At 43.9% G+C, this 71,121-nt stretch overlaps 2 protein-coding genes across 2 annotated transcripts; one reads left to right on the top strand and one right to left on the bottom strand.

Annotated features, from left to right (window-relative positions):
- Positions 1 to 10,619: 10,619 nt before the first annotated feature.
- On the top strand, positions 10,620 to 20,647 carry LOC139397124 (interleukin-10 receptor subunit beta-like). Its single transcript, XM_071143997.1, has 5 exons — positions 10,620 to 10,788; positions 11,126 to 11,280; positions 17,421 to 17,568; positions 17,748 to 17,893; positions 19,498 to 20,647. The coding sequence occupies exons 1-5, from the start codon at positions 10,776 to 10,778 to the stop codon at positions 19,657 to 19,659; spliced, it is 624 nt and encodes a 207-aa protein (XP_071000098.1). The 5' UTR covers positions 10,620 to 10,775; the 3' UTR covers positions 19,660 to 20,647.
- Positions 20,648 to 30,201: 9,554 nt separating this feature from the next.
- Positions 30,202 to 67,762, bottom strand: LOC139397125 (interferon alpha/beta receptor 1a-like). Its single transcript, XM_071143998.1, has 7 exons — positions 67,565 to 67,762; positions 56,875 to 57,001; positions 40,294 to 40,478; positions 35,944 to 36,104; positions 32,866 to 33,019; positions 32,548 to 32,705; positions 30,202 to 32,393 (listed from the first exon to the last, which is right to left on the bottom strand). The coding sequence occupies exons 1-7, from the start codon at positions 67,614 to 67,616 to the stop codon at positions 32,013 to 32,015; spliced, it is 1,218 nt and encodes a 405-aa protein (XP_071000099.1). The 5' UTR covers positions 67,617 to 67,762; the 3' UTR covers positions 30,202 to 32,012.
- Between the last annotated feature and the right edge of the window lie 3,359 nt (positions 67,763 to 71,121).

Genomic DNA, 71,121 nt, shown 5'->3' with positions numbered 1-71,121 from the left:
CAAACAGTGTAAAAACAAACAGCGTACATACACTGAACAAACAAACAGTGTAAAAACAAACAGCGTACATACACTGAACAAACAAACAGCGTACATACACTGAACAAACAAACAGTGTAAAAACAAACAGCGTACATACACTGAACAAACAAACAGTGTAAAAACAAACAGCGTACATACACTGAACATACAAACAGCGTACATACACTGAACATACAAACAGTGTAAAAACAAACAGCGTACATACACTGAACATACAAACAGCGTACATACACTGAACATACAAACAGTGTAAAAACAAACAGCGTACATACACTGAACATACAAACAGCGTACAAACAAACAGCGTACATACACTGAACAAACAAACAGTGTAAAAACAAACAGCGTACATACACTGAACAAACAAACAGCGTACATACACTGAACAAACAAACAGTGTAAAAACAAACAGCGTACATACACTGAACAAACAAACAGCGTACATACACTGAACAAACAAACAGCGTACATACACTGAACAAACAAACAGCGTACATACACTGAACATACAAACAGCGTACATACACTGAACAAACAAACAGTGTAAAAACAAACAGCGTACATACACTGAACAAACAAACAGTGTAAAAACAAACAGCGTACATACACTGAACAAACAAACAGCGTACATACACTGAACAAACAAACAGTGTAAAAACAAACAGCGTACATACACTGAACAAACAAACAGTGTAAAAACAAACAGCGTACATACACTGAACATACAAACAGCGTACATACACTGAACATACAAACAGTGTAAAAACAAACAGCGTACATACACTGAACATACAAACAGCGTACATACACTGAACATACAAACAGTGTAAAAACAAACAGCGTACATACACTGAACATACAAACAGCGTACAAACAAACAGCGTACATACACTGAACAAACAAACAGTGTAAAAACAAACAGCGTACATACACTGAACAAACAAACAGCGTACATACACTGAACAAACAAACAGTGTAAAAACAAACAGCGTACATACACTGAACAAACAAACAGCGTACATACACTGAACAAACAAACAGCGTACATACACTGAACAAACAAACAGCGTACATACACTGAACAAACAAACAGCGTACATACACTGAACATACAAACAGCGTACATACACTGAACATACAAACAGCGTACATACACTGAACAAACAAACAGCGTACATACACTGAACATACAAACAGCGTACATACACTGAACAAACAAACAGTGTAAAAACAAACAGCGTACATACACTGAACAAACAAACAGTGTAAAAACAAACAGCGTACATACACTGAACAAACAAACAGCGTACATACACTGAACAAACAAACAGTGTAAAAACAAACAGCGTACATACACTGAACAAACAAACAGTGTAAAAACAAACAGCGTACATACACTGAACATACAAACAGCGTACATACACTGAACATACAAACAGTGTAAAAACAAACAGCGTACATACACTGAACATACAAACAGCGTACATACACTGAACATACAAACAGTGTAAAAACAAACAGCGTACATACACTGAACATACAAACAGCGTACAAACAAACAGCGTACATACACTGAACAAACAAACAGTGTAAAAACAAACAGCGTACATACACTGAACAAACAAACAGCGTACATACACTGAACAAACAAACAGTGTAAAAACAAACAGCGTACATACACTGAACAAACAAACAGCGTACATACACTGAACAAACAAACAGCGTACATACACTGAACAAACAAACAGCGTACATACACTGAACAAACAAACAGCGTACATACACTGAACATACAAACAGCGTACATACACTGAACATACAAACAGCGTACATACACTGAACAAACAAACAGCGTACATACACTGAACATACAAACAGCGTACATACACTGAACATACAAACAGCGTACATACACTGAACATACAAACAGCGTACATACACTGAACAAACAAACAGCGTACATACACTGAACATACAAACAGCGTACATACACTGAACATACAAACAGCGTACATACACTGAACAAACAAACAGCGTACATACACTGAACAAACAAACAGCGTACATACACTGAACAAACAAACAGCGTACATACACTGAACAAACAAACAGTGTAAAAACAAACAGCGTACATACACTGAACATACAAACAGCGTACATACACTGAACAAACAAACAGCGTACATACACTGAACATACAAACAGCGTACATACACTGAACAAACAAACAGCGTACATACACTGAACAAACAAACAGCGTACATACACTGAACATACAAACAGCGTACATACACTGAACATACAAACAGCGTACATACACTGAACATACAAACAGCGTACATACACTGAACAAACAAACAGCGTACATACACTGAACATACAAACAGCGTACATACACTGAACATACAAACAGCGTACATACACTGAACAAACAAACAGCGTACATACACTGAACAAACAAACAGCGTACATACACTGAACAAACAAACAGCGTACATACACTGAACAAACAAACAGTGTAAAAACAAACAGCGTACATACACTGAACAAACAAACAGCGTACATACACTGAACAAACAAACAGTGTAAAAACAAACAGCGTACATACACTGAACAAACAAACAGCGTACATACACTGAACAAACAAACAGCGTACATACACTGAACAAACAAACAGCGTACATACACTGAACATACAAACAGCGTACATACACTGAACAAACAAACAGCGTACATACACTGAACAAACAAACAGCGTACATACACTGAACAAACAAACAGCGTACATACACTGAACAAACAAACAGCGTACATACACTGAACATACAAACAGCGTACATACACTGAACAAACAAACAGCGTACATACACTGAACAAACAAACAGCGTACATACACTGAACAAACAAACAGCGTACATACACTGAACAAACAAACAGCGTACATACACTGAACAAACAAACAGCGTACATACACTGAACAAACAAACAGCGTACATACACTGAACAAACAAACAGCGTACATACACTGAACAAACAAACAGCGTACATACACTGAACAAACAAACAGCGTACATACACTGAACATACAAACAGCGTACATACACTGAACAAACAAACAGCGTACATACACTGAACAAAACAAACAGCGTACATACACTGAACATACAAACAGCGTACATACACTGAACAAACAAACAGCGTACATACACTGAACAAACAAACAGCGTACATACACTGAACAAACAAACAGCGTACATACACTGAACAAACAAACAGCGTACATACACTGAACAAACAAACAGCGTACATACACTGAACAAACAAACAGCGTACATACACTGAACAAACAAACAGCGTACATACACTGAACAAAACAAACAGCGTACATACACTGAACAAACAAACAGCGTACATACACTGAACATACAAACAGCGTACATACACTGAACATACAAACAGCGTACATACACTGAACATACAAACAGCGTACATACACTGAACATACAAACAGCGTACATACACTGAACAAACAAACAGCGTACATACACTGAACAAAACAAACAGCGTACATACACTGAACAAAACAAACAGCGTACATACACTGAACAAAACAAACAGCGTACATACACTGAACAAACAAACAGCGTACATACACTGAACAAACAAACAGCGTACATACACTGAACAAACAAACAGCGTACATACACTGAACAAACAAACAGCGTACATACACTGAACAAACAAACAGCGTACATACACTGAACAAACAAACAGTGTAAAAACAAACAGCGTACATACACTGAACAAACAAACAGTGTAAAAACAAACAGCGTACATACACTGAACAAACAAACAGTGTAAAAACAAACAGCGTACATACACTGAACAAACAAACAGCGTACATACACTGAACAAACAAACAGTGTAAAAACAAACAGCGTACATACACTGAACAAACAAACAGCGTACATACACTGAACAAACAAACAGCGTACATACACTGAACAAACAAACAGCGTACATACACTGAACATACAAACAGCGTACATACACTGAACAAACAAACAGCGTACATACACTGAACAAACAAACAGCGTACATACACTGAACAAACAAACAGCGTACATACACTGAACAAACAAACAGCGTACATACACTGAACATACAAACAGCGTACATACACTGAACAAACAAACAGCGTACATACACTGAACAAACAAACAGCGTACATACACTGAACAAACAAACAGCGTACATACACTGAACAAACAAACAGCGTACATACACTGAACAAACAAACAGCGTACATACACTGAACAAACAAACAGCGTACATACACTGAACAAACAAACAGCGTACATACACTGAACATACAAACAGCGTACATACACTGAACAAACAAACAGCGTACATACACTGAACAAAACAAACAGCGTACATACACTGAACATACAAACAGCGTACATACACTGAACAAACAAACAGCGTACATACACTGAACAAACAAACAGCGTACATACACTGAACAAACAAACAGCGTACATACACTGAACAAACAAACAGCGTACATACACTGAACAAACAAACAGCGTACATACACTGAACAAACAAACAGCGTACATACACTGAACAAACAAACAGCGTACATACACTGAACAAAACAAACAGCGTACATACACTGAACAAACAAACAGCGTACATACACTGAACATACAAACAGCGTACATACACTGAACATACAAACAGCGTACATACACTGAACATACAAACAGCGTACATACACTGAACATACAAACAGCGTACATACACTGAACAAACAAACAGCGTACATACACTGAACAAAACAAACAGCGTACATACACTGAACAAAACAAACAGCGTACATACACTGAACAAAACAAACAGCGTACATACACTGAACAAACAAACAGCGTACATACACTGAACAAAACAAACAGCGTACATACACTGAACAAAACAAACAGCGTACATACACTGAACAAAACAAACAGCGTACATACACTGAACCTACAAACAGCGTACATACACTGAACAAACAAACAGCGTACATACACTGAACAAACAAACAGCGTACATACACTGAACAAACAAACAGCGTACATACACTGAACAAAACAAACAGCGTACATACACTGAACAAACAAACAGCGTACATACACTGAACAAACAAACAGCGTACATACACTGAACAAACAAACAGCGTACATACACTGAACAAAACAAACAGCGTACATACACTGAACAAACAAACAGCGTACATACACTGAACAAACAAACAGCGTACATACACTGAACAAACAAACAGCGTACATACACTGAACAAACAAACAGCGTACATACACTGAACAAACAAACAGCGTACATACACTGAACAAAACAAACAGCGTACATACACTGAACAAACAAACAGCGTACATACACTGAACAAACAAACAGCGTACATACACTGAACAAACAAACAGCGTACATACACTGAACATACAAACAGCGTACATACACTGAACAAACAAACAGCGTACATACACTGAACAAACAAACAGCGTACATACACTGAACATACAAACAGCGTACATACACTGAACAAACAAACAGCGTACATACACTGAACATACAAACAGCGTACATACACTGAACAAACAAACAGCGTACATACACTGAACAAACAAACAGCGTACATACACTGAACAAACAAACAGCGTACATACACTGAACAAACAAACAGCGTACATACACTGAACAAACAAACAGCGTACATACACTGAACAAACAAACAGCGTACATACACTGAACAAACAAACAGCGTACAAACAAACAGCGTACATACACTGAACAAACAAACAGCGTACAAACAAACAGCGTACATACACTGAACATACAAACAGCGTACATACACTGAACAAACAAACAGCGTACATACACTGAACAAACAAACAGCGTACATACACTGAACAAACAAACAGCGTACATACACTGAACAAACAAACAGCGTACAAACAAACAGCGTACATACACTGAACAAACAAACAGCGTACAAACAAACAGTGTACATACACTGAACAAACAAAGAGCGTACAAACAAACAGCGTACATACACTGAACATACAAACAGCGTACATACACTGAACAAACAAACAGCGTACAAACAAACAGCGTACATACACTGAACATACAAACAGCGTACATACACTGAACAAACAAACAGCGTACAAACAAACAGCTTACATACACTGAACAAACAAACAGCGTACATACACTGAACAAACAAACAGCGTACATACACTGAACAAACAAACAGCGTACATACACTGAACAAACAAACAGCTTACATACACTGAACAAACAAACAGCTTACATACACTGAACAAACAGTGTAAAAACAAACAGCGTACATACACTGAACAAACAAACAGCGTACATACACTGAACAAACAAACAGCGTACATACAGTGCCTTGCGAAAGTATTCGGCCCATTTGAACTTTGCGACCTTTTGCCACATTTCAGGCTTCAAACATAAAGATATAAAACTGTATTTTTCTGTGAAGAATCAACAACAAGTGGGACACAATCATGAAGTGGAACGACATTTATTGGATATTTCAAACTCTTTTAACAAATCAAAAACTGAAAAATTGGGCGTGCAAAATTATTCAGCCCCCTTAAGTTAATACTTTGTAGCGCCACCTTTTGCTGCGATTACAGCTGTAAGTCGCTTGGGGTATGTCTCTATCAGTTTTGCACATCGAGAGACTGAAATTGTTTCCCATTCCTCCTTGCAAAACAGCTCGAGCTCAGTGAGGTTGGATGGAGAGCATTTGTGAACAGCAGTTTTCAGTTCTTTCCACAGATTCTCGATTGGATTCAGGTCTGGACTTTGACTTGGCCATTCTAACACCTGGATATGTTTATTTTTGAACCATTCCATTGTAGATTTTGCTTTGTTTTGGATCATTGTCTTGTTGGAAGACAAATCTCCGTCCCAGTCTCAGGTCTTTTGCAGACTCCATCAGGTTTTCCTCCAGAATGGTCCTGTATTTGGCTCCATCCATCTTCCCATCAATTTTAACCATCTTCCCTGTCCCTGCTGAAGAAAAGCAGGCCCAAACCATGATGCTGCCACCACCATGTTTGACAGTGGGGATGGTGTGTTCAGCTGTGTTGCTTTTACGCCAAACATAACGTTTTGCATTGTTGCCAAAAAGTTCAATTTTGGTTTCATCTGACCAGAGCACCTTCTTCCACATGTTTGGTGTGTCTCCCAGGTGGCTTGTGGCAAACTTTAAACGACACTTTTTATGGATATCTTTAAGAAATGGCTTTCTTCTTGCCACTCTTCCATAAAGGCCAGATTTGTGCAATTTACGACTGATTGTTGTCCTATGGACAGAGTCTCCCACCTCAGCTGTAGATCTCTGCAGTTCATCCAGAGTGATCATGGGCCTCTTGGCTGCATCTCTGATCAGTCTTCTCCTTGTATGAGCTGAAAGTTTAGAGGGACGGCCAGGTCTTGGTAGATTTGCAGTGGTCTAAAACTCCTTCTATTTCAATATTATCGAGTGCACAGTGCTCCTTGGGATGTTTAAAGCTTGGGAAATCTTTTTGTATCCAAATCCGGCTTTAAACTTCTTCACAACAGTATCTCGGACCTGCCTGGTGTGTTTCTTGTTCTTCATGATGCTCTCTGCGTTTTTAACGGACCTCTGAGACTATCACAGTGCAGGTGCATTTATACAGAGACTTGATTACACACAGGTGGATTGTATTTATCATCATTAGTCATTTAGGTCAACATTGGATCATTCAGAGATCCTCACTGAACTTATGGAGAGAGTTTGCTGCACTGAAAGTAAAGGGGCTGAATAATTTTGCACGCCCAATTTTTCAGTTTTTGATTTGTTAAAAAAGTTTGAAATATCCAATAAATGTCGTTCCACTTCATGATTGTGTCCCACTTGTTGTTGATTCTTCACAAAAAAATACAGTTTTATATCTTTATGTTTGAAGCCTGAAATGTGGCAAAAGGTCGCAACGTTCAAGGGGGCCGAATACTTTCGCAAGGCACTGTACACTGAACAAACAAACAGCGTACAAACAAACAGCTTACATACACTGAACAAACAAACAGCGTACAAACACTGAACAAACAAACAGCGTACAAACAAACAGCGTACATACACTGAACATACAAACAGCGTACATACACTGAACAAACAAACAGCGTACATACACTGAACATACAAACAGCGTACATACACTGAACAAACAAACAGCGTACATACACTGAACAAACAAACAGCGTACATACACTGAACATACAAACAGCGTACATACACTGAACATACAAACAGCGTACATACACTGAACAAACAAACAGCGTACATACACTGAACAAACAAACAGCGTACATACACTGAACAAACAAACAGCGTACATACACTGAACAAACAAACAGCGTACAAACACTGGTAACAAGTATTTTTTATTTATTTTTTTACCTTTTATTTTACTAGGCAAGTCAGTTAAGAACAAATTCTTATTTTCAATGACGGCCTAGGAACAGTGGGTTAACTGCCTGTTCAGGGGCAGAACGACAGATTTGTACCTTGTCATCTCGGGATTCGTTCTTGCAACCTTTCGGTTACTAGTCCAACGCTCTAACCACTAGGCTACCTGCTGGTTACTAGTCCAACGCTCTAACCACTAGGCTACCTGCTGGTTACTAGTCCAACGCTCTAACCACTAGGCTACCTGCTAGTTACTAGTCCAACGCTCTAACCACTAGGCTACCTGCTGGTTACTAGTCCAACGCTCTAACCACTAAGCTGCCTGCTGGTTACTAGTCCAACGCTCTAACCACTAGGCTGCCTGCTGGTTACTAGTCCAACGCTCTAACCACTAGGCTGCCTGCTGGTCACTAGTCCAACGCTCTAACCACTAGGCTGCCTGCTGGTTACTAGTCCAACGCTCTAACCACTAGGCTGCCTGCTGGTTACTAGTCCAACGCTCTAACCACTAGGCTGCCTGCTGGTTACTAGTCCAACGCTCTAACCACTAAGCTGCCTGCTGGTTACTAGTCCAACGCTCTAACCACTAGGCTGCCTGCTGGTTACTAGTCCAACGCTCTAACCACTAGGCTGCCTGCTGGTCACTAGTCCAACGCTCTAACCACTAGGCTGCCTGCTGGTTACTAGTCCAACGCTCTAACCACTAGGCTGCCTGCTGGTTACTAGTCCAACGCTCTAACCACTAGGCTGCCTGCTGGTTACTAGTCCAACGCTCTAACCACTAGGCTACCTGCTGGTTACTAGTCCAACGCTCTAACCACTAGGCTACCTGCTGGTTACTAGTCCAACGCTCTAACCACTAGGCTGCCTGCTGGTCACTAGTCCAACGCTCTAACCACTAGGCTGCCTGCTGGTTACTAGTCCAACGCTCTAACCACTAGGCTGCCTGCTGGTTACTAGTCCAACGCTCTAACCACTAGGCTGCCTGCTGGTTACTAGTCCAACGCTCTAACCACTAAGCTGCCTGCTGGTTACTAGTCCAACGCTCTAACCACTAGGCTGCCTGCTGGTTACTAGTCCAACGCTCTAACCACTAGGCTGCCTGCTGGTCACTAGTCCAACGCTCTAACCACTAGGCTGCCTGCTGGTTACTAGTCCAACGCTCTAACCACTAGGCTGCCTGCTGGTTACTAGTCCAACGCTCTAACCACTAGGCTGCCTGCTGGTTACTAGTCCAACGCTCTAACCACTAGGCTACCTGCTGGTTACTAGTCCAACGCTCTAACCACTAGGCTACCTGCTGGTTACTAGTCCAACGCTCTAACCACTAGGCTACCTGCTGGTTACTAGTCCAACGCTCTAACCACTAGGCTACCTGCTGGTTACTAGTCCAACGCTCTAACCACTAGGCTACCTGCTGGTTACTAGTCCAACGCTCTAACCACTAGGCTACCTGCTGGTTACTAGTCCAACGCTCTAACCACTAGGCTACCTGCTGGTTACTAGTCCAACGCTCTAACCACTAGGCTACCTGCTAGTTACTAGTCCAACACTCTAACCACTAGGCTACCTGCTGGTTACTAGTCCAACGCTCTAACCACTAGGCTACCTGCTGGTTACTAGTCCAACGCTCTAACCACTAAGCTGCCTGCTGGTTACTAGTCCAACGCTCTAACCACTAGGCTACCTGCTGGTTACTGGCCCAACGCTCTAACCACTAGGCTACCTGCTGGTTACTAGTCCAGCGCTCTAACCACTAGGCTACCTGCTGGTCACTAGTCCAATGCTCTAACCACTAGGCTACCTGCTGGTTACTAGTCCAACGCTCTAACCACTAGGCTACCTGCTGGTAACTGGCCCAACGCTCTAACCACTAGGCTACCTGCTGGTTACAAGTCCAACGCTCTAACCACTAGGCTACCTGCTGGTCACTAGTCCAACGCTCTAACCACTAGGCTGCCTGCTGGTCACTAGTCCAACGCTCTAACCACTAGGCTACCCTGCCGTCTACCGCAATAACAATACAGGGGTGTCTTGTTTTGAACACAGGAAGAGCATCAGGAACAGCTACCAGGTTGTATGTTTGGACACAACTGCCCTATGCTGTGACTTCACCAGACATCTAAACAAATTTGGAGTGTACACTTTCCAAGTGAGGGCAGAACGAGAGGGAGAGACATCTCACTGGGTGGAGACTAAGGAGTTTGTCATGGATGAACACAGTGAGTTCCTAGTTACCCATCTGTAACTTCAATCTACATAAGGATTTCATAACACATTCATAACCTATACCTAAGACATACATGGGCATTTCATAGTATTTTTAATTTTTTTTGCAGTGCACTAGAGATGGGTATGAAATTTGTAATAACAGGTACTGTTAAACCAGAGGTCAGGGCAAAGCAGAGTGTATCATTACAGACTGGAGCCTGACAGCTTTTGCTCTTTAATGGACTATGGTGATCTGCTAGCAGGTGCCATGTCATTTCTTTACCCCTGAGAGGTCGCCACTTCCTTTAGGTCACTTTCTTTCCCATGTCTCTCTGTCTCTCTCCACAGCCACTTTAGGCCCTCCCAGTGTGACTCTAGTCTCCAGTGGTGCGAACATTGAAGTGAGCATCGAAGACCCAGTGCTCAGGATCTCTGAGTTTAAAGAGATCTACAATCATGCAACCTTTAACGTCGCCTACTGGAAGGAGGGCCAGGAGAAGAAGGTATGGTGGCCATTTTACTTTCCATCTGGGATTATACATTTGGAGTGTAATGTCCACTGCCTACAACCAGGGGATCTGAGGAATGGCGAAACAAAGTAAAGCAGATTGCCTGTTCTTTCACATCTGATGTCATAGTGACAGTAGCCAATAAGGAGTATGAGATGCAGGTTTAGGGTCTGAGCACATAAACTACTTTCCATCTGCCAATGGTGAACTTGATAACCGTAGGGGTGATCATCTGGTGACACATTGAGTACGGTTACATGCACACAATAATGGGATTATTGTAGATAGATTAATATATAATGGGATTATTGTAGATAGTTTAATATATAATGGGATTATTGTAGATAGATTCATATATAATGGGATTATTGTAGATAGATTAATATAATAGTTTGATATAAAAACGTTTACATGCTTTGCAAGAAGGAACGATTTCCCTAATAATCCTCTTTTAACATAGATACATCTGAAATCAGACTACCGGATGGCACTCTGATAAATGCAGAAAATCGGCAATCAAAAATAATATTATACCACAGCAATCGTGTTTATTTTGGGGAAGTATATTTGAGTTTGGACGTATAAAGTTTGGCTAACGCTTTTCATTTTAAATTGGGGTCCTTATTAGTGGTCCTTATTACAGTGGTCCTTATTAGTGGTCCTTATTAGTGGTCCTTATTACAGTGGTCCTTATTACAGTGGTCCTTATTAGTGGTCCTTATTAGTGGTCCTTATTAGTGGTCCTTATTACAGTGGTCCTTCTTACAGTGGTCCTTATTACAGTGGTCCTTATTAGTGGTCCTTATTACAGTGGTCCTTATTACATTGGTCCTTATTAGTGGTCCTTATTACAGTGGTCCTTATTAGTGGTCCTTATTACAGTGGTCCTTTTTACAGCGGTCCTTATTAGTGGTCCTTATTACAGTGGTCCTTATTAGTGGTCCTTATTACAGTGGTCCTTATTACAGTGGTCCTTATTACAGTGGTCCTTATTACAGTGGTCCTTATTAGTGGTCCTTATTACAGTGGTACTTATTACAGTGGTCCTTATTAGTGGTCCTTATTACAGTGGTCCTTATCAGGGGTCCTTATTAGTAGTCCTTATTAGTGGTCCTTATTAGTGGTCCTTATTAGTGGTCCTTATTAGTGGTCCTTATTAGAGGTTCTTATTACAGTGGTCCTTATTAGTGGTCCTTATTAGTGGTCCTTATTAGTGGTCCTTATTACAGTGGTCCTTATTAGTGGTCCTTATTAGTGGTCCTTATTACAGTGGTCCTTATTACAGTGGTCCTTATTACAGTGGTCCTTATTAGTGGTCCTTATTACAGTGGTCCTTATTACATTTGTCCTTATTAGTGGTTCTTATTACAGTGGTCCTTATTAGTGGTTCTTATTACAGTGGTCCTTATTACAGCGGTCCTTATTAGTGGTCCTTATTACAGTGGTCCTTATTAGTGGTCCTTATTACAGTGGTCCTTATTACAGTGGTCCTTATTACAGTGGTCCTTATTAGTGGTCCTTATTACAGTAGTCCTTATTACAGTGGTCCTTATTAGTGGTCCTTATTACAGTGGTACTTATTACAGTGGTCCTTATTAGTGGTCCTTATTACAGTAGTCCTTATTACAGTGGTCCTTATTAGTGGTCCTTATTACAGTGGTCCTTATTACAGTGGTCCTTATTACAGTGGTCCTTATTAGTGGTCCTTATTACAGTGGTCCTTATTACAGTGGTCCTTATTAGTGGTCCTTATTACAGTGGTCCTTATCAGGGGTCCTTATTAGTAGTCCTTATTAGTGGTCCTTATTAGTGGTCCTTATTAGTGGTCCTTATTAGTGGTCCTTATTAGAGGTTCTTATTACAGTGGTCCTTATTAGTGGTCCTTATTAGTGGTCCTTATTAGTGGTCCTTATTACAGTGGTCCTTATTAGTGGTCCTTATTAGTGGTCCTTATTACAGTGGTCCTTATTACAGTGGTCCTTATTACAGTGGTCCTTATTAGTGGTCCTTATTACAGTGGTCCTTATTACATTTGTCCTTATTAGTGGTCCTTATTACAGTGGTCCTTATTAGTGGTTCTTATTACAGTGGTCCTTATTACAGCGGTCCTTATTAGTGGTCCTTATTACAGTGGTCCTTATTAGTGGTCCTTATTACAGTGGTCCTTATTACAGTGGTCCTTATTACAGTGGTCCTTATTAGTGGTCCTTATTACAGTAGTCTTTATTACAGTGGTCCTTATTAGTGGTCCTTATTACAGTGGTACTTATTACAGTGGTCCTTATTAGTGGTCCTTATTACAGTGGTCCTTATCAGGGGTCCTTATTAGTAGTCCTTATTAGTGGTCCTTATTAGTGGTCCTTATTAGTGGTCCTTATTAGTGGTCCTTATTAGTGGTTCTTATTACAGTGGTCCTTATTAGTGGTCCTTATTAGTGGTCCTTATTAGTGGTCCTTATTAGTGGTCCTTATCAGGGGTCCTTATTAGTGGTCCTTATTAGTGGTCCTTATTAGTGGTCCTTATTACAGTGGTCCTTATTAGTGGTCCTTATTAGTGGTCCTTATTAGTGGTCCTTATTAGTGGTCCTTATCAGGGGTCCTTATCAGGTGTCCTTATTAGTGGTCCTTATTAGTGGTTCTTATTACAGTGGTCCTTATTAGTGGTCCTTATTAGTGGTCCTTATTAGTGGTCCTTATCAGGGGTCCTTATCAGGGGTCCTTATTAGTGGTCCTTATTAGTGGTCCTTATTAGTGGTCCTTATTAGTGGTCCTTATTAGTGGTTCTTATTACAGTGGTCCTTATTAGTGGTCCTTATTAGTGGTTCTTATTACAGTGGTCCTTATTGGTGGTCCTTATTAGTGGTCCTTATTAGTGGTTCTTATTACAGTGGTCCTTATTAGTGGTTCTTATTACAGTGGTCCTTATTAGTGGTTCTTATTAGTGGTCCTTATTAGTGGTCCTTATTACAGTGGTCCTTATTAGTGGTTCTTATTACAGTGGTCCTTATTAGTGGTCCTTATTAGTGGTCCTTATTAGTGGTCCTTATTAGTGGTCCTTATTAGTGGTCCTTATCAGGGGTCCTTATCAGGGGTCCTTATCAGGGGTCCTTATTAGTGGTCCTTATTAGTGGTCCTTATTAGTGGTCCTTATTAGTGGTCCTTATTAGTGGTCCTTATTACAGTGGTCCTTATTAGTGGTCCTTATTAGTGGTTCTTATTACAGTGGTCCTTATTAGTGGTTCTTATTAGTGGTCCTTATTAGTGGTCCTTATTACAGTGGTCCTTATTAGTGGTTCTTATTACAGTGGTCCTTATTATTGGTTCTTATTAGTGGTCCTTATTAGTGGTTCTTATTACAGTGGTCCTTATTAGTGGTCCTTATTAGTGGTCCTTATTAGTGGTTCTTATTACAGTGGTCCTTATTACAGTGGTCCTTATTAGTGGTTCTTATTACAGTGGTCCTTATTAGTGGTCCTTATTACAGTGGTCCTTATTAGTGGTTCTTATTACAGTGGTCCTTATTAGTGGTTCTTATTAGTGGTCCTTATTAGTGGTCCTTATTACAGTGGTCCTTATTAGTGGTTCTTATTACAGTGGTCCTTATTAGTGGTCCTTATTACAGGTCCTTATTAGTGGTCCTTATTACAGTGTGTGTAATTACACTGTAACGAGTATTGTAATTCACTGTAACAACCACACAGCAGTAATTGTGGTCTGTAATTAGAAAAAAAAGGTGTAACAATGAATGCTTGTTTTCCATGCTTGTGATAAAAGGGCAGGTTGCCCAATACATTGGCCAACTTAGTGTTTAGTTTGTTATCAGCTGTGATAAAAGGGCAGGTTGCCCAATACATTCGACAACTTAGTGTTTAGTTTGTTATCAGCTGTGATAAAAGGGCAGGTTGCCCAATACATTCGACAACTTAGTGTTTAGTTTGTTATCAGCTGTGATAAAAGGGCAGGTTGCCCAATACATTGGCCAACTTAGTGTTTAGTTTCTTATCAGCTGTGATAAAAGGGCAGGTTGCCCAATACATTCGCCAACTTAGTGTTTAGTTTGTTATCAGCTGTGATAAAAGGGCAGGTTGCCCAATACATTCGCCAACTTAGTGTTTAGTTTGTTATCAGCTGTGATAAAAGGGCAGGTTGCCCAATACATTGGCCAACTTAGTGTTTAGTTTCTTATCAGCTGTGATAAAAGGGCAGGTTGCCCAATACATTCGCCAACTTAGTGTTTAGTTTCTTATCAGCTGTGATAAAAGGGCAGGTTGCCCAATACATTCGCCAACTTAGTGTTTAGTTTCTTATCAGCTGTGATAAAAGGGCAGGTTGCCCAATACATTGGCCAACTTAGTGTTTCGTTTCTTATCAGCTGTGATAAAAGGGCAGGTTGCCCAATACATTTGCCAACTTAGTGTTTCGTTTCTTATCAGCTGCGTACAGTTACAACTGTCACAAAGGTTGTGACCCCTCGTCGGGTGCGCTGGGTGTCCCAATAGATTATTTTATTCAATAGGCTCTGATTACTTAGCCATGAAAGTGCACTGTTGTAAATATATCTCCACTCAAAATAAAGTGTACCAATCTGGGTTAACTTGGTCATCCCAGATGAGGATAAATACCCTGTTTCAAAGCATATTACATTTAAATGTTTGCCTAAGTACAATGTAATTACTAGGAGTTACACAGGATGTAGATAGTTCAAATGAAGTGTATCTTGAGGTGTACTTACTTGTAACTAATGTAATGTAACTAACTACAGTACATGATCCATACGGACAATCTGGCCCTCATTTTAAAGCTTCCGGAAGTTTAATTCCAGAATTCACTTAATTTCTGTACCTTGTTGTGAAGTGAAACTTCCGAAAGCTTTAAAATGAGGGCCGCTCAAGATAAACTTCATTTGAACTAGCTACAGCCTGTGTAAAACCTTAGTAATTACATTGTACTTGGGCAAAACATTAAATGTACTATGCTTTGAAACAATGTGGGGTTTTTTTCACAGCTGGGATGCCACCCATATTAGATCCCAGTCAGTGAGATTGCCCTACTGATCTGTTTTTGCCAGCTCAACCAAGTTAACTTTATTTTGGGGTCAAGTGCTAGCAACAACACTGAGTGAAGACACAGAACAGTGCACATTGAAGGGTAAGTAATTAGAGCCTATTGAGCATAGGCTCCCTCACAGTGCAGTATCACCGCAGTACACTGCAGTATGAAGGCAGTTATAGTGCAGTACGCTCCAAAATGAATAAATAACTTTTTTTACTGCAGTACTTTTGCAGTGTAACTGCAGTTGTTCTGCAATTAATGTGTTTCAAAATACCACAGTCAACTGCAGTTATTGCACTTTTACTGCAGTTTCTCAGGTATCCAGCACACCGACGAGGGGTCACAACTTTTGTGACAGTTGTTGCTGAATCAGATGCAGCTGATAAGAAACAGAACAGTACGTTGGTGAATGTGGTGGCACACCGACGAGGGGTCACAACCTTTGTGACAGTTGTTGCTGAATCAGATGCAGCTGATAAGAAACAGAACAGTACGTTGGTGAATGTGGTGGCAATTTAGTGGGAAACCTGCCCATTTGAAACAAGCATGGTAACAACCATTCATTGTTACACCTCCTGTAATTACATACTGCAACTACTACTGGTAGTTGTTACTGTTAACTATAATAGTTGTTACAGTGTAAATGCACGGTTGATTGCGGTGTAGTAAAGATCCTTTAAAAGGAAGTGTTATCGAAGTTTGTACTACTGTATGTGAAAGCTACTTCTGAGACACACATACATTCAGTTGTTCCCGAACTCACTTAAATCGCGCTGAGGGAGGACGGCTCGGCTGGTGCTAGCCCACGCGCAGATCAATTACACTGCTGGATCGCCGATTTCCGTGTCCTAATCATTTTAAAAGATGGCTCAGAAAAAAACAGATGTTTTAATCGGCGCATGCTTACTTTAATTTTGACCGTACGCCCGATTTTTAAGATAATCAGAGTAAGGTGTTTACATGACTATTGCATAATGTGCCGGCTGCCAATCAGTTTAATATGAAAGAATTACAATGTGTGTAAAACAGACTCATTGCGTGGCGCTCACTGCTTCCTCACTGCTCCTCTATCACCCCCTGCAGGTCAAACGGATGAATGGCATCCAACTGCATGAAGTGGTGTTGGAGCTGGAGCAATGGACCAGGTACTGTTTTCAGGTCTGGGTGGTAACCGAAAGGTTCTTCAAACAAAGCCAGCCCAGCAACGTTACGTGTGAGAGCACCGCTAAGGGTGAGCACCATCTCTCTCTCTCTCTCTTGTCCTCCCCCCTTTTTTTTACATCTGTAAAAAACACAAATTATGAGTATTAGATTGTTGCCTTCAATGATTCTCCGAGTACAAGTCTACTCTTGCTCAACTCAATTCTTCGTCCCCGGTGTCCACTTTCCCCAACCCCAAACCGTCTGCAGCCAAGGACAGGCCCTGGGTGATGGCCCTGGGGATGTTTGTGGTGATGGCTGTGTCTGTGCCCCTGGTGGTTCTAGCATTCTGGCACTGCTACAGGGTGGTCAGCATCCTCAGACCCAAGGTCAAGCTGCCTGGACATTTCACAGTGGTCAGTATGGCGCATGATCATTGTGTTTTAATGAATAATAATACACTGTGTGTTTCTTTGTGTGTAGTAACTGTATCATTTGTTATTTTGCGCACCCATAAATGACATGTTCATGCTGCTGTTTAGGGGGGGGAGGACTGTCAATGAGGCTCTGTCTTTGGCTGAGTTCCATGTAATCAGTGTGTCCTGTTATATCTTGGCATAATGATGAATGGTTTTAGTCTAATCTCTTGTGGACAGACTGCTTAAACATAAATGTGCATCTGTTCTGCCAGTGTAATCGATGTGAAATGGCTAGCTAGCTAGTTAGCGGTGGTGCGCGCTAATAGCGTTTCAACCGGTGAAGTCACTCGCTCTGAGACCTTAAAAGTAGTTGTTCCCCTTGCTCTGCAAGTGCTGTCGCGGCGTTTGTGGCGCGATGGGTAACGATGCTTCGTGGGTGTCAGTTGCCTGTGTGCAGAGGGTGCGAGCCCGGGTTGGGGCGAGGGGACGGATGAAAGTTAAACTGTTACACCAGACACATTCTGTTAAAGGTCCCCAAAGTGCACACATCCATGGGCCGCTCGTCTTTTCAGATCGCTGCAGCTAGCGATTGGAACGAGCTGCAACAAACAATCAAACTGGACAGTTTTATCTCAATCACCTCATTCAACGACTTAATCATGGACACTCTTACTGACAGTTGTGGCTGCTTTGTGTGATGTATTGTTGTCTCTACCTTCTTGCCCTTTGCGCTGTTGTCTGTGCCCAGCAATGTTTGTACCCTGTTTTGTGCTGCTACTGTGTTGTTTCTACCATGTTGTTGTCATGTGTTGCTGCCATGCCATGTTGTTGTCTTTAGGTCTCTCTTTATGAAGTGTAGCTCTGTTGTCGTGATGTGTGTTTTGTTCTATATTTAATCCCACCCCCCGTCCCCGCTGGAGGCCTTTTGCCTTATGGTAGGCCGTCATTGTAAATAAGAATTGTTCTTACTTGACTTGCCTAGTTAAATAAATAAAATATGACCAAATTTCACAAGGTTTTTGGTTAATTGAGATTAGTTTGAAAGACCTTTAAGGCGTCCTCATGCTTCCCATCCGAAACAGTTCAGAACAGCTCGTGCATATATTACGACAACATTTTGTGACTTTTTCGTTCGGTTTAGTCTTCGTCAAGAGTTGTTGTTTTTTTGGCTCTTTGTGCGCACAGCATTTTTTTCTCGAGGCAAGCCGAAGTTGGTAGCCTACACACCTTGTCTGTGATTGGTCAACAGTAGGGATTCTTAAATTAAGTGTTTATTGTCTTTCAACAAGAGACAAATCATGCACATTTTTTCACTTGAGAAATTCTGCACCAAAGATCTTAGATGTAAAATTGCGTGACTAAGATCTCTTCTGCAAAAAAAAATGTCAAAATGAATGTTAGATTTCTTGAGTTATATTAGATTCATTCTGTCTATTAATTCTAGAATTCTATTTAGATAGACAAACAGTACTATTGGTGTTTTTGTTCCAGTTTAAGTGAATATCTTTTAATTAAGGGAGTATGCGAGCACACTAATTCGGTTTGCAAGCTGATGCCTTTAGTGTGACCAAAGTCTCCTCTCCCCTCTCCACCCCATGCAGTACCTGTTGGATCCTCAGTGCTCCTCCATCCTGGCCTTGCAGAGCAGCCCCCAGCCTGATGAGGTGTACCATGAGGTCAGCATCATGCCTGGGGGGACAGAGACGGAGAGAGAGAGCGACCTCTGGTGGACAGAACATAAAGCACATAACCAGACTGACTGACAATGCAAAAGAAAGGCAGTGTTCGAGAGCGTCAACACCGCGACTGACAGGCCGATCTATAAATAATATTAAGTTGTTGTTTATGATGCAAGGTGATTGGTTGATCAGTCAGTCTCGACTCGCCTTTAATGTCGGCTGCACCCAATCACAAAGATCTTGAAGTGGATGGGGAAAATATGGGTGAAAGACTGACGTGAGGAAGAAACGAAGACATCAATGGATGGCAGAGAAGAGGAGGTATCTCTTAGTGAGAAATAATAGTCTAACTGACATCAGGGATTTAGTTATTTATTCATCCCTGTGATGAAATTCTAAGAGAGATAATTTAGTGTAATGCAGGTGTCATCTACTAGATTCAGTTGCATGCCTGATTTTTTTTATCTCTTGGGGGTTCGGGAAAAAATAATTGCAAATCATTTGTGATCGTATGCAAATTAGCCGCAAGAACCCAAACAAATATATTTGACTGAAACAATCATTTCAGACCTTGCTTCCATTTGTATACGATCACATGTTTCTGTTATGCCTAAAATCACTACGAGCTGATTTCCTGCTGTTAAAAATAAAATAAAACATTTGACTGAGAACTTGGGGGGGGCGAATATAACCACTGCCAGTTAGGGAAGCCTGGTGTAATGTGTATGATAATGATCAATAATGCCTTTCATTCATTATTGGCCTTGGTACACTGGCATTTTATGATATCGTGAGTATAGGGCAATTGAATGGTGACCCACTATTCCACCAGAGAGAGTTCTCATTATGAGCTGACTGATACGACACACTCCAAATAATTTTATGGAAAATTGGGTTTTTGTATTTAGCTTGTGACACAGCAGTCGAGACATCATGACATCATCATGACATCATCAGCAATGGGTCTACAATGGATTCGGAAAGTATTCAGCCCCCTTAACTTTTTCCTCATTTTGTTGCATTACAGCCTTATTCTAAAATTGATTAAAAATATATATTTAAAAAATCCTCATCAATCTACACACTTTGTATTTGTATTTCCTACTAGGGATCCCCATTAGCTGCTGCCAAGACAGCAGCTACTCTTCCTGGGGTTTATAATGGATCCCCATTAGTTCCTGCCAAGACAGCAGCTACTCTTCCTGGGGTTTATAATGGATCCTCATTAGTTCCTGCCAAGGCAGCAGCTACTCTTCCTGGGGTTTATTATGGATCCTCATTAGTTCCTGCCAAGACAGCAGCTACTCTTCCTGGGGTTTATTATGGATCCCCATTAGTTCCTGCCAAGACAGCAGCTACTCTTCCTGGGGTTTATTATGGATCCCCATTAGTTCCTGCCAAGACAGCAGCTACTCTTCCTGGGGTTTATAATGGATCCTCATTAGTTCCTACCAATACAGCAGCTACTCTTCCTGGGGTTTATTATGGATCACCATTAGTTCCTGCCAAGACAGCAGCTACTCTTCCTGGGGTTTATTATGGATCACCATTAGTTCCTGCCAAGACAGCAGCTACTCTTCCTGGGGTTTATTATGGATCCCCATTAGTTCCTGCCAAGACAGCAGCTACTCTTCCTGGGGTTTATTATGGATCCCCATTAGTTCCTGCCAAGACAGTAGCTACTCTTCCTGGGTTTATTATGGATCCTCATTAGTTCCTGTCAAGGCAGCAGCTACTCTTCCTGGGGTTTATTATGCATCCTCATTAATTCCTGTCAAGGCAGCAGCTACTCTTCCTAGGATCCAAACACACCAAAACACCCACATTACATATAAAACAACAGATAAAACAGTGAACTGTGTTTGTACTGAATTAACTAAAGATAAAACAGGACATCATATAACGTCCCTACACCACCACATGTCCACAACACAACATGTTCAATACCACCATACAACAATGTGTGCGTACTGTTTACATGTGTCTGTACCTTCTGTGTCTCTTCACAGTCCCCGTTGTTCCGTAAGGTGTATTTTTACCTGCTTTTTAAATCTGATTCTACTGTTTGCATCAGTTATCAGATGTGGAATAGAGTTCCATGTAGTCATGGCTCTATGTAGTACTGTGCGCCTCCCACAATCTGTTCTGGACTTGGGGACTGTGAAGAGACCTCTGGTGGCATGTCTTGTGCGGTATGCATGGGTGTCCGAGCTGTGTGCTAGTATTTTAGACAGCTTGGTACATTCAGCTTGTCAACACCTCTTACAAAAACATGTAATGATGAAGTCCATCTGTCTTCCACTTTCAGCCAAGAGAGATTGACATGTGTATTATTAATATTAGCTCTCTGTGTACATTTAAGTGCCAGCCGTGCTGCCCTGTTCTGAGCCAATTGCAATTTTCCCAAGTCCCTCTTTCTGGCACCTGACCACACTACTGCACAGTTGCCTAGGTGCTACAAAACTAGGGCCTGTAGGACCTGCCTTGTTGTTAGTGCTGTTAAGAAGGCAGAGCATCACTTTATTATGGACAGACTTATCCCCATCTTAGTTACTGTTGTATCAATATGCTTTGACCATGACAGTTTACAATCCAGAGTTACTCCAAGCAGTTGTCACCTCAACTTGCTCAATTTTCACATTATTCATTACGAGACGTAGTTTAGTGAATGATTTGTCCCAAATGTCTTTTAGTTTTGGAAATATTTAGGACTAACTTATTCCTTGCTACCCATCCCGAAACTAACTGCAGCTCTTTGTTAAGTGTTGCAGTCATTTCAGTCACTGTAGTAGCTGACATGTATAGTGTTGAGTCATCCGCATACATAGACACACTGGCTTTACTCAAAGTCAGTGGCATGTCGTTAGTAAAGATTGAAAAAGTAAGGGGCCTAAACAGCTACCCTGGGGAATTCCTGATTCTACCTGGATTATGTTGGAGAGCATTCCATTAAAGAACACCGTCTGTGTTCTTTTAGACAGGTAACTCTTTATCCACATTATAGCAGGGGGTGTAAAGCCATAACACAAGTTTTTCCAGCAGCAGACTATGATCGATAATGTCAAAAGCTGCACTGAAGTCTAACAAGACAGCCCCCACAATCAGTTTATCATCAGTCATTTAAGTGCCGTGCTTGTTGAGTGTCCTTCCCTATAAGCGTGTTGAAAGTCTGTTGTCAATTTGTTTACTGTGAAATAACATTGTATCTGGTAAAACACAATTTTTTTCAGAAGTAAGGATTGGTAACAGGCTGAGTGGTTGGCTATTTGAGCCAGTAAAGGAGGATTTACTATTCTTGGGCAGCGGAATGACTTTAGCTTCCCTCCAGGCCTGAGGGCACATGCTCTCTAGTAGGCTTAAATTGAAGATGTGGCAATATCGTTCGCTATCATCCTCCAGTAATTTTTCATCCAGATTGTCAGACCCCGGTGGCTTGTCATTCTTTTTATTTAGTTTAGTCACATTTCTTAATTTGCAGTACATTTACCAATCAGCTGTGCAGCTAGACTTATTTGCCATTCCTTTTGCCTCGTCCCTCTCAACCATACAAATTTCAAATTCCTCATCCATCCAAGGAGATTGAACAGTTTTTAGTCATTTTCTTAATGGTTGCTTATTAGTAACTGGAATAAGTAGTTTCATAAATGTGTCAAGTGCAACGTTTGGTGGCTCCTCACTACACACCACAGACCAGCAAATATTCTTTACATCATCAACATGTGAATCACTACAAAACGTATTGTATGACCTCTTATACACTATATTAGGCCCAGCCTTTGAAACGTTGGTTTTCCTAGATATGGGCTATTATTTTGTGATCACTACATCCTATGGATTTAGATCCTGCTTTAAAGAAAATATCTGCAGAATTAGTAAAGATGATTTCATTCCTGTGCTGTTTGTAAATACCCTGGTAGGTTGATTGACTGACAACCTGAACCAGGTTGTAGCCCACTGGTTACAGTTTGAAGTGTTTTCTTGAGTAGGCAGCTTGATAAGCCAGTCAACATTTAAAATCACCCATAAAATATACCTCTGTTGATATCACATACATTATCAAGCATTTCACACACAATATCCAGATACTGACTGTTATAACACTTGGTGGTCTATAGCAGCTTCCCCCAAGAAAGGGCTTTAGGTGAGGCAGATGAACCTGTAGCCATATTACTTCAGCAGTATTTAACATTAGATTGTCTCTAAAGCTTTACAGGAATGTGATTCTGAATATAGATCGCAACACCACCCCTGTTAACATTTCTTTCTTTACAGTAGATGTTATAACCATGTATTGCTACCACTGTATCATCAAAGGTAGTATCTAAGTGAGTTTCAGAGATAGTCAGAATATGAATGTCATCTGTTACAAGCAAGTTATTGACTTCATGGACCTTGTTTCTCAGGCTGCATATGTAAATATGGGCTATTTTTAGCACTCTTCTGGGTTGCTTAATTGGTTTTTAATGCTTTACTGGGAAGCTTATCAGAGGTAGACTTACTCATGTTATTTACATTGGAACTGATAGTGCAGGGTGAGCTGCACAAAGTGGTCTTCCGTGATGGAGAAGCGATTGGTGTACACACACACACACACCATTTTGATTGAGCTGTTGATGGGGGAGTATTGTGTGTATATATTTTAATATATAAAGCTGTCCCATAATGTATACTTTTGGTGACAGTACTGTTTTTCTTCCAGAATCGCTATGTAAATAAACACCCTGGAACAGAAGTACTGTTTCAGCTCCGCCATCATTTTATTTAATGGAGGTTAGGCTTTCTTTTTTTTCAGTTTTGCCTTCTGGCCTGCTCTACATCTTCCTACAAGGGTACACCGCCTCGGTGTTAACTGTATAACTCTGGTTCATAGGCTCATGGATTACTGCATATAATAGCTGTAAGATAAGAGGAATTCAGGGCAAATAGGGAGACATAAATTAAGTTACTTACATTGTGTCTGCCAATGCCCCTAGGATACCCCATAATAACAAAGCGAAAACAGGGTTTTAGACATTTTTGCAAGTCTCTGCATGTCCTTGAGTGGCCCAGCCAGAGCCCGGACTTGAACCCGATCGAACATCTCTGGAGAGACCTGAAAATAGCTGTGCAGCAACGCTCCCTCATCCAGCCTGACAGAGCTTGAGAGGATCTACAGAGAAGAATGGGAGAAACTCCCCAAATACAGGTGTGCCAAGCTTGTAGCGTCATACCCAAGAAGATTTGAGGCTGTATTCGCTGCCAAAGATGCTTCAACAAAGTATTAAGTAAATGGTCTGAACACTTATGTAAAAAGTTACTTTATGAATTTGTACAAAATTCTACAAACCTGTTTTAGCTTTGTCATTATTGTGTAGATTGAGGGATTATTTTTTTTAATCCATTTTAGAATAAGACTGTAACGTAACAAAATGTGGAAAATGTTAAGTGGTCTGAATACTTGACGAATGCACTATATGCACGACCAATATTGCCTTTAGATTCACCTGTAACACTTGTTGAGTTGGGAATTATTTTAATCAAATGTCTAGTCACTGCTCAAGTATCGCAAAAGTACAAGTGGAACAAGCTATAACTGAATTTTTAGTTTTAGTTTAGTTTTTTTCACCTTTATTTAACCAGGTAGGCCAGTTGAGAACAAGTTCTCATTTACAACTGCGACCTGGATAAGATAAAGCAAAGCAACACAAACAACAACACGGAGTTACACATGGAATAAACAAACATACAGTCAAATAATATACAGTGTGTGCAAATGAGGTAGGATAAGGGGGGTGAGGCAATAAATAGGTCATAGTGGCAAAATTATTCCAGTATGGCAAATTAAACACTGGGGTGATAGATGTGCAGAAGATGAGTGTGCAAGTAGAGATACTGAGGTGCAAAGGAGAAAAATAAATAAATAACAATATGGTGATGAGGTAATTGGATGGGCTATTTACAGATGGGCTATGTATAGGTGCAGTGATCTGTGAGCTGCTCTGACAGCTGGTGCTTAAAACTAGTGAGGGAGATATGAGTCTCCAGCTTCAGTGATTTTTGCAGTTCGTTCCAGTCATTGGCAGCAGAGAACTGGAAGGAAAGGTGGCCGAAGGAGGAATTGGCTTTGGGGATGACCAGTGAAATATACCTGCTGGAGCTCGTGCTACGGGTGGGTGCTGCTATGGTGACCAGTGAGCTGAGATAAGGCGGGGCTTTACCTAGCAAAGACCTATAGATGACCTGGAGCCAGTGGGTTTGTTGACGAATATGAAGCGAGGGCCAGCCAACAAGAGCATACAGGTCACAGTGGTGGGTAGTATATGGGGCTTTGGTGACAAAACGGATGGCACTGTGATAGACTGCATCCAATTTGCCGAGTAGAGTGTTGGGGGCTATTTTGTAAATGACATCGCCGAAGTCAAGTATCGGTAGGATGGTCAGTTTTACGAGGGTATGTTTGGCAACGTGAGTGAAGGATGCTTTGTTGCGAAATAGAAAGCCGATTCTAGATTTAATTTTGGATTGGAGATGCTTAATGTGAGTCTGGAAGGAGAGTTTACAGTCTAGCCAGACACCTTGGTATTTGTAGTTGTCTACATATTCTAAGTCAGAACTGTCCAGAGTAGTGATGCTAGACGGGTGGGTAGGTGTGGGCAGCGATCGGTTGAAGAGCATACATTTAGTTTTGCTTTCATTTAAGAGCAGTTGGAGGCCACAGAAGGAGAGTTGTATGTAACTTGTTGTAACTTACCTGGGTTTGCAAAGAGGAAGGCTTGCCATGCAAATAGGCTGTCAAGATCAGGGATGAAGATATGCTATTAAACCTATCTCCCCTCTGTTTCCACAGGTCCTTCCAACCTGGACTCAGGGGTAGACGGAACATAGTAAACGTAAAGCTGTAACAATCAAATGAGTATCATATGTTACGTTTCGTGTGGTATGTATTCATTTGTGGATGCCCATTTCATATGTTACGAATTGCAATTTCTTTTGGCTAACGTTAGCTTAGCTAGGGGATAAGGTTAAGGTAAAGGTTAGGCGTTTGTTAGTGTTGGATTCAGGGTCTAGATCTAGTGTTGGGTCTAGGAGCTACTTTAAACATCATAGTTGGGTTGGGGTTAGCTGCTTTATTGGCTAATGCACCATATGAAAGAGGATAGATGTTATAATTGTACTCTAAACAACATGTTGAAAGCATTGATGTGAAAGCATATACAGTACTGAGTTGCCTTAAGAGGATGTAGAGGTGTGGCAATGGAGGAGATGGGGAACAAAGTGAAAATGACATGACTTGGGAACGCCTCTCAGAACCTGGGGCTGGAAGGGTAAGACTGGGCGAAAGCATGAGTTTTTTTTAGGGTCTTCATTTTTGTGGAATCCAGCAGAAAAGTATAGTCAGGTGAAGAGAGAGTGAGAATCGTCATGATCTCAGACTTTGGTTTTCATGCATATATAATTATGCATTGCTTATCACGTTGTTAATACTGTTATGTTTTGTGTGTCTTTTTTTTGTTTGTTTTCCAAGTCTTGTGCGATCACACTCTCTTAGGAACCAGAAGAAGAGAGTGGAGAAACACAAAAGCGTTCCAGCTGACATGGAACAAGACAGCAGGTTCAGCTGGAATGTCATTTTGCTGTGTGATGAGAGACGGAAATACAGTTGTGTGCGGTGTGATCATAGAACAGAGGCCATCAGGCTCTACGCTTGTAAACCTCACGGCGAATGTTTATCATTGTTTGTTCATTTATGATCATTTTATTTATTTATTTATTTTGTGTTTTATTATCATTGTTTGTCCATTTATATGTAATTTCCAAGTTTATGTAAATTGAACATTAGGAAGCGATCTTTCAATAGGAGGGACTGTTGGATTTGGGGAAACAAACATAGTGGATAAATGAGTGGAAGAGACTAGGTTTTATGTCAGAGGTGAATGGTTCTCTGTAGAAAGACAGTGGCTGTGGAATGTGCTGGGTGGACGGGAGGGAGTCAAGGGTGTGCGATAGGTGATACGGGTGGAAAGCTTTGGATTAGACGTCAAGGGGGTTGAAGTCAGGTCAGGTTACCTTAAGGGAGACAGAACGGTTTTATTACTCTATCACTTCGTCTTCCTGTCGAAACATAAAATGTAAGGATTAGAGGAGTACGTAGTTGAAGTCGTTGGATTCATTAAAACTTGTTTTTCAACCACTCCACAAATTTCTTGTTAACAAACTAGTTTTGGCAAGTCGGTTAGGACATCTACTTTGTGCACGACACAAGTAATTTTTCCAACAATTGTTTAGACATATTTTTTCACTTATAATTTACTGTATCACAATTCCAGTGGGTCAGAAGTTTACATACACTAACTTGACTGTGCTTTTAAACAGCTGGGAAAATTCCAGGAAATGATGTCATGGCTTTAGAAGCTTCTGATAGGCTATTTAACAATTTTAGTCAATTGGAGGTGTACCTGTGGATGTATTTCAAGACCTACCTTCAAACTCTGGGCCTCTTTGCTTGACATCATGGGAAAAACAAAAGAAATAAGCCAAGACATCAGAAACTTGAAGACCTCCACAAGTCTGGTTCATCCTTGGGATCAATTTCCAAACACCTGAAGGTAACACATTCATCTGTACAACCAATAGTACGCAAGTATAAACACCATGGGACCATGCAGCCGTCATACCGCTCAGGAAGGAGACGCGTTGTCTCCTAGAGATGAACGTACCTTGGTGCGAAAGTGCAAATCAATCCCAGAACAGCAGCAAAGGACCTTTTGAAGATGGTACAAAAGTATCTGTATCCACAGTAAAACGAGTCCTATATCGACATAACTTGAAAGGCCGCTCTGCAAGGTAGAAGCCACTGCTCCAAAACCCGCCATAAAAAAAAAAGCCAGACTACGGTTTGTAACTGCACATGGGGACAAAGATCGTACTTTTTAGAGAAATGTCCTCTGGTCTGATGAAACAAAAATAGAACTGTTTGGCCATAATGACCATCGTCGTGTTGAGGAAAAAGGGGAGGCTTGCAAGCCAAAGAACACCATCCCAACCGTGAAGCATGGGGATGGCAGCACCATGTTGTGCGGGTGCTTTGCTGCAGGAGGGACTGGTGCACGTCACAAAATAGATAACATCATGAGGAATGGAAATGTGGTTATGTCGAAGCAAGATCAAGACATCAATCAGGAAGTTAAAGCTTGGTTGCAAATGCATTTTCCAAATGGACAATGACTCCAAGCATACTTCCAAAGTTGTGACAAAATGGCTTGAGGACAACAAAGTCAAGGTATTGGAGTGGCCATGGCAAAGCCCTGACCTCAATCCTATAGAAAGTTTGTGTGCAGAACTGAAAAAGCGTGTGAAAGGCCGACAAACCTGACTCAGTTATACCAGCTCTGTCAGGAGGAATGGGCCAAAATTCACCAAACTTATTGTGGGAAGTTTGTGGAAGGCTACCCGAAACGTTTGACACAAGTTAAACAATTTAAAGGCAATGCTACCAAATACTAATTGAGTGCATGTAAACTTCTGACCCACTGGGAATGTGATGAAAGAAATAAAAGCTGAAATGATTCTCTCCACTATTATTCTGACATTTCACATTCTTAATATAAAGTGGTGATCCTAACTGACCTAAAACAGGGAATTTTTACTAGGATTAAATGTCAGGAATTGTGAAAAATAGAATTTAAATATATTTGGCTAAGGTGTATGTAAAACTTCAACTTCAAGTGTGTGTGTGTGTGTGTGTGTGTGTGTGTAATATGCTCACACACACACAATCCAAATGTAGGCACTCCTTCTCACCAACCCTTACATCTATTATGGTTTGACAGAAAGGTAATAAACCATAATTTCTACCTTAAGGCAATCTGACCTCAACCCCTCATTTTCCTAACCCACAGATCACAATCCGTATCCCCTATAGCAATCCTGTGACTTCCTCCCGTCCACCCAACACATTCCAAAGCCATCTGGCTCCTACAGATAACCATTAACTTCTGATGTAAAACAAAAACCAGTCGCTATCACTCCTTAAATAAGATACTTCTGAATATAAACAATGGTCTAAGGTTTAACCCAGAATCTATCAATAACCTACGTGAGGCAACATGTTCACAATCACATCTTCCCACCCCAGTGTGATTAATAAATTAACAGACTACACAGAAAAATCAGTACAGTGTCAGTATGCAATAAAAGGCCTGGGGCAAGGGGTATGAGATGAGAGATACTTTCTTTAATAGGAATTCAACTCCATTTGGAAGCAATAGTTTACAGCACGTTCAGTATTGCACAGCATGCCCAACGATATAAAATGCGACGATATTTTGGGAACACTATTCACCAGGACTACTTGACTCACACTAGGTAATTATAACTCTCCTTCAGACGTCAGCTTGGTATAAAGCGTAGACGATAAACATTTGCATTGGCTGTGGTTATGAGGCTTTGACAGATACCAAGGTATGGCGATTTGTTAATGCATTTGGTTTCATGTCACTTCTTATCCAAATGCTATGCTGAGTATTTCCTTGTTTTAACTTTGCCAAAATGTAGTGGAAAAACCTCTAGGCCAGGGCTGCCCAACCCTCTTCCTGGAGATGTACCGTCCTGTGGGTTTTCAGGCCAACCCTCTTCCTGGAGATGTACCGTCCTGTGGGTTTTCAGGCCAACCCTCTTCCTGGAGATCTACCGTCCTGTGGGTTTTCAGTCCAACCTTAATTTAAAAAACATACCTGATTCTACTCATTAGCTGCTCAACAAGACCTTAACTAGCGGAATCAGAAATGTTAAATTAGGGTTGGACTGAAAACCTACAGGACAGTAGATCTCCAGGAAGAGGGTTGGGCAGCCCTGCTCTAGGTGGAAGTTGTTCCACCTCAGCGAACAAACCATCAGAAAGAGGAAGAGAGACATCAATAAACAATAGACCTTCAGGGATTCAGTTCTTGTTTAAGACTCAGGGGCCCAACCAGTAACAGTCGGACCAAAGCACCTTTCAAAACAAAGATGAAGTCAAATAATAAGAAAACATGACACTTCCTGATGTCAGATTCTATAAGAATCATAAAAGGACAAAACGAATTCAATGTTTCTAAAAGTAACACAATAAAAATAAAAAAAACAACAGGCACTCAGATGTGGCAGGGCAAACCACCACGGATTACGGCCCAGTCCATCACCCGGGCAGAGCTCCCTGCTATCCAGGACCACTATACCAGGCGGTGTCAAGAGGAAGGCCCCAAACGTTGTGAAAGACTCGAGCAACCACAGTGCACCACGTCTGGAACCAACACGACCCTGAACAGCTTCTATAACCAAGCCTTAAGACTGCGAAATAGCTCTTCAAATGGCTACCCGGACTACATGCATTGACTATGTACACACAGGACATTCAGTAATTACACTAACAACACACACCAAATACGCTACTGCCAATGTACTGTCTATCATCTATACTAAGCACGCACACACACAGGACTCTCAGACATTCAGTACTTACACTGACAACACACGCCCACACACGAAATGCACTGCTGCCAATGTACTGTCTTATCTATCCAAGGCACACACACACACACACACACACACAAACACACGACAGGATTCGTTTTGAAGATGAATTAACCAGAACCATTCCTTTTCAAGAAAATGTCTTGACTGGAAAAATAGGTTGATTTTTTAGGATTGAAATTGTTGAAACTGATACCCTGTCGTTTAAACACAATGAGCTACCCTGTTTCCCCCTGGATTCACACACTTCACAGGACGCTAAAATGGAGCGACAGTGTCAGAATTCACTGGGAACAGAAAGTACGCCCTTGGCTGTGACCAGCCGAGTCTTGAGATGAGATAAACGTGTTCCAAACTACACTAAAACATGTCAGTCATTACACCGGCCATAGAAAAGCAAGATGGACTGGGGTCTTTTAGACATCTTGAAGTCAAATGGGCCCCCACCCTCATACTAAATCTGACATTTTAAAGCTCGTTTCTATACCCTTGAAAAAAAAACACAGCAACATGGGATTCATTAAGTCCACTGTTGATACAGTCCCAAAATGTTTTGCATGTCAACAGATACGTTTTCAAAATATTGGACTTTCAAGAAGCACTTGGCTTCAATGATGCATTTTACATCATGTGACACTTTGCTTCTTGAAAGTCCAATATTTTGAAAACGTATCTGTTGACATGCAAAACATTTTGGGATTGTGTCAACAGTGCACTTAATGAAACAATATCATGAGATAGTTTTGGAGTAGATGTTTCCTTTAATGTAGGCAGGACAGGTGACGATGCGTCTTTGGCTCAGAGACGTCATCGTCTTCAGTGTCCTTTGAGGAAAAGCAGCAAGACGGAGACTTGAGAACATTCTGTGCAACCGTTCTCATTTCCTCGTTACAAATCGCCAACCATCATTGATGCTTTCCACCCAGCTCTCCTCTCTCCATTTCTACTCAGACGCAAACATCCACAACCCCCTCGTCCAGATCTCTTTCTTCAGCCAACTCTCTCCCCATCTCCTCCATCTTGACCTGCTCCAGTGTCTGCCAGGAGTCCACTTCCTGGTCTCTCCTGATTGGCTCCCCACCACTACGACCCTGCTGGGCGGAGCCTCCCTCTGTGGAGTAGATTCCAGAGTCTCCGCTGTCCTGGCGGATGTGCCTGCCGCTGTCCTGCTCCAGCTCTGAGGGGGGCGCTGTGAGGGGAGGAGGGACGTGTATCTCCAGTAGCACCACCTCAGGACAGATGGTCAGCTTATCACTGCACAGCTCCGCCTCTGAATCAGCAGTGAGGAGGCGGGGCATGTCGGAGCCGGGGGAGGAGTCACAGAGGTACTGGGGGGAGGGGAAGAGAGAAAGACAAATTGTCATTACTTATTCCCAACCACCCTTAAACACACAGACACACCCACCAACCAAGAGGATGGACGGTACACCTGGATACTACTGTTATGCTGTTTACTGTTGAGTAAGCGTTTGTGAGGCCTACCTCCTGGATGTGTGCAGGCAGCTGGATAGAGGGGTAAAAGGTGTTTTTGAGGACTCTGTAGAACCTGATAAAGGCGTAGGAGGAAAGCAACACGAGCAGGAAACACACCATCATGGAGACCAGGAAGTACAGGAAGATCTGCCCGTACGGGGTGTCACCTGAGGACGAGAACAGTCACACTTTAGTGGCCTTATTATGCAATTACTCCTGTAAAACACACTCTCTGGCATCTCTACACACACATTATACAGGTAGGTAATTTGTCAAGCAATTTGGAAACAAATCTCCAAGCCTTTAGTGTGAAATGTTCATTCCTACCCTCCGTCTGCATGCACTGGGGTTCTGTGTAGCTGCTAGTCTTGTTGTAGTAGTCGTAGCGAGACTGGATCATGACACAGTACCACGTCCAGGCCTCCAACTCAGGCAGCGTCACCAGGTTGTTGCTAGAGTCCAACACTTTAGGCTTCAGACCCTGAACATCCAATAAGAACACGTTATAAAATCAGACAGTGTTGGGATACGCTGCCCTCTCTTGCACTACCTTCCCCCAGACGTTCCACTTATTTCACCCATTCCAGTAGGAGCACATGGGATTCTAGTGGTGAACTCATCAAGCCCTTCACAAGTTGAATCAGATGTGCTAGTCCTGAATACGTCTCAAAAAGTGGAACGGTTGGGGGTACTCCAGGAAAGGTTTGGGATATACAGATGATAGGTATGATTTATATATCTGCTCTGGTGTAACACAGGGACACAGCAGAAGGGTTATTGATGTTGTTTCAGCTGGAAGAGTTCCAGAGAACATGGAACAACTGACATAGAACACTTCAAACCCTTCCAGAATACAAATCACCATCATAGAACACTTCAAACCCTTCCAGAATACAAAGCCCCATCATAGAACACTTCAAACCCTTCCAGAATACAAAGCCCCATCATAGAACACTTCAAAGCCTTCTAGAATACAAAGCACCATCATAGAACACTTCAAACCCTTCCAGAATACAAAGCCCCATCATAGAACACTTCAAAGCCTTCTAGAATACAAAGCACCATCATAGAACACTTCAAACCCTTCCAGAATACAAAGCCCCATCATAGAACACTTCAAAGCCTTCTAGAATACAAAGCACCATCATAGAACACTTCAAACCCTTCCAGAATACAAAGCCCCATCATAGAACACTTTAAAGCCTTCTAGAATACAAAGCACCATCATAGAACACTTCAAACCCTTCCAGAATACAAAGCACCATCCTAGAACACTTCAAACCCTTCCAGAATACAAATCACCATCATAGAACACTTCAAAGCCTTCTAGAATACAAAGCACCATCATAGAACACTTCAAACCCTTCTAGAATACAAAGCACCAACCAGTTCCCTGCATAATGCTAAATAACTCACGGACACTAAAGAAGCTAAACCAAGTTTAATTCTTCCCAAAGGGTCGTTAAAGCTGTGATTCGGACAAAAAAACAAACAACTGATCTATCATGTCTTTAATATCGCAATGTTCAAAGTCTACCCCGAATCCAACAATAGAAAAACACACTTGTGTTCCTATCTTTAAGTTTGTTGTTTAGAATGTTACATGTTGTAGCTTCTGGTATTTTATATCAGTTACAGGGTTACTGAGGGGAGGCCCAGGTGACAGCAGTCCCAGGGTTACTGAGGGGAGGCCCTGGTGACAGCAGTCCCAGGGTTACTGAGGGAAGGCCCTGGTGACAGCAGCCCCAGGGTTACTGAGGGGAGGCCCAGGTGACAGCAGCCCCAGGGTTACTGAGGGAAGGCCCAGGTGACAGCAGTCCCAGGGTTACTGAGGGGAGGCCCAGGTGACAGCAGCCCCAGGGTTACTGTGGGGAGGCCCAGGTGACAGCAGCCCCAGGGTTACTGAGGGGAGGCCCAGGTGACAGCAGCCCCAGGGTTACTGAGGGGAGGCCCAGGTGACAGCAGCCACAGGGTTACTGAGGGGAGGCCCAGGTGACAGCAGCCACAGGGTTACTGAGGGGAGGCCCAGGTGACAGCAGTCCCAGGTTTACTGAGGGGAGGCCCAGGTGACAGCAGTCCCAGGTTTACTGAGGGGAGGCCCAGGTGACAGCAGTCCCAGGTTTACTGAGGGGAGGCCCAGGTGATAGCAGTCCCAGGTTTACTGAGGGAAGGCCCAGGTGATAGCAGTCCCAGGGTTACTGAGGGGAGGCCCAGGGTTACTGAGGGGAGGCCCAGGTGATAGCAGTCCCAGGGTTACTGAGGGGAGGCCCAGGGTTACTGAGGGGAGGCCCAGGGTTACTGAGGGGAGGCCCAGGTGACAGCAGTCCCAGGGTTACTGAGGGGAGGCCCAGGTGACAGCAGTCCCAGGGTTACTGAGGGAAGGCCCAGGTGATAGCAGTCCCAGGGTTACTGAGGGAAGGCCCAGGTGATAGCAGTCCCAGGGTTACTGAGGGGAGGCCCAGGTGACAGCAGTCCCAGGGTTACTGAGGGGAGGCCCAGGTGACAGCAGTCCCAGGGTTACTGAGGGGAGGCCCAGGTGATAGCAGTCCCAGGGTTACTGAGGGAAGGCCCAGGTGATAGCAGTCCCAGGGTTACTGAGGGAAGGCCCAGGTGATAGCAGTCCCAGGTTTACTGAGGGAAGGCCCAGGTGATAGCAGTCCCAGGGTTACTGAGGGGAGGCCCAGGGTTACTGAGGGGAGGCCCAGGTGATAGCAGTCCCAGGGTTACTGAGGGGAGGCCCAGGGTTACTGAGGGGAGGCCCAGGGTTACTGAGGGGAGGCCCAGGTGACAGCAGTCCCAGGGTTACTGAGGGGAGGCCCAGGTGACAGCAGTCCCAGGGTTACTGAGGGGAGGCCCAGGTGACAGCAGTCCCAGGGTTACTGAGGGGAGGCCCAGGTGACAGCAGTCCCAGGGTTACTGAGGGGAGGCCCAGGTGACAGCAGGCCCAGGGTTACTGAGGGGAGGCCCAGGTGACAGCAGTCCCAGGGTTACTGAGGGGAGGCCCAGGTGATAGCAGTCCCAGGGTTACTGAGGGAAGGCCCAGGTGATAGCAGTCCCAGGGTTACTGAGGGGAGGCCCAGGTGATAGCAGTCCCAGGGTTACTGAGGGGAGGCCCAGGTGACAGCAGTCCCAGGGTTACTGAGGGGAGGCCCAGGTGACAGCAGTCCCAGGGTTACTGAGGGGAGGCCCAGGTGACAGCAGTCCCAGGGTTACTGAGGGGAGGCCCAGGTGACAGCAGTCCCAGGGTTACTGAGGGGAGGCCCAGGTGATAGCAGTCCCAGGGTTACTGAGGGGAGGCCCAGGGTTACTGAGGGGAGGCCCAGGTGACAGCAGTCCCAGGGTTACTGAGGGGAGGCCCACAAGTCTTTAGAGGCCACAAAACAAGGCAGATGGTTGTGCCAGTACCTGAGGGTCATCAGAGCGGCTCCAGTACAGGATGCGGTAGTACAGGAAAAGGACGTGTTCCTTCATGGAGTGCTGGGTGCTGGTCAGGGGGTCAGAGATGGTCACATCCAGCAGGTTCCCCACAGGAGCCAGCTCCACTCTGGACGGTGGGCCCAACGAAGCTAGACAGGGGGAAGAACAGAGATGACCTAAATAAACTCACTAATAATCAATAGTTGCCATACAGGCAACTCCAGAGTCCTGGGAATGATTCTTGGTGAAGGACAGATTAACTGTTTGTGAGTGAGTGTAGTTGTGTGTGTGTGCGCGAGGATAGTGTTGCGTGCGTGCGCGCGATGATAGTGTTGTGTGCGCGATGATAGTGTTGTGTGCGTGCGCGCGATGATAGTGTTGTGTGCGCGATGATAGTGTTGTGTGCGTGCGCGCGATGATAGTGTTGTGTGCGTGCGCGATGATAGTGTTGTGTGTGTGGGCCGGTTGGTGCGTTATTTTAATTGTATTTAACCAGGTAAGACCCATTTGTGACGACCCTCCCACTCTGTCTGCCGTATTCTCTCTTTGTGCTTGTTTCCTTATTAGGATGCCGGTGGGCGGAGTTGGGAGGGTCGTCAGCTACATGGGAAACACCTGGGCCCGGTGTCTCCTAGGATAAATACACCACTTCCCCATTCATGGAGGAGACTCTCTCCATGCAGACACCTCTACAGATTGTTGTGTATCTTGGTGTTTTTTTTTGGTTGTTTGCTTTGGCACCTTTCAACACCCTGCATTATCACATGCATGTATGCAAAACACTCACTTACACTACTGATTACACACACACCATTGTATATTGTACTTAGTTACTCGTTGTCTCCCTTTTGTTACGGGCTTTGAGCCGGTTCGTGACACATTGATGTTAACCTGTTTTGCGAGGCAAGAAGGCAAAACAGGGAAATAGCAGCGTAGTCATAGAAACCAACTACCGATACTAACATACTGTATTACTTAATGAGTAAATAAAACATACTATTAATTAATTTTAGTTAACTGTAAACTAACGGTATCCTTTCAGTTGAGGGTACTTGCACGTCGCCTGTCTACCGGAAATTGATACCGTTGCTGTGCAAAGTCTTGCTAGCTTGTTGGCGTTGCAAATTACTAGCTAGACATCCCACAACTTCGGGTGGGTTCGTAAATCGGACGTGCCAGAATGCGATCTGGGCATTCATAAATTCAGAGCGCGTCGCTCTGGGAGAGTTCAGAGAGCACATCCGACGCTCTGGCCTCAAAAGCGGAAGTCAAGCACCCAAGCTAACTGGCTAACGTTGGCTAGCTACTTCCAGACACAAATGAGAGAACACTTCACTCTGACCATTGTACTCGCCCTAGCAGAGCTGGTTAGGCTGGTTTCATGTTATCCAGAGCGTTGGTAACCAACTGTGCTAATGGAAAGAATGTAATTACGCTTTTTTTTTTTGCGGATGTTTACTGACACCGGTATTGCGAGTTCAAATCAAATATATTTATATAGCCCTTCGTACATCAGCTGATATCTCAAAGTGCTGTACAGAAACCCAGCCTAAAACCCCAAACAGCAAGCAATGCAGGTGTAGAAGCACGTTCATAAATTCATAATTTATTCTGCGCTCTGGCACAAGAGTGCTCTGAAATCGGAGTAGCTAGCCAGAGTGAATTAACAATGTCCATTGAGAACACACAACGACTATAGCACTTAGCTAAGCATGACGTGAATAATCAAGTCAATAAACGTTGGGTAGTTAGATAGCATATAGTTAATATACTGGCAAGTCCAATGTATTAGTAGCCAACTAACGTTAGGTAGCTAGCTAGCTCACAAACCAGTACATACTGCTGTAATATGCTATGTGGTTCGTAAGGATAGCGTAGCTAACAAAATGTAACTTATTTGAAAAGTAATTACTTTATTACATTACTCAACATTTGTCATAATTAGTTAAAGCAATGAGAATTTGTATCCTCTCTCGTCAGACCTCGGCTGCTTATTTTCAACCATTTACTACAAATCTGAAAATGTTGTGAAGCCACACCCCCTTTTCTGAGGATTTGCATTATGGGCCCTAAAAGCACAGAAATGGTGTCTACTGCTTGTATACTTTGTTAAAATTACAACATCCGGGAACTTTTGGCATACTAACTACATCCACACTATGACCAATAAGCAGACTACATACTCAATTTAAGTCACTAATAGTACAGTTAGAGCAGTTCGTGTGAGTATTCGAACACAGCTTAAGTGTCACAAGTTACAGATATATTTGAAGATTAGAAAAAACTGCAGCTATCACAAACAGTGTCGTCGATCAGCGTCTTAAAAACAGGCCAAGACACCAACTCCCATAACTTTAATATCTTTTGAAGCATATTTCAGGATGAAGGCATTATGGGAAAAAGATTGCTTTCCCCACCTCAGTTCTAGCCTTCCCCATCTCAGTTCTAGACTTAGGAACAGACAAGGACAGCAGCGACTGAACGAAGACTGTATTGAGTGACTGATCTGGTCAGTAATGAACAGAGATACAAAGGGAGTTGTGTACCAGTATACCAGTGCTTTAGCCTCCTGGTGGAGAGGTACATTGCACCATGGGTAATTGATGTAGCATTTTTCATGAATCTTGAAGCACCATGATACACTCTGGACTTAATGTAAGGTACTTGTGGATGTCTGCATATAGACAATATCACCATAAATCGAGGACCGATAAAGTGCTTTGAACAAGATCCTTTCTGACAGATATTGAAAAGCAAGATTTGTTCCTAAAATAGAAACCCAATTTCAACGTCAGTTTCTTCGTCAGGTTATCGATATTGTTTCAAATTCAGCTTTTCATCTAACCAATTCCCAAGATACTTATAGGTGACCCTATCAAATGTGTGACGCCATCTGTTAACTTTAAGAGAAGAAAAAAAAAATCATACATTTAGTTTCTTGCATTAAGCACAAGTGTCAATTTGAAAAGATGCCTCTGAATAACATCAAAAGCCAACTATAAGTCCAGAAAAGCAATCTCAATATTAGATGTGCTAGAATAAATCATTGTGATTAATAGTGATATATAGTGATAGTGATATATGTGCATGCAGAGCAAACAACACCTGCACAAGAACTCACTACTGTAATGGTCCAGGTTACAAAGTGGCTCAGCGACTCGTGTTTGCATCTCAATGTGAAAAATGAAATGAAAAAAAAACTGTTTGCATGTTCTTCACAAAGAGGGCAACAGATGCTACTGAGCCAGATGTCTATGTGTCAGGGGAGAAGCTCCAGGTGGTATCTGATTTTAAGTATCTTGGCATCATACTTGATTCCAACCTGTCTTTTAAAAAGCAGGTGAAAAAGGTCATTCAAATAACCAAATTCAACCTAGCTCATGACTACAGAGGTAGCAAAACTGTACTTCAAATCTATGATAATCCCCCACTTAACATACTGCTTGACTAGTTGGGCCCAAGCTTCCTGTACAACATTAAAACCTATTCAGTCTGTCAACAAGCAGGCTCTCAAAGTGCTTGATAGGAAGCCCAATAGCCATCATCACTGTTACATCCTCAGAAAGCATGAGCTCCTGAGCAGGAAAAATATTGTGCAATACACCTACACATGTCTTGTATTCAAGATCCTAAATGGCCTGGCTCCGCCTCCACTCCACTTTTTGTTAAAAAGAAAACCCAAACCTATGGCAGCAGATCCACAAGGTCTGCCATGAGAGGTGACTGTATAGTTCCCTTAAGGAAAAACACCTTTAGTAAATCCGTTTCCTCTGTGAGAGCTTCCCATGTCTGGAATACACTGCCATCAGACACACACAACTGCACCACATATCACACTTTCACAAAATGGCTAAAAGGTCAATCAGATTTGTGAACATGGTCACTAGCTGTGTTGCCATTTTCCATGTTGTCTGTAGCTTGTGAAGTATGGAAACACTTTGTTGCTTTTATGAATTTTATCTTGCTGCTATCTGTTCTATGTTGTTCTGTCTGTATGCTATGTCTTGCTTGTTCTATGTTACTCTGCGTGTGCTCACTGCTCAATGATTGTCTATATTGTAATTGTTTTTAATAAGGTTGAAAAGGTTGAAAATTAGCCGGCTGGCTAAAACCGTCACTTTTACTGAAACGTTGATTAATGTGCAATGTCCCTGTAAAAAATAAAATAAACTCAAACCCAATCAACACACGCTTGTGGCTGTTGGTGTGTAGGTGTTGGTGTGTGGGTGTTGGTGGGCGTTTAAATGTGTGAATGTTCGCAACGGTGTTGATTTTCTTCTCTCATTTAGTTTTTCCCATCTGCGCTCAAGTCTGTCTGCCTTCTCCCATTCCTCTCACCATCGATATCAGGGCAGAAGTCTTTGTTGACCCAGTCCGAGTTGACTCCGTCTGCGCTGGCTCGGACTCGGAGAACGTACATTCCCAGGTAGTGCAGATCAGAACCTGTGAGGTCACAGAGGGTGCGTGTGGTCCTTTCACACACACAGCTCCAGTTCTTCTTCTTCATTTTCATCTTGTACTTCCTGTTGGGGAGCGAGCAAGAGGGTCAGTGATGAGAGGCAGTCTTGGCCTGATACCAGATCATGACTCTCATGGTGGTAAAATAAAGCAGACGAGTCACTGTTTGGGTGTAGGAGGTGAAATACGGTATCATGTGACATGTAGGAGGTGACATACAGTACAGTATGTGACATGTAGGAGGGGGAGGTGAACTACAGTATGTGACATGTAGGAGGGGGAGGTGAACTACAGTATGTGACATGTAGGAGGGGAGGTGAACTACAGTACAGTATGTGACATGTAGGGAGGGGGAGGTGAACTACAGTACAGTATGTGACTGTAGGAGGGGAGGTGAACTACAGTACAGTATGTGACATGTAGGGAGGGGGAGGTGAACTACAGTACAGTATGTGACATGTAGGGAGGGGGAGGTGAACTACAGTACAGTATGTGACATGTAGGGAGGGGGAGGTGAACTACAGTACAGTATGTGACTGTAGGAGGGGGAGGTGAACTACAGTACAGTATGTGACATGTAGGTAGGGGGAGGTGAACTACAGTACAGTATGTGACATGTAGGAGGGGGAGGTGAAATACAGTATGTGACATGTAGGAGGGGGAGGTGAACTACAGTATGTGACATGTAGGAGGGGGAGGTGAAATACAGTACAGTATGTGACATGTAGGAGGGGGAGGTGAACTACAGTACAGTATGTGACATGTAGGAGGGGGAGGTGAAATACAGTATGTGACATGTAGGAGGGGGAGGTGAACTACAGTATGTGACATGTAGGAGGGGGAGGTGAAATACAGTATGTGACATGTAGGAGGGGGAGGTGAACTACAGTATGTGACATGTAGGAGGGGGAGGTGAACTACAGTATGTGACATGTAGGAGGGGGAGGTGAACTACAGTATGTGACATGTAGGAGGGGAGGTGAAATACAGTATGTGACATGTAGGAGGGGGAGGTGAAATACAGTATGTGACATGTAGGAGGGGGAGGTGAAATACAGTATGTGACATGTAGGAGGGGGAGGTGAAATACAGTATGTGACATGTAGGAGGGGGAGGTGAAATACAGTATGTGACATGTAGGAGGGGGAGGTGAACTACAGTACAGTATGTGACATGTAGGAGGGGAGGTGAAATACAGTACAGTATGTGACATGTAGGAGGGGGAGGTGAACTACAGTACAGTATGTGACATGTAGGAGGGGGAGGTGAAATACAGTATGTGACATGTAGGAGGGGGAGGTGAAATACAGTATGTGACATGTAGGAGGGGGAGGTGAACTACAGTATGTGACATGTAGGAGGGGAGGTGAAATACAGTACAGTATGTGACATGTAGGAGGGGGAGGTGAACTACAGTATGTGACATGTAGGAGGGGGAGGTGAAATACAGTATGTGACATGTAGGAGGGGGAGGTGAAATACAGTATGTGACATGTAGGAGGGGGAGGTGAACTACAGTATGTGACATGTAGGAGGGGGAGGTGAACTACAGTATGTGACATGTAGGAGGTGAACTACAGTATGTGACATGTAGGAGGGGGAGGTGAACTACAGTACAGTATGTGACATGTAGGAGGGGGAGGTGAACTACAGTATGTGACATGTAGGAGGGGGAGGTGAAATACAGTACAGTATGTGACATGTAGGAGGGGGAGGTGAACTACAGTACAGTATGTGACATGTAGGAGGGGGAGGTGAACTACAGTATGTGACATGTAGGAGGGGGAGGTGAAATACAGTATGTGACATGTAGGAGGGGGAGGTGAAATACAGTATGTGACATGTAGGAGGGGGAGGTGAACTACAGTATGTGACATGTAGGAGGGGGAGGTGAACTACAGTATGTGACATGTAGGAGGGGGAGGTGAACTACAGTATGTGACATGTAGGAGGGGGAGGTGAACTACAGTATGTGACATGTAGGAGGGGAGGTGAAATACAGTATGTGACATGTAGGAGGGGGAGGTGAAATACAGTATGTGACATGTAGGAGGGGGAGGTGAAATACAGTATGTGACATGTAGGAGGGGGAGGTGAAATACAGTATGTGACATGTAGGAGGGGGAGGTGAAATACAGTGTGACATGTAGGAGGGGGAGGTGAACTACAGTACAGTATGTGACATGTAGGGAGGGGGAGGTGAACTACAGTACAGTATGTGACATGTAGGGAGGGGGAGGTGAACTACAGTACAGTATGTGACATGTAGGAGGGGGAGGTGAAATACAGTATGTGACATGTAGGAGGGGGAGGTGAACTACAGTATGTGACATGTAGGAGGGGAGTTGAACTACAGTACAGTATGTGACATGTAGGGAGGGGGAGGTGAACTACAGTACAGTATGTGACATGTAGGAGGGGGAGGTGAAATACAGTACAGTATGTGACATGTAGGAGGGGGAGGTGAACTACAGTATGTGACATGTAGGAGGGGGAGGTGAACTACAGTATGTGACATGTAGGAGGGGGAGGTGAACTACAGTATGTGACATGTAGGAGGGGGAGGTGAAATACAGTATGTGACATGTAGGAGGGGGAGGTGAAATACAGTATGTGACATGTAGGAGGTGAACTACAGTATGTGACATGTAGGAGGGGGAGGTGAACTACAGTACAGTATGTGACATGTAGGAGGGGGAGGTGAACTAGAGTATGTGACATGTAGGAGGGGAGGTGAAATACAGTACAGTATGTGACATGTAGGAGGGGGAGGTGAAATACAGTACAGTATGTGACATGTAGGAGGGGGAGGTGAACTACAGTACAGTATGTGACATGTAGGAAGGGGAGGTGAAATACAGTATGTGACATGTAGGAGGGGGAGGTGAAATACAGTATGTGACATGTAGGAGGGGGAGGTGAACTACAGTATGTGACATGTAGGAGGGGGAGGTGAACTACAGTATGTGACATGTAGGAGGGGAGGTGAAATACAGTAGGTGACATGTAGGAGGGGGAGGTGAAATACAGTATGTGACATGTAGGAGGGGGAGGTGAAATACAGTATGTGACATGTAGGAGGGGGAGGTGAAATACAGTATGTGACATGTAGGAGGGGGAGGTGAAATACAGTATGTGACATGTAGGAGGGGGAGGTGAAATACAGTGTGACATGTAGGAGGGGGAGGTGAACTACAGTAAAGTATGTGACATGTAGGGAGGGGGAGGTGAACTACAGTACAGTATGTGACATGTAGGGAGGGGGAGGTGAACTACAGTACAGTATGTGACATGTAGGAGGGGGAGGTGAAATACAGTACAGTATGTGACATGTAGGAGGGGGAGGTGAACTACAGTATGTGACATGTAGGAGGGGGAGGTGAAATACAGTATGTGACATGTAGGAGGTGAACTACAGTATGTGACATGTAGGAGGGGGAGGTGAACTACAGTACAGTATGTGACATGTAGGAGGGGGAGGTGAACTACAGTATGTGACATGTAGGAGGGGGAGGTGAAATACAGTACAGTATGTGACATGTAGGAGGGGGAGGTGAAATACAGTACAGTATGTGACATGTAGGAGGGGGAGGTGAACTACAGTACAGTATGTGACATGTAGGAGGGGGAGGTGAACTACAGTATGTGACATGTAGGAAGGGGAGGTGAAATACAGTATGTGACATGTAGGAGGGGGAGGTGAAATACAGTATGTGACATGTAGGAGGGGGAGGTGAACTACAGTATGTGACATGTAGGAGGGGGAGGTGAACTACAGTATGTGACATGTAGGAGGGGGAGGTGAACTACAGTATGTGACATGTAGGAGGGGTATGTGAGGTGAAATACAGTACAGTATGTGACATGTAGGAGGGGGAGGTGAAATACAGTACAGTATGTGACATGTAGGAGGGGGAGGTGAAATACAGTATGTGACATGTAGGAGGGGGAGGTGACAGTATGTGACATGTAGGAGGGGGAGGTGAATGTAGGAGGGGGAGGTGAATGTAGGAGGGGGAGGTGAAATACAGTATACAGTATGTGACATGTAGGAGGGGGAGGTGAACTACAGTACAGTATGTGACATGTAGGGAGGGGGAGGTGAACTACAGTACAGTATGTGACATGTAGGGAGGGGGAGGTGAACTACAGTACAGTATGTGACATGTAGGAGGGGGAGGTGAAATACAGTATGTGACATGTAGGAGGGGGAGGTGAACTACAGTATGTGACATGTAGGAGGGGGAGGTGAACTACAGTATGTGACATGTAGGAGGGGGAGGTGAACTACAGTATGTGACATGTAGGAGGGGGAGGTGAACTACAGTATGTGACATGTAGGAGGGGGAGGTGAAATACAGTATGTGACATGTAGGAGGGGGAGGTGAAATACAGTATGTGACATGTAGGAGGGGGAGGTGAAATACAGTATGTGACATGTAGGAGGGGGAGGTGAACTACAGTACAGTATGTGACATGTGACATGTAGGAGGGGGAGGTGAACTACAGTACAGTATGTGACATGTAGGGAGGGGGAGGTGAACTACAGTACAGTATGTGACATGTAGGAGGGGGAGGTGAAATACAGTATGTGACATGTAGGAGGGGGAGGTGAACTACAGTATGTGACATGTAGGAGGGGAGTTGAACTACAGTACAGTATGTGACATGTAGGGAGGGGGAGGTGAACTACAGTACAGTATGTGACATGTAGGAGGGGGAGGTGAAATACAGTACAGTATGTCACATGTAGGAGGGGGAGGTGAACTACAGTATGTGACATGTAGGAGGGGGAGGTGAAATACAGTATGTGACATGTAGGAGGGGGAGGTGAAATACAGTATGTGACATGTAGGAGGGGGAGGTGAACTACAGTACAGTATGTGACATGTAGGAGGGGGAGGTGAACTACAGTATGTGACATGTAGGAGGGGGAGGTGAAATACAGTATGTGACATGTAGGAGGGGGAGGTGAACTACAGTACAGTATGTGACATGTAGGAGGGGGAGGTGAACTACAGTATGTGACATGTAGGAGGGGAGGTGAAATACAGTACAGTATGTGACATGTAGGAGGGGGAGGTGAAATACAGTACAGTATGTGACATGTAGGAGGGGGAGGTGAACTACAGTACAGTATGTGACATGTAGGAGGGGGAGGTGAACTACAGTATGTGACATGTAGGAAGGGGAGGTGAAATACAGTATGTGACATGTAGGAGGGGGAGGTGAAATACAGTATGTGACATGTAGGAGGGGAGGTGAAATACAGTACAGTATGTGACATGTAGGAGGGGGAGGTGAAATACAGTACAGTATGTGACATGTAGGAGGGGGAGGTGAACTACAGTACAGTATGTGACATGTAGGAGGGGGAGGTGAACTACAGTATGTGACATGTAGGAAGGGGAGGTGAAATACAGTATGTGACATGTAGGAGGGGGAGGTGAAATACAGTATGTGACATGTAGGAGGGGGAGGTGAACTACAGTATGTGACATGTAGGAGGGGGAGGTGAACTACAGTATGTGACATGTAGGAGGGGGAGGTGAAATACAGTATGTGACATGTAGGAGGGGGAGGTGAACTACAGTATGTGACATGTAGGAGGGGAGGTGAAATACAGTATGTGACATGTAGGAGGGGGAGGTGAAATTCAGTATGTGACATGTAGGAGGGGGAGGTGAAATACAGTATGTGACATGTAGGAGGGGGAGGTGAAATACAGTATGTGACATGTAGGAGGGGGAGGTGAAATACAGTGTGACATGTAGGAGGGGGAGATGAACTACAGTACAGTATGTGACATGTAGGAGGGGGAGGTGAAATACAGTATGTGACATGTAGGAGGGGGAGGTGAAATACAGTATGTGACATGTAGGAGGGGGAGGTGAACTACAGTATGTGACATGTAGGAGGGGAGGTTGAACTACAGTACAGTATGTGACATGTAGGGAGGGGGAGGTGAACTACAGTACAGTATGTGACATGTAGGAGGGGGAGGTGAAATACAGTACAGTATGTGACATGTAGGAGGGGGAGGTGAACTACAGTATGTGACATGTAGGAGGGGGAGGTGAAATACAGTATGTGACATGTAGGAGGGGGAGGTGAAATACAGTATGTGACATGTAGGAGGGGGAGGTGAACTACAGTACAGTATGTGACATGTAGGAGGGGGAGGTGAACTACAGTATGTGACATGTAGGAGGGGGAGGTGAAATACAGTATGTGACATGTAGGAGGTGAACTACAGTATGTGACATGTAGGAGGGGGAGGTGAACTACAGTACAGTATGTGACATGTAGGAGGGGGAGGTGAACTACAGTATGTGACATGTAGGAGGGGAGGTGAAACAGTACAGTACAGTATGTGACATGTAGGAGGGGGAGGTGAAATACAGTACAGTATGTGACATGTAGGAGGGGGAGGTGAAATACAGTATGTGACATGTAGGAGGGGGAGGTGAAATACAGTATGTGACATGTAGGAGGGGGAGGTGAAATACAGTATGTGACATGTAGGAGGGGGAGGTGAAATACAGTATGTGACATGTAGGAGGGGGAGGTGAACTACAGTACAGTATGTGACATGTAGGAGAGGGGGAGGTGAACTACAGTACAGTATGTGACATGTAGGAGGGGGAGGTGAACTACAGTACAGTATGTGACATGTAGGAGGGGGAGGTGAAATACAGTATGTGACATGTAGGAGGGGGAGGTGAAATACAGTATGTGACATGTAGGAGGGGGAGGTGAACTACAGTATGTGACATGTAGGAGGGGGAGGTGAACTACAGTACAGTATGTGACATGTAGGAGGGGGAGGTGAACTACAGTACAGTATGTGACATGTAGGAGGGGGAGGTGAAATACAGTACAGTATGTGACATGTAGGAGGGGGAGGTGAACTACAGTATGTGACATGTAGGAGGGGGAGGTGAAATACAGTATGTGACATGTAGGAGGGGGAGGTGAAATACAGTATGTGACATGTAGGAGGGGGAGGTGAACTACAGTACAGTATGTGACATGTAGGAGGGGGAGGTGAACTACAGTATGTGACATGTAGGAGGGGGAGGTGAAATACAGTATGTGACATGTAGGAGGGGGAGGTGAACTACAGTATGTGACATGTAGGAGGGGGAGGTGAACTACAGTACAGTATGTGACATGTAGGAGGGGGAGGTGAACTACAGTACAGTATGTGACATGTAGGAGGGGGAGGTGAACTACAGTATGTGACATGTAGGAGGGGAGGTGAAATACAGTACAGTATGTGACATGTAGGAGGGGGAGGTGAAATACAGTACAGTATGTGACATGTAGGAGGGGGAGGTGAACTACAGTACAGTATGTGACATGTAGGAGGGGGAGGTGAACTACAGTATGTGACATGTAGGAAGGGGAGGTGAAATACAGTATGTGACATGTAGGAGGGGGAGGTGAAATACAGTATGTGACATGTAGGAGGGGGAGGTGAACTACAGTATGTGACATGTAGGAGGGGGAGGTGAACTACAGTATGTGACATGTAGGAGGGGGAGGTGAACTACAGTATGTGACATGTAGGAGGGGGAGGTGAACTACAGTATGTGACATGTAGGAGGGGGAGGTGAACTACAGTATGTGACATGTAGGAGGGGAGGTGAAATACAGTATGTGACATGTAGGAGGGGGAGGTGAAATACAGTATGTGACATGTAGGAGGGGGAGGTGAAATACAGTATGTGACATGTAGGAGGGGGAGGTGAAATACAGTATGTGACATGTAGGAGGGGGAGGTGAAATACAGTATGTGACATGTAGGAGGGGGAGGTGAACTACAGTACAGTATGTGACATGTAGGAGGGGGAGGTGAACTACAGTACAGTATGTGACATGTAGGAGGGGGAGGTGAACTACAGTACAGTATGTGACATGTAGGAGGGGGAGGTGAACTGACATGTAGGAGGGGAGGTGAAATACACAGTATGTGACATGTAGGAGGGGGAGGTGAAATACAGTATGTGACATGTAGAAGGGGGAGGTGAACTAAAGTATGTGACATGTAGGAGGGGGAGGTGAACTACAGTACAGTATGTGACATGTAGGAGGGGGAGGTGAACTACAGTATGTGACATGTAGGAGGGGGAGGTGAACTACAGTACAGTATGTGACATGTAGGAGGGGGAGGTGAACTACAGTACAGTATGTGACATGTAGGAGGGGGAGGTGAAATACAGTATGTGACATGTAGGAGGGGGAGGTGAACTACAGTATGTGACATGTAGGAGGGGAGGTGAACTACAGTGTAACATGTAGGAGGGGGAGGTGAGTACAGTATGTGACATGTAGGAGGGGGAGGTGAACTACAGTACAGTATGTGACATGTAGGAGGGGGAGGTGAAATACAGTACAGTATGTGACATGTAGGAGGGGGAGGTGAACTACAGTATGTGACATGTAGGAGGGGGAGGTGAAATACAGTATGTGACATGTAGGAGGGGGAGGTGAAATACAGTATGTGACATGTAGGAGGGGGAGGTGAACTACAGTACATGTAGGAGGGGAGGTGAACTGACAGTATGTGACATGTAGGAGGGGGAGGTGAACTACAGTATGTGACATGTAGGAGGGGGAGGTGAACTACAGTACAGTATGTGACATGTAGGAGGGGGAGGTGAAATACAGTACAGTATGTGACATGTAGGAGGGGGAGGTGAACTACAGTACAGTATGTGACATGTAGGAGGGGGAGGTGAACTACAGTATGTGACATGTAGGAGGGGAGGTGAAATACAGTACAGTATGTGACATGTAGGAGGGGGAGGTGAACTACAGTATGTGACATGTAGGAGGGGGAGGTGAAATACAGTATGTGACATGTAGGAGGGGGAGGTGAAATACAGTATGTGACATGTAGGAGGGGGAGGTGAACTACAGTATGTGACATGTAGGAGGGGGAGGTGAAATACAGTATGTGACATGTAGGAGGTGAACTACAGTACAGTATGTGACATGTAGGAGGGGGAGGTGAACTACAGTACAGTATGTGACATGTAGGAGGGGGAGGTGAACTACAGTATGTGACATGTAGGAGGGGAGGTGAAATACAGTACAGTATGTGACATGTAGGAGGGGGAGGTGAACTACAGTACAGTATGTGACATGTAGGAGGGGGAGGTGAAATACAGTACAGTATGTGACATGTAGGAGGGGGAGGTGAACTACAGTACAGTATGTGACATGTAGGAGGGGGAGGTGAACTACAGTATGTGACATGTAGGAGGGGGAGGTGAAATACAGTATGTGACATGTAGGAGGGGGAGGTGAACTACAGTATGTGACATGTAGGAGGGGGAGGTGAAATACAGTATGTGACATGTAGGAGGGGGAGGTGAAATACAGTATGTGACATGTAGGAGGGGGAGGTGAACTACAGTATGTGACATGTAGGAGGGGGAGGTGAAATACAGTATGTGACATGTAGGAGGTGAACTACAGTACAGTATGTGACATGTAGGAGGGGGAGGTGAACTACAGTACAGTATGTGACATGTAGGAGGGGAGGTGAACTACAATATGTGACATGTAGGAGGGGGAGGTGAACTACAGTACAGTATGTGACATGTAGGAGGGGGAGGTGACCTACAGTATGTGACATGTAGGAGGGGAGGTGAACTACAGTATGTGACATGTAGGAGGGGGAGGTGAACTACAGTATGTGACATGTAGGAGGGGAGGTGAACTACAGTATGTGACATGTAGGAGGGGGAGGTGAACTACAGTATGTGACATGTAGGAGGGGGAGGTGAACTACAGTATGTGACATGTAGGAGGGGAGGTGAAATACAGTATGTGACATGTAGGAGGGGGAGGTGAACTACAGTATGTGACATGTAGGAGGGGAGGTGAAATACAGTATGTGACATGTAGGAGGGGAGGTGAACTACAGTACAGTATGTGACATGTAGGAGGGGGAGGTGAACTACAGTATGTGACATGTAGGAGGGGGAGGTGAACTACAGTATGTGACATGTAGGAGGGGAGGTGAAATACAGTATGTGACATGTAGGAGGGGGAGGTGAAATACAGTATGTGACATGTAGGAGGGGGAGGTGAACTACAGTATGTGACATGTAGGAGGTGAACTACAGTACAGTATGTGACATGTAGGAGGGGGAGGTGAAATACAGTATGTGACATGTAGGAGGGGGAGGTGAACTACAGTATGTGACATGTAGGAGGGGAGGTGAAATACAGTATGTGACATGTAGGAGGGGGAGGTGAAATACAGTATGTGACATGTAGGAGGGGGAGGTGAAATACAGTATGTGACATGTAGGAGGGGGAGGTGAACTACAGTATGTGACATGTAGGAGGTGGAGGTGACAGTACAGTATGTGACATGTAGGAGGGGGAGGTGAAATACAGTATGTGACATGTAGGAGGGGGAGGTGAACTACAGTATGTGACATGTAGGAGGGGAGGTGAAATACAGTATGTGACATGTAGGAGGGGGAGGTGAAATACAGTATGTGACATGTAGGAGGGGGAGGTGAAATACAGTATGTGACATGTAGGAGGGGGAGGTGAAATACAGTATGTGACATGTAGGAGGGGGAGGTGAACTACAGTATGTGACATGTAGGAGGGGAGGTGAACTACAGTACAGTATGTGACATGTAGGTGAGGGGGAGGTGAACTACAGTACAGTATGTGACATGTAGGAGGGGGAGGTGAAATACAGTACAGTATGTGACATGTAGGAGGGGGAGGTGAACTACAGTATGTGACATGTAGGAGGGGGAGGTGAAATACAGTATGTGACATGTAGGAGGGGGAGGTGAAATACAGTATGTGACATGTAGGAGGGGGAGGTGAACTACAGTACAGTATGTGACATGTAGGAGGGGGAGGTGAACTACAGTATGTGACATGTAGGAGGGGGAGGTGAAATACAGTACAGTATGTGACATGTAGGAGGGGGAGGTGAAATACAGTACAGTATGTGACATGTAGGAGGGGGAGGTGAACTACAGTACAGTATGTGACATGTAGGAGGGGGAGGTGAACTACAGTATGTGACATGTAGGAGGGGAGGTGAAATACAGTACAGTATGTGACATGTAGGAGGGGGAGGTGAACTACAGTATGTGACATGTAGGAGGGGGAGGTGAAATACAGTATGTGACATGTAGGAGGGGGAGGTGAAATACAGTATGTGACATGTAGGAGGGGGAGGTGAACTACAGTATGTGACATGTAGGAGGGGGAGGTGAAATACAGTATGTGACATGTAGGAGGGGGAGGTGAACTACAGTACAGTATGTGACATGTAGGAGGGGGAGGTGAACTACAGTACAGTATGTGACATGTAGGAGGGGGAGGTGAACTACAGTATGTGACATGTAGGAGGGGAGGTGAAATACAGTACAGTATGTGACATGTAGGAGGGGGAGGTGAACTACAGTACAGTATGTGACATGTAGGAGGGGGAGGTGAAATACAGTACAGTATGTGACATGTAGGAGGGGGAGGTGAACTACAGTACAGTATGTGACATGTAGGAGGGGGAGGTGAACTACAGTATGTGACATGTAGGAGGGGGAGGTGAAATACAGTATGTGACATGTAGGAGGGGGAGGTGAACTACAGTATGTGACATGTAGGAGGGGGAGGTGAAATACAGTATGTGACATGTAGGAGGGGGAGGTGAAATACAGTATGTGACATGTAGGAGGGGGAGGTGAAATACAGTATGTGACATGTAGGAGGGGGAGGTGAAATACAGTATGTGACATGTAGGAGGGGGAGGTGAACTACAGTATGACATGTAGGAGGGGGAGGTGAAATACAGTATGTGACATGTAGGAGGTGAACTACAGTACAGTATGTGACATGTAGGAGGGGGAGGTGAACTACAGTACAGTATGTGACATGTAGGAGGGGAGGTGAACTACAATATGTGACATGTAGGAGGGGGAGGTGAACTACAGTACAGTATGTGACATGTAGGAGGGGGAGGTGAACTACAGTATGTGACATGTAGGAGGGGAGGTGAACTACAGTATGTGACATGTAGGAGGGGGAGGTGAACTACAGTATGTGACATGTAGGAGGGGGAGGTGAAATACAGTATGTGACATGTAGGAGGTGAACTACAGTACAGTATGTGACATGTAGGAGGGGGAGGTGAACTACAGTACAGTATGTGACATGTAGGAGGGGGAGGTGAACTACAGTATGTGACATGTAGGAGGGGAGGTGAAATACAGTACAGTATGTGACATGTAGGAGGGGGAGGTGAACTACAGTACAGTATGTGACATGTAGGAGGGGGAGGTGAAATACAGTACAGTATGTGACATGTAGGAGGGGGAGGTGAACTACAGTATGTGACATGTAGGAGGGGGAGGTGAACTACAGTATGTGACATGTAGGAGGGGGAGGTGAACTACAGTATGTGACATGTAGGAGGGGAGGTGAACTACAGTATGTGACATGTAGGAGGGGGAGGTGAACTACAGTATGTGACATGTAGGAGGGGAGGTGAAATACAGTATGTGACATGTAGGAGGGGAGGTGAACTACAGTACAGTATGTGACATGTAGGAGGGGGAGGTGAACTACAGTATGTGACATGTAGGAGGGGGAGGTGAAATACAGTATGTGACATGTAGGAGGGGGAGGTGAACTACAGTATGTGACATGTAGGAGGGGGAGGTGAACTACAGTATGTGACATGTAGGAGGGGGAGGTGAAATACAGTATGTGACATGTAGGAGGGGGAGGTGAACTACAGTATGTGACATGTAGGAGGGGGAGGTGAACTACAGTATGTGACATGTAGGAGGGGAGGTGAAATACAGTATGTGACATGTAGGAGGGGGAGGTGAAATACAGTATGTGACATGTAGGAGGGGGAGGTGAACTACAGTATGTGACATGTAGGAGGGGGAGGTGAACTACAGTACAGTATGTGACATGTAGGAGGGGGAGGTGAAATACAGTATGTGACATGTAGGAGGGGGAGGTGAACTACAGTATGTGACATGTAGGAGGGGAGGTGAAATACAGTATGTGACATGTAGGAGGGGGAGGTGAAATACAGTATGTGACATGTAGGAGGGGGAGGTGAAATACAGTATGTGACATGTAGGAGGGGGAGGTGAAATACAGTATGTGACATGTAGGAGGGGGAGGTGAAATACAGTATGTGACATGTAGGAGGGGGAGGTGAACTACAGTACAGTATGTGACATGTAGGGAGGGGGAGGTGAACTACAGTACAGTATGTGACATGTAGGAGGGGGAGGTGAACTACAGTACAGTATGTGACATGTAGGAGGGGGAGGTGAAATACAGTATGTGACATGTAGGAGGGGGAGGTGAACTACAGTATGTGACATGTAGGAGGGGAGGTGAACTACAGTACAGTATGTGACATGTAGGGAGGGGGAGGTGAACTACAGTACAGTATGTGACATGTAGGAGGGGGAGGTGAAATACAGTACAGTATGTGACATGTAGGAGGGGGAGGTGAACTACAGTATGTGACATGTAGGAGGGGGAGGTGAAATACAGTATGTGACATGTAGGAGGGGGAGGTGAAATACAGTATGTGACATGTAGGAGGGGGAGGTGAACTACAGTACAGTATGTGACATGTAGGAGGGGGAGGTGAACTACAGTATGTGACATGTAGGAGGGGGAGGTGAAATACAGTATGTGACATGTAGGAGGTGAACTACAGTATGTGACATGTAGGAGGGGGAGGTGAACTACAGTACAGTATGTGACATGTAGGAGGGGGAGGTGAACTACAGTATGTGACATGTAGGAGGGGAGGTGAAATACAGTACAGTATGTGACATGTAGGAGGGGGAGGTGAAATACAGTACAGTATGTGACATGTAGGAGGGGGAGGTGAACTACAGTACAGTATGTGACATGTAGGAGGGGGAGGTGAACTACAGTATGTGACATGTAGGAAGGGGAGGTGAAATACAGTATGTGACATGTAGGAGGGGGAGGTGAACTACAGTATGTGACATGTAGGAGGGGGAGGTGAACTACAGTATGTGACATGTAGGAGGGGGAGGTGAACTACAGTATGTGACATGTAGGAGGGGGAGGTGAACTACAGTATGTGACATGTAGGAGGGGGAGGTGAACTACAGTATGTGACATGTAGGAGGGGAGGTGAAATACAGTATGTGACATGTAGGAGGGGGAGGTGAAATACAGTATGTGACATGTAGGAGGGGGAGGTGAAATACAGTATGTGACATGTAGGAGGGGGAGGTGAAATACAGTATGTGACATGTAGGAGGGGGAGGTGAAATACAGTGTGCCATGTAGGAGGGGGAGGTGAACTACAGTACAGTATGTGACATGTAGGGAGGGGGAGGTGAACTACAGTACAGTATGTGACATGTAGGAGGGGGAGGTGAAATACAGTACAGTATGTGACATGTAGGAGGGGGAGGTGAACTACAGTATGTGACATGTAGGAGGGGGAGGTGAAATACAGTATGTGACATGTAGGAGGGGGAGGTGAAATACAGTACAGTATGTGACATGTAGGAGGGGGAGGTGAACTACAGTATGTGACATGTAGGAGGGGGAGGTGAAATACAGTACAGTATGTGACATGTAGGAGGGGGAGGTGAAATACAGTACAGTATGTGACATGTAGGAGGGGGAGGTGAACTACAGTACAGTATGTGACATGTAGGAGGGGGAGGTGAACTACAGTATGTGACATGTAGGAGGGGAGGTGAAATACAGTACAGTATGTGACATGTAGGAGGGGGAGGTGAACTACAGTATGTGACATGTAGGAGGGGGAGGTGAAATACAGTATGTGACATGTAGGAGGGGGAGGTGAAATACAGTATGTGACATGTAGGAGGGGGAGGTGAACTACAGTATGTGACATGTAGGAGGGGGAGGTGAACTACAGTATGTGACATGTAGGAGGGGAGGTGAAATACAGTACAGTATGTGACATGTAGGAGGGGGAGGTGAACTACAGTACAGTATGTGACATGTAGGAGGGGGAGGTGAACTACAGTATGTGACATGTAGGAGGGGGAGGTGAAATACAGTATGTGACATGTAGGAGGGGGAGGTGAACTACAGTATGTGACATGTAGGAGGGGGAGGTGAAATACAGTATGTGACATGTAGGAGGGGGAGGTGAAATACAGTATGTGACATGTAGGAGGGGGAGGTGAACTACAGTATGACATGTAGGAGGGGGAGGTGAAATACAGTATGTGACATGTAGAAGGGGGAGGTGAACTACAGTATGTGACATGTAGGAGGGGGAGGTGAACTACAGTATGTGACATGTAGGAGGGGGAGGTGAAATACAGTATGTGACATGTAGGAGGTGAACTACAGTACAGTATGTGACATGTAGGAGGGGGAGGTGAACTACAGTACAGTATGTGACATGTAGGAGGGGAGGTGAACTACAATATGTGACATGTAGGAGGGGGAGGTGAACTACAGTACAGTATGTGACATGTAGGAGGGGGAGGTGAACTACAGTACAGTATGTGACATGTAGGAGGGGGAGGTGAACTACAGTATGTGACATGTAGGAGGGGAGGTGAACTACAGTATGTGACATGTAGGAGGGGGAGGTGAACTACAGTATGTGACATGTAGGAGGGGGAGGTGAACTACAGTATGTGACATGTAGGAGGGGGAGGTGAACTACAGTATGACATGTAGGAGGGGGAGGTGAAATACAGTATGTGACATGTAGGAGGTGAACTACAGTACAGTATGTGACATGTAGGAGGGGGAGGTGAACTACAGTACAGTATGTGACATGTAGGAGGGGAGGTGAACTACAATATGTGACATGTAGGAGGGGGAGGTGAACTACAGTACAGTATGTGACATGTAGGAGGGGGAGGTGAACTACAGTACAGTATGTGACATGTAGGAGGGGGAGGTGAACTACAGTATGTGACATGTAGGAGGGGAGGTGAACTACAGTATGTGACATGTAGGAGGGGGAGGTGAACTACAGTATGTGACATGTAGGAGGGGAGGTGAACTACAGTATGTGACATGTAGGAGGGGGAGGTGAACTACAGTATGTGACATGTAGGAGGGGGAGGTGAACTACAGTATGTGACATGTAGGAGGGGAGGTGAAATACAGTATGTGACATGTAGGAGGGGGAGGTGAACTACAGTATGTGACATGTAGGAGGGGGAGGTGAAATACAGTATGTGACATGTAGGAGGGGGAGGTGAACTACAGTATGTGGCATGTAGGAGGGGGAGGTGAAATACAGTATGTGACATGTAGGAGGGGGAGGTGAAATACAGTATGTGACATGTAGGACGGGGAGGTGAACTACAGTATGTGACATGTAGGAGGGGGAGGTGAACTACAGTATGTGACATGTAGGCGGGGTCTGCGGGGGTGGTGTGAGTGCATCTGGTGACTTACGCCATGTACTCTACAGTGAAGCTAACAGAGTTGCCTGTGGTCGTCTGGTCCCAGTCCCATGTCAGTACATACTGTGTGTTCAGGGTGAGCAGAGTCAGGTTCTGAGGTTGAGGCAGCTCTGCAAGCACTGGAACACAGAGAGTAAGACAGGCAGACCGGGTCACTGAATAGTTCTTCACTGTTTGGTACCGTGTTGTTTACATGTTATATGATGGGAGTTGGATATAAGCAACTGAGTCGGCAGCAACTTTGAAGTTAAAATAGCCTCAACATTTGCATACTTTAGGCTGTTGGCCAGGGTGTAGGTTTATGACAGTCAAATACCTCTTTCCCCCTTTTTCCTCTCTCCACCCTACTGATGTTACATTTGCAAACCCCTTTGGATAACATAGAGATTCTGGGAACATCAGAAGGTGGGGGGAAATTAACTATATTCTGGTAATCTGACCAATTGAACATATGCAGTGGTACTTAATGAATAGGATGTCAATTTGGTTGTCATCTGAGACATTATCATCAATGATAAGATGACAAACTCTACAGTGGAAAGTCTACACATCAGAGTTATCGGATTCACATGGAATTGTTGTTCAATTTAAAATGTTTGAATATGAAATTATTCATGATGGGATGAAATGTGATTTTAGCTTCTAAAATGTGAGATTTGGGTTTTCATAAGCTCTGCTCAATCAGTGGCCCTCCCCTGTGAAGGGACATGGACTATAAAACTTTTCAAAAACGCCCTCCTCTCCCTTCCTATATAAAGCCTTGACGACAATATAACCTCCTGTTCCGAGGATTAGAGGAAGACGGTCCGATGTCAGAATGGTTCAGATAATAACTACAGAACGAAGCCAACATCAGCGTGAGCTTTGGTTGCGAATGGTATGACCTTTGAACTCTTATTCACTACAGAAGTGATACCTCCTAGCCATTGAATTAGCAACAGCAGCAGAAGGAACAGACAGAGTATCCCATCTACCACACAACAACGTATCCAATTTACCAGCAGAGACATTCTTCAAAGGACTCGGTTGGGCAACACGGCCTTCCATCTACCGCCAACCTACCGAAGTGCAGCTCAGAGTAAATATTTATTGTATTTTCCTTTTCCAAATGGGCAGTAATTTAGAATGCATAAGATACTGTATTCACGATAGCATAATATTAACTGCAATTGATGTAAAATATTCCTAGGTCTTTAAGAGTTTATTAAGAGAACAGCTCTATAAATATTATTTTGTGGTGCCGACTCTCTAGTTAATTACATTTACATGATTAGCTCAATCAAGTAATATTAATTACAGAGAAATGATTTTATAGAATAGCATGTCATATCACTTAATCCGGCATAGCCAAATACACGACACTGTATTTCTTCACAGCCAACCACCAATTCACATGTCCTGTGGACAACATGAAATATTCAACAGAGGAATTGATCCAATATTTAAAATCTCTGAAGAACAAATAAGCAAACACACCCCTGTGGTGAGAAAGAAACAATAGACTGGTAACAATGACAGTGACCTCACTAGCCAGCGTTTCTATTGGCCGATTCCACACCAGCGAGTATGCAAATTGTAGAGTATGCAAATTGGTTGGAAGCCGAAAAAGGAAATTCCTGAGGACAACAAGGCGAACTCCACCTATTCTCTCCAGGAAACATTAAATCACATGGTTTTATCTGGTTGCTCTGTGACTGCAATAACTTGAGAACAAAATTTGACTACAATAAAGTTGCCAATGTCTTTGCAAATGATCCAAAACAAGCCACGTATAGCAACATGCTTCAAATGAAAACTCAAGATGGAACAGCAGGCTATAGGCTCATTACACACGAAAGAGAATTGTCTACATATCGAACCCAAGACCGTCATATCCCAGGGCAGTGACGCTAGGCGGTACGCTACAAACCCTGTAATAGATGCATCAACTTGACTTAAAAATTGTCCGTCTGGTGATGACAGCACATTTTTTTTCCAAAAAGTTGGATTTTCAGTACTGATTGAATGTTTAGTCATCTTTGGTTATTTTTTTTTCCTTAACAGTTGTTGGGTTCAAAGACACTCATTTTATCACATCGCTAACAAAGTTAGTAAGCATGGAGTTTGACTGCACACGAGCAAGGGATGATTATTATGATGTTGTTTGACCATCTTTGAGATGTTTCTGCAACAATTGACTGGACAAGATTTGGAAAGGCACACCTGTCTAGATAAAGGACCCACAGTTGATAGAGCATGTCAGAGCAAAAAAACAAGCAATGAGGTCAAAAACGAATTGTCCATGGAGCTCAGAGACAGGACTGTGTCAAGCCACAGATCTAGGGAAGGGTACCAACAAAAATTCTGGTCCCCAGGAACACTGTGGCCTCCATCATTCTTAAATGAAAGAAGTTTGGAACTACCAAGAACCTTCCTAAAGGTGGCAGCCCGGCCAAACTGAGCAATCGGGGATCTGACCAAGAACCTGATGGTCACTGACAGGTCTCCAGAGTTCCTCTGTGGAGATGGTTGTCCTTTTGGAAGGTTCTTCCATCTCCGCAGCACTCCACCAAGCAGGCCTCTACAGTAGTGGCCAGACGAAAAAATAAAAGGCACATGACAGCCCGCTTGCAGTTGGCCAAAAGGCACCTAAAGGACTGACAATGAGAAACAAGATTCTCTGATCTGATGAAACCAAGATTGAGCTTTATGGCCTGAATGCCAAATGTCACGTCTGGAGGAAACTTAGCACCATCCCCACGGTGAAGCATGGTGGTGGCAGTATAATGCTGTGGGGATGTTTTTCAGTGCCAAAGACTGGGAGTCTAGTCAGGAGAGGCAAAGGTGAACGGGGCAAAGTACAGAGAGATCCTTAATGAAAACCTGCTCCAGAGCCCTCAGCACCTCAGACTGGGGCGAAGGTTCACCTTCCAACAGGACAACGACCATAAGCACACAGCCAAGACAACACAGTAGTGGCTTCGAGACAAGTCTCTGAATGTCCTTGAGTGGCCCAGCCAGAGCCCGGACTTGAACCCGATCGAACATCTCTGGAGAGGCTTGAAAATAGCTGGGCAGCAACGCTCCCCATCCAACCTGAGAGCTTGAGAGGATCTGCAGAGAAGAATGGGAGAAACTCCCCAAATACAGGTGTGCCAAGCTTGTAGCGTCAAACCCAAGACGACTAGAGGCTGTAATTGCTGCCAAAGCTGCTTCAACAAAGTACTGAGTAAAGGGTCTGAAAAATTGCTTTGTCATTATTGGGTATTGTGTAAACGGATTAAATTGTAAAAAAAAAAACATCAATCTTCCTTTGCATCTCATCCAACTGGTGTTACCTAGATAGATGCTAGTTGATACTGTTGATACTGTTGCGTAGCAACTGAGTTGGTCGACCGGTTTAGAACTCTGATATAGGGCTGAAAAGATGTCAGCATTGTTAGGAATGCTAAAAAAAATAAAAAGTAGCACATCCTTAGTTTTTAAATGAGCAGAAATGTGCCCGTGAGAGAAACACATTGTGAATTTAATAAAAATGGTTGCACCAAAAACTAGCGACCTTGCCCGAATACCCTAATGCTAGCGACCTTGCCCGAATACCCTAATGCTAGCGACCTTGCCCGAATACCCTAATGCTAGCGACCTTGTCCGAATACCCTAATGCTAGCGACCTTGTCCGAATACCCTAATGCTAGCGACCTTGTCCAAATACCCTAATGCTAGCGACCTTGTCCAAATACCCTAATGCTAGCGACCTTGTCCGAATACCCTAATGCTAGCGACCTTGTCCGAATACCCTAATGCTAGCGACCTTGTCCGAATACCCTAATGCTAGCGACCTTGTCCGAATACCCTAATGCTAGCGACCTTGTCCGAATACCCTAATGCTAGCGACCTTGTCCGAATACCCTAATGCTAGCGACCTTGCCAAAAATCTGGTATAATGGTTCTCTGTAACAGCCGGACGGATCATGACGAGAGGCGGTGTGTCGTGTTCCGCATGTCAAGTTGATTTGCAAATGTTCATCGATATTGGTGTCATATTTTCTTAGATATGACAGTAGAGAGATTTTAATTTAACAATTGAACTGCAAAAACAATGCACACTATAGTTGAGCCAACAGAAACGACTATAATATTGTTCAAAAGAAAAAAGGGGGTGTTTCTATTGATATTTTGTTCATATTAACAAATTCATGTTAACATTTTTACTTAAGAATCAAGACAGGCTTCTCCATATGTTAGAGTACACTATCAGGAGTATAATGATACCGTCATCATAAGGCATGTATATATATCTTAAAAGAGCCTAAAATTGCCAATTGCATCATAATTTCCCCCTCCAAAAAAAAAAAAGTATACAAATTTAAAAAGCATTTCAAACCTTCTTTACCCCCCAAAATAATGTACTTGAGAATGTGTGTGTGAGAATGGCCAGAACAAAAGCAGAGATATTTTCCACTCCTGCTGGTGCGGAAAAACCTTGTAGAGCTTGCTTGACTGAGACTCAATGCCTCAACAGGATGTTGCATCAGATGGGGGGGGGGGGGGGGCATCTAATTTAGAGGGAACAGTTCCCCTAACATCTGTGTGTGCTAAGCTTCAGTGCACCCTCGGACTCAAATCTGTATCTTTTTTTTCCTCTTTCTAAATCAGGGGGGGGGGGGGGGGGGGGCACAGCCAGGATGCCTGCTAAACCAAGTATAACTATAAGAAATCTAAGATGTGTCAAATTATATCCAGCTCAGGGGCTCCAACTATGCATTTGGTTTGCTAACTAAGTGGCTAGATGTCAAGATTACGTTTATTGGTCACTGTGGAGACATTCAATCCCATCCTGGATCGAGATCCTCCTGTTGCCTAATTTGTTCTGTGCATGACTATGACTGGTTATGACGTTTCCTATAACTCAGCCTTTGCACTCCGAAGCAGAGTCCACGGTGTTGGAGTTATAAAAAAAAGTGTGAGGGTGTGGCAGAAACCCTAACCATGGTTTCGGGAATCATCCCGGGTTATAAATAGCTTGGCTACAATGAAACCAGTTACACTGCTGATGACAATGTAAATAACAGTACATTGAACATGAAGTATGACACATCCAAGATCCAGAAAGTGACTCAACCATAAAGGAATTGTACAGCGTGGAGAACAGCATAACTTTCCAAACTGTCACTGAAGCACTGAAACGGATTTGGAACATTGGAATTCAGGAACCTCTAGGCTAGGGTCTGCTGACTTTAGTTCCTCTTCCCTGACCTAACCTCTCCAAGTCTATTAAAAGGTTGCTAGGGGGTCTTAGGCTACAGGGCAATTCCACGGTGACAGCATTAAACTGTGACTCAAGATTTTTCACTTAAAAATGGATGCCAAGGGCCCCCCCCCCCGGCTGGGGCAGTGGTCTAAGGCTAGGCTAGTGCTAGCTGTGCCACCAGAAACTCTGGGTTCGAGCCCAGGCTTTGTCGCTGCCGGCCGCAACCGGGAGGTCCATGGGGAAACGCACAATTGGCCTAGCGTCGTCCGGGTTAGGGAGGGTTTGGCCGGCAGGGATATGCTTGTCTCATCACGCACTAGCGACTCCTGTGGCGGGCCGGGCGCAGTGCACGCTGACCAGGTCGCTAGGTGTACGGTGTTTCCTCCGACACATTGGTGCGGCTGGCTTCCGGGTTGGATGAGTGCTGTGTTAAGAAGCAGTGAAGCTTGGTTGGGTTTCGGAGGACGCATGGCTTTCGACCTTCGTCTCTCCCGAGCCCATATGGGAGTTGTAGCAATGAGACAAGACAGTAACTACTAATAATTGGATAACACGAAATTGGGGAGAAAAAGGGGGTTAAAATTTTTTTTTTTTTTTTAAGTATGCCAAACAAAAACCATCGACTTCAAAAGTTTAACAAGCCATACATCTCTATGCTCTCTCTAGGACTGCTTTTAACAATTTACACTGAACATTTTATGAAAATACATTTACTGGAAGAACTGCACAGATGCAAAGTTTGGCAAGTAAAATCTCCCTTCGTTAACTGAACATCTCCACGTTTCCCAAAAAGTCTTAAATATTTGCTTTGAATTCAAATTCAACGATATCTGCAGAAAGAAAGGGGTGTTAGCTATGACATGACACATTGACTGTGAAAATATATCATTTTCAGTTATTGAACTACAGTAAATAAAGTGGATTTACACCCAGTGACATAATTTAATTACGGGTCTCTGGTCTGTACTATACAGAAAATGCATAATTAATTATGGATGTGAATGTTATTCTCTTCATGGTGATGTATCCTATGCAGGGCTCTACAGTGTCGACCATTTTACGCGCATATGGGAATAAATATTTTGCTATGTGACAAGGATTTTTTTTTACATCGGAGCACCAATGCGCAAATACCATAAAATGTGTGTTGTCCGGACCAAATCTGAACCAAGCATAGACAATTGTGGCCATAGCTCCGGCGGCAGGGTAGCCTAGTGGTTAGAGTGTAGGGCGGCAGGGTAGCCTAGTGGTTAGAGCGTTGGACCAGTAACCAGCAGGGTAGCCTAGTGGTTAGAGCGTTGGACCAGTAACCAGCAGGGTAGTCTAGTGGTTAGAGCATTGGACCAGTAACCAGCAGGGTAGCCTAGTGGTTAGAGCATTGGACCAGTCACCAGCAGGGTAGCCTAGTGGTTAGAGCATTGGACCAGTAACCAGCAGGGTAACCTAGTGGATAGAGCGTTGGACCAGTAACCAGCAGGGTAGCCTAGTGGTTAGAGCATTGGACCAGTAACCAGCAGGGTAGCCTAGTGGTTAGAGCATTGGACCAGTAACCAGCAGGGTAGCCTAGTGGTTAGAGCGTTGGACCAGTAACCAGCAGGGTAGCCTAGTGGTTAGAGCATTGGACCAGTAACCAGCAGGGTAGCCTAGTGGTTAGAGCATTGGACCAGTAACCAGCAGGGTAGCCTAGTGGTTAGAGCGTTGGACCAGTAACCAGCAGGGTAGCCTAGTGGTTAGCGCATTGGACCAGTAACCAGCAGGGTAGTCTAGTGGTTAGAGCATTGGACCAGTAACCAGCAGGGCAGCCTAGTGGTTAGAGCATTGGACCAGTAACCAGCAGGGTAGCCTAGTGGTTAGAGTGTAGGGCGGCAGGGTAGCCTAGTGGTTAGAGTGTAGGGTGGCAGGGTAGCCTAGTGGTTAGAGCATTGGACCAGTAACCAGCAGGGTAGCCTAGTGGTTAGAGCATTGGACCAGTAACCAGCAGGGTAGCCTAGTGGTTAGAGCATTGGACCAGTAACCAGCAGGGTAGCCTAGTGGTTAGAGCATTGGACCAGTAACCAGCAGGGTAGCCTAGTGGTTAGAGCGTTGGACCAGTAACCAGCAGGGTAGCCTAGTGGTTAGAGCGTTGGACCAGTAACCAGCAGGGTAGCCTAGTGGTTAGAGCGTTGGACCAGTAACCAGCAGGGTAGCCTAGTGGTTAGAGCGTTGGACCAGTAACCAGCAGGGTAGCCTAGTGGTTAGAGCGTTGGACCAGTAACCAGCAGGGTAGCCTAGTGGTTAGAGCGTTGGACCAGTAACCAGCAGGGTAGCCTAGTGGTTAGAGCGTTGGACCAGTAACCAGCAGGGTAGCCTAGTGGTTAGAGCGTTGGACCAGTAACCAGCAGGGTAGCCTAGTGGTTAGAGCATTGGACCAGTAACCAAAAGGTTGAAAGAACCTCAGTCTCCCGAGTGGCGCAGCGGTCTAAAGGCACTGCATCTCAGTGCTAGAGGCGTCACTACAGACCCTTGGTTCAATTTCAGGCTGTATCACAACCGGCCGTGATTGGGAGTCCTATAGGGCGGCGTACAATTGGCCCAGCGTCGTCCGGGTTTGGCTGTCATTGTAAATAAGATTTGCTCTTAACTGACTTGCTTAGTTAAATAATAAATAGATACAGTAGAGGATGCCTGGTTATTCTTTAAAAGTGCTTTCGTCACCATCTTAAGTAAGCATGCACCATTACATTTTTTTGATGTTCATGTTCTGAAAGGGCGGAAAAATCTGTACCGCTACAAATCAGCTGGGCTAGGACAATCAGGAACCTCCAAAATTATCCGCCACAATTGTTGCAACCCCTATTACTTGCCTGTTCAACCTCTCATATCGTCTGAGAGACCCAAAGATTGGAAAGCTGCCGCTGTCATCCCCCTCTTCAAAAGGGGGAGACACCCTAGACCCAAACTGTTACAGACCTGGATCTATCTTACCCTGCCTTTCGAAGGTCTTCCAAAGCCAAGTTAACAAACACTGACCATTTCAAATCCCACCGTACCTTCTCCACTATGCAATCTGGTTTCAGAGCTGGTCATGGGTGCACCTCAGCCACGCTCAAGGTCCTAAACAATATCTTAACCGCCATCGATAAGAGACATTACCGTGTAGCTGTATTCGTCGACCTGGCCAAGGCTTTCGACCCTGTCAATCACAACATTCTTATCGGTAGACTCAACAGCCTTGGTTTCTGAAATGACTGCCTCGCCTGGTTCACCAACTACTTCTCAGATAGAGTTCGCATGGCTTGTTGTCCGGACCTCTGGCAGTCTCTATGGGGGTACCACAGGGTTCAATTCTCGGGCCGACTCTTTCTATGTATACATACATCAACGTCGCTCTTGCGGCTGGTGATTCTCCGATCCACCTCTACGCCGACGACACCATTCTGTACACCTCTGGCCCTTCTTTGGACACTGTGTTAACTAACCTCCAGGCGAGCTTCAATGCCATACAACTCTCCTTCCGTGGCCTCCAACTGCTCTTAAAAGCAAGTAAAACTAAATGCATGCTCTTCAACCGATCGCTGCCCGCACCTGCCACCCCGTCCAGCATCACTACTCTGGACGGTTCTGACTTAGAATATGTGGACAACTACAAATACCTAGGTGTCTGGCTAGACTGTAAACTCTCCTTCTAGACTCACATTAAACATCTCCAATCCAAAATTAAATCTATAATTGGCTTTCTATTTCACAAAACAAAGCATCCTTCACTCATGCTGCCAAACCCTAGTAAAACTTTGTATAGACTTTGGCGTTGTCATTTATAAAATAGCCCCAAACACTCTACTCAGCAAATTGGATGCGGTCTATCACAGTGCCATCTGTTTTGTCACCAAAGCCCCATATACTACCCACCACTGCGACCTGTATGCTCTCGTTGGCTGGCCCTCACTTCATATTCGTCAACAAACCCACTGGCTCCAGGTCATCTATAGGTCTTTGCTAGGTAAAGCCCCGCCTTATCTCAGCTCACTGGTCACCATATCAGCACCCACCTGTAGCACATGCTCCAACAGGTATATATCACTGGTCACCCCCAAAGCCAACTCCTCCTTTGGCCGCCTTTCCTTCCCAGTTCTCTACTGCCAATGACTGGAACGAACTGAAAAAAATCACTGAAGCTGTAGACTCATATCTCCCTCACTAACTTTAAGCATCAGCTGTCAGAGCAGCACACATATCACTGCACCTGTAGCTCACCTAACTACCTCATCCCTATATTGTTTTTTTGTTGCTCCTTTGCACCCCAGTATCTCTACTTGCACATCTTTCACTCCAGTGTTTAATTGCTAAATTGTAATTTATTTCACCACTATGGCCTATTTATTTCCTTACCTCCCTAATCTTACTTCCTTTGTATATAGACTTTTCTATTGTGTTATTGACTGTACGTTTGTTTATTCCATATTCCAACTCTTAAAAAAAAAAAAGAACACATTTTTATTTTCAATGACGGCCTGGTGGGTTAACTGCCTGTTCAGGGGCAGAACAACAGTCAGCTCGGGGATTTCAACTTGCAACCTTCCGGTTATTAGCCCAACGTTCTAACCACTAGGCTACCCTGCCGACCCGACTCTGTGTTGTTGTTTGTGTCATACTGCTATGCTTTGCAGATGTAAATGAGAACTTGTTCTCAACTGGCCACCTGGTTAAAGAAAGGTGAAATAAAATTACAATTTAAAAAACCTCAATGTAAGCGTGAATCGATTCACAATTGCGGCACGGTTCTAGAAACAAATCCATTTACTTGCATATCACATCAAAATCAATACTTACTGTACACGGTTTTAAAAGGTGAACGCAGTTGCAGTCGACAGTATTTTTCAGTGTATAAACAAAGAGACGCCGCAAATGTGTAAACACAGTTGTTCAGAGAAGCAGATAGCGAGCTACTTAGCACGGGTAACGTCAGTCCGTCCGTTTCCCGTTAACAAGCACTGTAACGTGAAAATATGGCCGTGCGGCTAACAGACTAAGCAGCTCTGCTAGGGCGAGAGAAAAATGGTCAGAAGGAGGTGTCTGGAAGTAACTAGCATGTGTGGTCTGAATGCTTGGAGCAACCCTTACACCTCGAACCAGAGCACTCCTAATTTATCAAAACAGGTCAATCTGACAATGCTCTGAATTTTCTAAAACGTCCGGAGCACCATCTGACACTCCACAGTGAATTTACGAACACACCCAGTGAAGTCGAAGACATAACAATATTGTATCCCTATATATAATCTATATTCATGTAGTTAACACACGGGTTTCAACCACTGACGTACCACCCGCCATTAGAAACGAATGTTTAAATAGCTCTCAGATATTACAAATCAAGTCGATATTAACCCACCGAGTTTGACCGAAGGTAACGTTAGCTATCCATTTACAGGGATCTCTAACTACAGCTAAATTAGCTAGTTGCTGTACTTACCATTGGTTATTGGGAGAGACCAGAGGAGAACGAGTGCAAAGCCCACCTTCATGATGAATAATGATTATTTAACAAGTAATCCAACGGTACATTTTCCCCCCAAAACTACCTTCACAGATCGTTCATTTTCCCTTGCTTTAGTTGCTGTGGCCAGTTGAGTTGCTCCCGGTTCAAGGGAACATCACCGGATAAACAATCCGATAAAGACGCCAAAGAAATGACATATATGGAGATGTATGAATGACGTCGAAACTCAGTAACTTTACGCTGATTGGTTCTACGTGATTACGTTTTTTGTACGTAGTTCGAACGTACGTAGTTCTGTACGTAGTGCGAAACAGTCGTCAAGACATGGATGAGATCAATGGATAATCAGATATTGGTAAATACATAGAAGGATAGTTAGATATATAGCTAGCTAGTTAGTTTGCAACAATAGTTTAATTTATTTTATGCTTGGTAGATTATTTTGTTTAGTTTTACAAGGTTGGTGAAATTCAGGAGGGGTGAATGTAACAGTTGTTAAAATACTTTGTGAATTTCACCAGGTTCATATATTAATATAGCATGTCGATTTGTTATTATGCATGCTTGCAAAAATAATTAAAGAGCAGCAGTAAAATAACAGTAGTGAGGCTATATACAGAGGGTACCAGTACAGGGTCAATGTGCGGGGGCACCGGTTAGTTGAGGTAATTGAGGTAATATGTACAAGTAGGTAGAGTTAAAGTGACTATGCATAGATAATAAACAGAGAGTAGCAGCAGTGTAAAAAAAAAAAGGGGGGGGGGGCAATGCAAATAGTCCGGGTTGCCATTTGATTCGCTGTTCAGGAGCCTTATGGCTGGGGGGGGGTAGAAGCTGTTTAGAAGCCTCTTGGACCTAGACTTGGAGCTCCGGTACCGCTTGTCGTGCGGTAGCAGAGAGAACAGTCTATGGACTAGGGTGGCTGGAGTCTTTGACCATTTCTAGGGCCTTCCTCTGACACCGCCTGGTATAGAGGTCCTGGATGGCAGGAAGCTTGGCCACTTCCTTAATATTAGATTTCAGGCACCAGCTGTTATTTACAAATGGGCACAGGCCGCCAGCCCTTGTCTTACCCGATACAGCTGTTCTATCTTGCCTATGCACGGAAAACCCAGCCTGCTGTATGTTATCCATGTCGTCGTTCAGCCACAACTCGGTGAAATATAAGATATTACAGTTTAGTGTCCCGTTGGTAGGATAGTTTTGATCGGAGCTCATCCATTTTATTACACAATGATTGCATGTTGGCTAATAGGACTGATGATAGAGGAAGATTACTCACTTGCTGTCGGATCCTTACAAAGACCCCAACCTACTTCCCAGACATCTTCTTCATAAGAATGATGTGGATTTGGGCCTTTTCGTGTGTCTGAAGTAAATATTTTGCGTCCGACTCGTTAAAGAAAAAATCTTGTCCAGTACGAGGTGAGAAATCGCTGTCCTGATTTCCAGAAGCTCTTTTCGGTCATAAGAGACGGTGGCAGAAACATTATATACAAAATAACTTACAAATAACATTTTTTTTAAATTCAATAGCACAATTGATTAGTAGCCCGTAAAACAGCAGCCATCTCCGGCACCGACAGTTAATCCAGGACAATACTGTGACTTCATACAATACTGTGACTAAATATTACACTAAACCCTAGGCTGTGGAACGAGAGGCTGTGGAACGAGAGGCTGTTGAACGAGGGCAACTTACCAAGCCCAGCGGCTACAAAGAGAGGTAGTTGAAATTAAGGCTACATGTAATGCAGATGCTGTAGTATATTTAAGCAATAAGGCCTGAGAGGGTTTGTGGTAAATGGTCAATATACCACGGCTAAGGGCTGTTGTTATTGCACGACGCAATGCGGAGAGCCTGGATACAGGCCGTAGCCATGGTATATTGGCAATATACCACAAACCCCCAAGGATTCTTATTGCTATTATAAACTGGTTACCAACTTAATTAGAGCAGTAAAAATAAATGTTTTGTCATGCCCGTGGTATACGGTCTGATTTACCATGGCTTTCGGCCAATTAGCATTCAGGGCTCGAAACACCCAGTTTATAATGTCCATTATTAAACCCTTAACCATCACCCCAACGATGGTCATGTCTTCATTTGGAGAATTTTAAGAATGGTATTTCTTTGTACATTACCAAAAAGGGTAACATTTTGACTTCAAAGACACTGTTTATCATGTACAATGCCTGGATTAAAATAAATAACACGAACGGATTGAACATTGCAGTACGAACAACTGCAAAAGAAAGTCTGGGAAATGATGTAAATATATCACTAGCCACTAGCCACTTTAAACAATGCTACCTTATATAATGTTACTTACCCTACATTATTAATCTCATATGCATACGTATATACTGTACTCTATATCATCGACTGTATCCTTATGTAATACATGTATCACTAGCCACTTTAAACTATTCCACTTTGTTTACATACTCATCTCATTTGTACATACTGTACTCGATACCATCTACTGTATCTTGCCTATGCTGCTCTGTACCATCACTCATTCATATATCCTTATGTGCATATTCTTTTTCCCCTTACACTGTGTACAAGACAGTAGTTTTGGAATTGTTAGTTAGATTACTTGTTATTACTGCATTGTCGAAACTAGAAGCACAAGCATTTCGCTACACTCGCATTAACATCTGCTAACCATGTGTATGTGACAAATAAAATTTGATTTGATTTGAAAAGAAAGTCATTCCACATGTATTACAGCACCTACTGGGGTAAAAAAATATTACTATATTATGTTGACTTGAAATGTGTATCTAATGATTGTTAGTAAAATGCCTGCATGCCTCCATGTGGGTTCAATCCCTTTTGTAGGGAATTTAACCCAAGTGGCATTTCACAAGTTGAATGGCCACACCTCTCCTCACTCTCCCGAGTTATTTAACATACACTTCATGACACTGTTCAGTGAACTGCAAGATATTCTGTCCTTTTTATCGATGTGATCTAAATACCCTAAGCCGGCCCAGCGTCGTCCGGGTTTGGGCGGGGCAGGCCGTCATTGTAAATAAGAATTTGTTCTTAACTGACTTGCCAGGTGAAGTATTTTTTTTTTTTAAAAAGACATTCCCAGGTTATATTCAAAGGGAATGTGAGTGGGTTTGACCACATTCTCAGAACTTGCTTTCTTTTCTAGGTATATTCCATTCGGAAAGTATTCAGACCCCTTGACCTTTTCCACATTTCGTTACGTTACAGCCTCATTCAGAGAGCGCTGTAGGCCCCTGGAGGTAGGGGGAGTGACCTGCAGGAGCAGGCAGTTCCCACAGCCTGACACAGACACCACTAGAGGGCCCAACACTGCTGCAATAGGGAGGTCAGGGGTTGAAGTGAAGACAATGATTCTATACAAGTAAATTCTATCAACAAATTGATGAAATGAGGACCACTAGAATGGACAATATTTTTCCATTTCCAAAAGAGCAGACTAAAGTTTCACTCAGTTGGACTTCTGGCTAAGGGTGAAGGCCTGAACACGGGCCTGACAGTAACAGAA

Source organism: Oncorhynchus clarkii, unplaced genomic scaffold (assembly GCF_045791955.1).
Source record: "Oncorhynchus clarkii lewisi isolate Uvic-CL-2024 unplaced genomic scaffold, UVic_Ocla_1.0 unplaced_contig_4952_pilon_pilon, whole genome shotgun sequence".
Classification (NCBI taxonomy): Eukaryota; Metazoa; Chordata; class Actinopteri; order Salmoniformes; family Salmonidae; genus Oncorhynchus; species Oncorhynchus clarkii.
The sequence above is the reverse complement of the archived record's forward strand: the minus strand, read 5'-3'. Positions and strand labels throughout refer to the sequence as shown.

Coding starts and splice junctions, on each gene's coding strand:
- LOC139397124 (XM_071143997.1), top strand. Junction 17,569..17,747: donor GTGTGAGAGCACCGCTAAGG/GTGAGCACCATC, acceptor AACCGTCTGCAG/CCAAGGACAGGCCCTGGGTG. Junction 17,894..19,497: donor TGCCTGGACATTTCACAGTG/GTCAGTATGGCG, acceptor CACCCCATGCAG/TACCTGTTGGATCCTCAGTG.
- LOC139397125 (XM_071143998.1), bottom strand. CDS start 67,616: ATGAAGGTGGGCTTTGCACTCGTTCTCCTCTGGTCTCTCCCAATAACC. Junction 36,105..40,293: donor CTTCTGCCCTGATATCGATG/GTGAGAGGAATG, acceptor CCCCCTGTCTAG/CTTCGTTGGGCCCACCGTCC. Junction 33,020..35,943: donor GCCGCTCTGATGACCCTCAG/GTACTGGCACAA, acceptor TTGGATGTTCAG/GGTCTGAAGCCTAAAGTGTT.